The sequence below is a fragment of the Stegodyphus dumicola genome, chromosome 5 (genome assembly GCF_044657685.1).
Source record: "Stegodyphus dumicola isolate Sdum_Otavi_A_Nest chromosome 5, ASM4465768v1".
NCBI classification, from domain to species: domain Eukaryota; kingdom Metazoa; phylum Arthropoda; class Arachnida; order Araneae; family Eresidae; genus Stegodyphus; species Stegodyphus dumicola.
Window position 1 is genome coordinate 215,213,818 of NC_140772.1, and position 72,089 is coordinate 215,285,906.

At 35.1% G+C, this 72,089-nt stretch overlaps 1 non-coding gene across 1 annotated transcript; it reads left to right on the plus strand.

The window, feature by feature from the left end:
* The first annotated feature begins 39,043 nt into the window (after window positions 1-39,043).
* LOC118195033 (U6 spliceosomal RNA) lies at window positions 39,044-39,151 on the plus strand. The gene has a single exon (XR_004759189.1). It is a non-coding gene; the product is annotated as a U6 spliceosomal RNA (small nuclear RNA).
* The last annotated feature ends 32,938 nt before the right edge of the window (window positions 39,152-72,089 follow it).

The window sequence follows — 72,089 nt, forward strand, 5'->3', positions numbered from 1 at the left end:
ATGATGAATTCCCATTGTCTCAAATTTCTCAAATTCCTTTGCAACTTAATAAATATTCTAATGTGTTAACGAGATCGCGCAAATAAGTCAAATAAATTTCATGATATTTTAATAAACGTGACATAGCAGTATAAGGTATTTTCTCCATCCCGTCCGCATGCCTTCCAGGGGAATTAGAAGCATACTCGACGCGTATTCGAGAGGTCCAAGGTTCGAGTCCTCGGGATGGTATTGCATATTCTTCATTTAACCTGCTTAAAAAAGAAGACCTAATGACTCTACAAATGGCGCTCACACTAAAAAATGATGGACGAGAACTTAAAGCGCTCATAGACTACCTGGCTTACAGGAAATCTGAACTGTGAAAATCTAAAAAATAATCATTCAGCACAGTCTAAAACTTGACAGAGTCTCTTTAATAACCACAGGTCACAAATACCTATTCCGAAGTAACTTTATAAATTAAGCTACAAATGTATTTAATTTTTAATTAAATTTTAATATTCTGTAGAGATTTTTGGCTAGGCTTAGCGATAATAAAATGCTCCATCAACTGAGTAGAAATGCTGATAGTCATATAACAGGTGGTATAACAGCTCAGCTGGTGATAAGTAAGTAAGTAAGTAAGTTTGTCACCACCAGGATTTGGCGATTTGGTCCCCTAACCTCCAGTCGCCTTGTATAAAAGGTAGCATCGGGTCAGTTCATAAGTTCGTGCGCATTAAGAATATGCGTGGAATTCACTATGACGCATTTACTAAAACAATACAATTTTGAACCTGTTGAAACTTGTCATCGTTTGACTGACATATTATTCAGTTCATCACCAACTTTCGTAAATATCGATCGCATTTTAGTACCCATAGAAGATGAATATAGATAATCAGTAAAAACGTGCTGAGGCTACATTTTTTATTTTCGTGTGGTGAATCCGCCAGGTTTACAGCGATAAAAATTAATAGTGTACTAGTGTACATGGTGAACACACTATTAATGTAGGGAGCCTAGAAATGGTTTAAAAAATTAAAGTTGGAAAAAGCAGCATTGATGATTAACTCCGTTCAGGACGTTTTGAACTGTTAGAACCAAATCAAACGATTCGTTCAGAAGTTTATAGTGAACAACTTTGCCGTCTAAACTCAGAGAATTGATCAAAAAACGCCCACGATTGGTGAATATCAAGAAAGTGTTGTTTCATCCTGATAACGCTAGCCCGCATACGTCTCGAACAACGCTGCAAAATCTTAGTGAATTTAATTGGGATCTTTTGCCACATCCTGCTTACTGCCCAGATATTTCCCCAAGTGATTTTCACTTATTTCGTGTTTTACAAAATTTTTCACTGGGAAAAAATTAAATTCTAAACAGGATGTACACAATGAACTTTCACGTTTTTTTTAATCAAAACCAGAGTGTTTGTACATTAATGGCATAAAAATGCTCCCCGTAAGATGGCGAGACATTGTAGAGAATGGAGGAAAATATATATATGATTAAAATATTAAATTGTACTTTTTTATATTATTTAAAAATTTACCAAAAATGCGCACGAATTTATGGACTGACCCAATACATAAGGCATTTCTCCCTCCTTTCCGCATACTACATTTGTGGTGTAATTGGAAGCATAACCGACGCGTATTCGAGAGGTCCAGGGTTCGACTCTCGGAGAAGGCACCGAATAACCTGATGACAGCGTTGATATCTCATCAGATGAGGAATAGTCAAGTCGGAAATATCAGTATATGTTATTTATATCACAATTTATAATTCTTTAGCAAATATAAATTTCAAAAAAAAAAAAAAAATCCATATGATTGCCATAAATGCTTTGTTCAACTTTCGTATGATTGTCAGCAGTAATTGCATAATTCCTAAGTTTCAAACAATGATTAAAACAACATTCATAACTCATTATTACAATGTCAAGTCTACACTTTTTCTATCGATTCTACAGCTGTTAATTAGAACCAACTTGTTTCAGAATATGACAAAACTTCCAGGCAAGACGTCTTCCCTCTTTTTGATCGAGAGTACCCTTGAGAACAGTTATACGTGGATCCTGTCCACCACCATTCGATCAAGAAGAGACGTTCTCCTATCAGGATCCACAGAAGAAAGCATAATAATTGTGAAAAATGAGCTTCCAACGAGCCTCAGACAGATACCTTTAATGAATTTTGGCTGTTTTTGCTGCTGCTTCGTTTTTTTTTTTTTTTTTTTTTTTTTTTTTCGGGATCCCTGGAGAGTAGATTCGATTTTAGCACGATAGATCGCTTTTCGTTGTCTGTCCTACGCAATTTTATATGTGTCTGTATGAACGACGTAACTTATATAAATAACTCTTTATAATTGGGAAGCTGTAGAAACACGGAAAAACAAGATTTACGTCTTTTTATTTCACATATATTTATGTTAAAAATTCAGTTTTAGGATTAATGGGAGACGTTTTAGCGTTTGATGCACATATATTTATGAACAGGTAACTAAAGAATTTAAGATGCGAAAATATGGAAAAGTTTCCCAATTTATAGAATTCACGCAGAAAACATTTCTTAGATGAAAAGTATTAAATCTTGAGGTTTTTTAGGAAATTCAGCATCTTAGGTTGCAAAACGTGTTCTACTCTAGTTGAGCTCCTGTTAAACTACTTCCTGTCCTACTCCTAACTGAGTTTTTGTTCTGCTCATTCCTGTTCTACAATAATTGCAAATTTGTTCTACCCCTACATTTGCACTCGCTGATGTTGAAAAGGGACTTACTTGTAAAAGACCTTATCGAAAACTTGTTACTAATTTTCTAGCTTGCATGACTCGGCAAGACACTTTATTTCCAGTTAAATGCTTGTAAAGTATTATATCTCTCCTGACAGCATGTCTTCGTGTTGTAATTGGTAGTATACTTGACGCGCATTCGAGAGGTGCAGGTTCGAGTCCCAGCGAGAGCATTGCTCATTTTTAATGTCTGATGTTTCAAAAATATACTAACGACTCTACTACATGCTTAAATCAGTTATAAGAAAATCCAACGTATTCTGCACGATACAATCTGATGCGGATACTTCACTGTCTGGGTGAAACATCTAAACTTAGTGTATTCGAAATTCAATACCCTAAGTTAGTGTAAGCAGTACACTACATTTTACAAATGAGAGTAAAAATTCTCATTTGTTTAAGTAAGTGCACAGATACACGACTAGGAAATAAATTCTACTAACTAAAAATTTATTTCTAATTATTTAATCATATTAAAAGATTGTCATATATTGTGGAAATCAAAACTCTGTAGTTTAGCAGAAGCTGTAGTTGTTGCTTTAGAAAAAGGACTTCATGATTTACTGTGGCTCAAAACTGTAACTTTTGGAACCAGTGATATTAAGAATATCACAGTGTTTGAGGAAGTTTATGAGTCCAGTACGTACTTGTTGAAAGCAAAGTGGGTAGATTAAAACATACAGATTTTAAACTGAACTTTATTTGTGATGCTGTGAATGCACATAATAGCAAACCTGTGTATATTTGTTTAAATGTACAAACTATTGGCTTGTTAATAAAAGCTGCACCTCAACGTAAACTCAATGAATATTTATATGGTTTAAAAGTTTCTTGATTTTATTTTTGAAATGTGCGATTAAGGATAGATGTCATGGATGCAATTGTATACCCCTTATTTAATTATATAGCTTCAATTCAGTTGACAATATAACATGTAAAAACTTGTGGCACTCATCTCTAGGTCCAGAAACCTTATTGAGAATATGACTAGAATATTCGATGAGCTGTATAGAGTTAATACTTAGTTATTACAGATCATTTTGTATGTTAGTAGTGGTTAAAACTGTTAGCTGCAATTTATTGTCCCTTCGTTTGGAACACTCTGATGCTATTAAAAAAATCCCTCAATACTAGGATTTCAACCGGGTTCAATTCCAGACGAACGAGCTGGCAGCATGGTTGGATTTCCTCATGTGTAACATGAATACAATCCAGTTCTTAAAAAGTCCTCTAAGAAGACATCTCTTCCTTAACCCTTTCCGGTACGCTACTCTTTAAAGTTGGAATTTTACAAAAAAAAAAAAAAAAAAAATGTAGGCAGTCTATTTAGGCCTAGGAGAGTATGCAGGTATAATTTTACAAAGACTGCACAAACCGTTTCCATTTTGTGGGTGTATCCAAAGCGAACACCCTGAGCCGCACGAGCTGCGATAGATAAGCACTGCTGTGAAAAGTAGAATCTGATCTCTGCAGCAGATTTAGCATAACCCTCATTGCTGCAGCAATGCTGAGGCCTCTTCGAGCCATTTACACAATTTTAAAATTTATAAGAAAAATAATTAAAATACTATAATATTTACAATTAATTATTGACTAGAAAAAATAATTATTAAATATATATACAAATAAAAATCTACAGAAATAAAAACTAAGCAAACTACGCACGATGAAAGCAAGAGAAAAAGGGTCTGCTCTCGCTGAGAATCAAATAGCTAAGTGAAAACAAAGCACCGGGGTCTTCAGAAACAAAAACAGAAAGGAATAAAAACAAATATGAATAAATCTGCGCTCTCAGCCTCCCCTCTGTTTGAAGCACTAGACCAGATTCTGTGACTCACTCCCACGTGACAGGCGTTACCAGTAAAGTGTGTTCAGTCCGAACACAACATACACTGAAGGCTTCACTATACGCAATATTTCAAAGATAAAAATTAAAAGTAATACAGAATAGGCAGATTAGCATGCGACAAACAAAATTATGTAAAGATTTTTTTTCATTGATATTCCTTATATTCAAAAAAAAAATATGAAACATTTCTTTGAAAAGTAAGTGTCTTTAAAAACAGAATATATCTCAACGTTAAAAATTTGCTTGTGTGGTACTGACATCTATTATTCATAAAAGAGATTAAAAGTAACCGTTAGTGTAGTTTTTGTGATATTTATCGATTATTTTCAGTATCTAAAGAGGGAATAGTTTTGGTGTGTTCACACCGAACTCACTGCGCCGGAAATGGTTAAGGGAGATAGCCCTTATGCGTTTTGCCGTATTCAAATAACCCAATATCTGAAGTTATCTAGCTCCTTTGTTCTTCTTTTCTCATCATTTAAATAAGCCTTATTTTAAATGCAAAGCCTCTGACTAATTATTCAACAAATAGCAATAATGATAATCATTTACACTATTTTATAATAGTGTTGCGTACGTACGGGTTCGTTAGGAAATGAATGCACAAGTCCGATGAAAAATGAACAAAAATTTATTATTATCACAACAAAAATGCTTAAAATTTCTCAAATTATCATGCAGTATTACAATATCTCACAGTAGTTATCTTTTAACTACTCAAATGTCCAATAGAACGTAATTCAAAACAGTTAAAGAAAGCTAATTCGCGAATTCGCTACAATCAACAAGAGCAGTTTTCTAAACAACAACAAACTAAGCAACTACCACGAACTGAGATGTTTTCCTCCTTTTATAAGATTTTAAAAATCACGCGCTAGAATTTTCTAGTAATTTCTCGAAATCAGAAAGAGATATTTATTTATTTAATGCACGCGCTCTTGTATTTTCAATTTTCAGCCTTAGCTTTCTTTTAATATACGTCACGCGCTGCACTGCGCGAGAAATAAAACCATTTAATTTATAATTGAACTAACATTAGCTTTTTAAATACCAAATTCGTAACACTCCCCCTTCCCAAGGACTGCACGTCCCGGGCAGTACAATCCCTGGACAGGAAACCAAACTTATAATTGAGGCATAAATGCAACTGAGGCATAAACATTACATTACAATATCAAACAACGTGAACAATAAAGGCAATAACTAACTTAAACAAATCAAATGCTATCAAATACTAAATACAAAACAAATACTAAATACAAATCAAATACTAAATGAAATCAAATACTAAATACAAATCAAATCAATACACATTTAAAAACAAAAAGGACCATGGTGTTATACTATTTACAATTATTTACATTACGTACTATGGCCATAGAAATGAGCTAACCTGTCGTAATGAACGACTTTAGGTTTAGAGTTCGATGACTTACGAATCCGAACCACGACGTCATTCAGCCTTTTTAGGACTGTGTACAGGCCATCGAAAGGTGACTGTAGTTTCGGACAAAGTCCTTTTCGTCGAGTTGGATTCCACAACCACACTTTGTCTCCTTCGTGGAATTGATGTTCAGTAGCTCTTGTGTCGTAGCGGGTCTTCATCTTCTCCGTCGCCAAGTTGACTCGCTCTCGTGCAAAGTTGTGCATCACTTCAAACCGGGCCTGGAGATCTTGAATATATTCCTCAGACGAGGAAGGAGCATCCGGAGGGCGACCAAACAATAGATCACAAGGCAGACGAAGGTCACGACCAAAGAGCATCTGTGAGGAAGAATAGCCGGTAGTCTCGTGGACAGCACTGCAGTAAGCCAGTAAAATCAGTGGTAATTTCTTGTCCCAATCCTTTTGGTTTCTGGAAACCACTAATGTGAGGTTATTAAGGATGGTTCGATTGAACCTCTCTACCATGCCGTCCGACTGGGGATGTAATGGCGTCGTTTGGGTTTTGTCAATGCCGAGTAGTTTACATAGTTCTTTGATTACTGCCGAGGTAAAATTCCTTCCCTGATCTGAATGTAACTGAAGAGGCACTCCGAACCTGGAAATCCAGTGCTGTATCATCACCTCAGCTACTGTGACAGCCTCTTGATCAGGAATAGGATACAGCCTCTTGATCAGGAATAGGAATAGGAATAGGATACAGGCCACTTGGTGAAGTAATCAATGACAACGAGTATGTATTTGTTGCCATCTGCAGTTCGTGCCAGAGGCCTCAAGATGTCAAAGGCGATACGTTCAAACGGCGCACCTACGTTGTAACGTTGCAGCATGCCTCGGCTGCGTTTCCTCGGTCCTTTCCGACCTGCACAGGCATCGCAAGATCGGCACCACTTTTGCACGCCATCCTTTGCATTATTCCAGTAAAAGCTCTCACGAACTCTCTGCAAGGTCTTCATTATTCCAAAGTGACCTCCTGTTGGGCTGTTATGTAGTTCTTTAAGGACATCAGGAATCCGGGATCTTGGAAGTATCAGCTGCCAACGGAACGTCTTCCCATCATCCGATTCGAATTTCCGGTATAAGACACCGTTTCGAATATGAAGTGAATCCCAGAGTGCACAGTATTGTTTTGTTGTAGGTCTACAGATAGAAATGTCCTGCCAGGTAGGTTTTCTGTTTGATGACTCCATTAAATCAATTATGGGTTTAATGTCACGGTCTTCCAGCTGGTTTTCCTGGTCTCGATCAACCGATGTTGATGTTGTAATTTGTCTTGCGACGGGAGTCAGCAGCTCGTATTTCGTTTCCACCCTGGAACAATATCGGCAGCTTTCTGGACAAAGTCTTCTAGACAGGGCGTCGGCGCTCCCGTGTGATGATCCCTTACGATGACGGATAGTGATGTCTTATTCTTGGAGTCTCTGTATCCACCTGGCTATTTGACCCTCAGGATTCTTGAAATTTAAAAGCCAGGCCAATGAGGCATGGTCCGTGCGGAGGAGGAATTTTCTGCCGTATAGATAATGATGGAAATGTTCTACAGCTTTGACTATGGCGAGCAACTCTTTCCTAGTAACACAGTAATTCTTCTTCGGTTTAGACAGGCACTTGCTCCAATAAGCTACTACATGTTCTTGGCCGTCTATTTCTTGGGACAAAACAGCACCAACACTTTCATTGCTCGCGTCCGTGTCGAGAATAAATGGTCTGTCGAGCTGAGGATACGTCAGGATTGGAGCAGATGTTAAAGCTTCTTTTAAGTTGTTAAATGCATCCTCGCATTCCTTTGTCCACAAGAATCTTTGCTTGCTCTCTGTCAGTTTGTGAAGGGGTCTAGCGATGGAAGAAAAATCCTTCACGAATCTCCTATAGTAGGTGCAAAGCCCTAGGAAGCTTTTCAACTGATGGACATTTTCGGGACGTTTCCAGGATTTAACAGCTGACACCTTTTCAGGATCCGTGCACACACCTTCTGCAGAGATGACATGTCCCAGGTAAGTCACTTCCTTTCGGAACAATTTGCATTTAGCGGGACTCAGCTTCAGATTGGCCTCTTTCAGTTTCTGAAGCACCTTTCTAAGATTTTCTAGATGCTCTTCAAAACTCTTTCCGACGATGATGATATCGTCCAGGTATATCAGACAGGCTTCGTAGGAAAGACCTTTCAAAACAGTCTCCATAAGGCGTTCGAATGTTGCCGGCGCATTACGCAGTCCAAACGGCATCACCTTGAATTGCCAAAGCGCTTGACCCGTAGTAAATGCCGTCTTTTCTCGGTCTTCAGGGTGTATTTCTACCTGCCAATAACCACTCTTTAAATCAAGTGTTGAGAACCACTTGCTTCCAGAAAGAGTGTCTAGAATGTCGTCAATTCTAGGAAGAGGGTAACTGTCTTTCTTCGTAACCGTTTCTCATTCAACCAGCGATAGTCGACAGAAAATCTTGTTGAGCCGTCTTTCTTTCTGACTAGGACGATGGGAGATGCCCATGGACTTGCTGAAGGCTCGATGACATCGCCTTCTTCCATATCCTTTAAAAGTGTTCGTACCTCTTCCTGTTTAGCAAACGGTAGACGTCTTGGATGTTGCTTGATCGGGGGATGATCGCCGGTATCGATTCTATGTTGTGTCAAACTGGTTCGACCCACATCAGAAGACGAGCGGGAGAAAACAACTTGAAGATCTTTAATGACGCGATCGGCAGCATTCTTCTGTTCATCGTTTAATTCCGCATTCTGAAGTAACCCTGATGTAATGCTTTCTGAATACACGGATTCTTGGATGTTACTCTTTCTTTCAACAGTGGTTACTGGAGTACATGCTGCAACCACTTCACCTTTCTTAATAATTCTCCCCTTCTCAGTTACGTTGGCGACTGTCACCGGGATAACCGTTCTGGATAGGTCGACGAGTGTTGAGGCTACTAGTACTCCTTTTGGGCTATTACAGTTATTTGGATATTCTATGATGCCGTAGCGGAAATTTCTGTTTTCGGCTATGGATCCAGGAAGTAAAATTTCTGTTTTTGCCGGTATTGTGATATTGTCTTGTGCTATGATTTTATGGACAGATTTAACTTCTTCATCATTAACACCGAATAACGTTATGTCCTCTGATGTAGAATGCAATACGTTATTTTTAAAGTCCAAGGAAAAATTGTATTTTCTTAGAAAGTCTAATTCGAGTATGCAAGATTCAGTGATCTCTGCTACATATGCCGTGTGATGGTAAGCGGCACTTCCAAACGTGATGTTAACATTTACTTTTCCGTCGATGTCGATCTTCTCACCGGACACAGTCTGGAGGGTAAGGCAGGGCGGCGTCCAGATAAGTTTGCTTCCCAGTTGTTGAGCCAAATCTTTTCGGATGATGGTAACGTTGGCTCCTGTATCTATCGTCATGTTGCAGGGAAGCAAAGTAATGTAAGGGAGTGTAATATATGTAAATATTTTTGTGTATCAGTAAGCTATGTATAAGTAAGTTATGCAATTTAAAGTAATGCAATATAAATGCAGAAATGTCTAATAAAAATGCATGGGTAACATATATGTTTTGTATTATGAATAAGGGATATAGGATGTCTAACGCAAAGCAATGTATGTATTGAAATGTCTATTTCATGTACTGGAAAATTATGCAATAAGTACCCAAATAACATGTAATGTAAGTAACCTGTAAGACTATTATGTTTGTAAATATTTGTATCTAAAAAATTAATCAGAATGTATCTGCATGTATCTATATGCAACTGCAAGTATATGTAACCTAAGTTTAAGCAGTGTAGGTAAAATTAAGTAATATGTGAAGCAGGCGTGCCTGACTATGTATGTATATAAAAAAAAATGTAACGCAAAGCACATGTAATATTGGCATATGTAACTGTACATGCAAACTGTATTTATATGCAATCTACAAGTAATGTAGGTATATTTATTGAAATGTACAGCTAAAAACTGTAACTGTACACAAAAGTAATCCAACGCAATGTAAGATTAATGTAATTCAGGTAATGCATATGCATTGTATGCCGGAAATGAGAGACAAAGTCAGTATGTAACTCTGTAAATCACGTTATCCATAGAATATGTTAACCAGCAAACAAGAATGTAATACTAAATATTAACAGCCCTTGTATGGCCATGTAATTGCTCTTTTGAAAGACTCAAGGTTCAACTCTAGATATTGGTGGACGTGGCGCTACACCAATTAACCGACGGTAAAGGGGTGGTGCCCACGTCCCCCGTCGCATGTCGCATGCAGGGAACTCCATTAATATATCCTATTATGAAAAGTCCATTACTGCCGCCTCTCACTGCAGAAATCTGAAGCGCTTTAAACTGGGGCTTTTCATTATCTGGCGACCTCCGCCCCGCGAGATGGTCACAAATTAGTTTCCCTGCTGCTTGATAGGAGCGGTCTTAACATCCGTGCCCTGGGGCCTTCTGCAGTTCCTTCGTATGTGTCCTTCAGATCCACAGTTCCAACATTTTAAGGTCGATTTCTTGTCACTGATATTTTCCCTCAAGGCATTCAGTTGCCTGGTTATATCGTCTAGACGAACAGTGACTTGATCCCTCGGTTCTTGAACTTGAGCAGCTCTGATTGGGTGGCGGTCTCTACGAGTTGTTTGCTGGGCTGCTTCAAATTTTATGGCGTACACTAGAGCGCTTTTTAAATCTTTAACATCCGCCATTCGTAGAGCCTTCTGTATTTCGGGATCCCGGATGCCATCGATAAAGTACTGCAGGATTTCCCTGGTTTCTCTCGGGCACTCCGTAAAGGCGAGGTGGGACAACCTTTTAACATCCGTGGCGAGTTCCTGGAGTGATTCGGTGGGCTTCTGTTGACGGGATTTTAATTAAAGCCTGCTGTAGTCTTTCAAACACTTCTCGCCAAAGCGCAACTCCAATGCGCCGGATAGAGCTTCGAAGTCAAGTCTTTGGTTTTCTGGAAGCGTCTGCAGGATATCCGCTGCGTCTGCTCTCAGAGAAGCGGCGAGATGACAGGCCTTAGTTTGGGAATCCCATCCATTCGCATCCGAAACGATAGAAAATTGTGTTTTATACACTTGCCAGGATGTCTTCCCATCATATGTGGATAACTTCAGAGATGGACGAGCAGGCATCGGTAAGAATTTAAAACCTTCAGAATTGCTTCTTTCTGTCGCTATGCTCTTCTTTAAAGTGTCAACTTCTTTGGAAACAGCAGCAGAAACCCTTTCCTCAATTTGTTGCTCTACCGCAGAAACTCTTTCTTCAATTTCTCCAACTTTGTCTTCAACTGTATCCATTCTTCCTTCCATAGCTTCGAACTTGTTTTCTATTATACAAGTAATTTCTCTCTTCAATTCCTCCTGACCTACTTTCATTTCCTCTTTAATAGATTTCATCTCTCTTCTAACGGACTCTTCCATTTTTTTCTGACTAGCTGTCATCTTTTCTTTCATTTCTTCTTGTCCCGTTTTCATTTCTTCCTTAACGAATTCCTGGCCCAATCTGTTCCTGTGCTCTATTCATTTCTTCCTTAAGGGATTCCTGGCCCAATTTCATTTGTTCCTGTGCCGTTTTCATTTCTTCCTTAAAGGATTCCTGGCCAAATTTCATTTCTTCTTTAACGGAGTTGACGGCTCCTTCCATCTTTTCTTGGAAAGCAGCAAATGCAGTCATCATTTACCTGAATTGTTCTTCCATCTCTCTTGTTATTGGCATACAAATCCCACTTCTGACACCAAATATTTTTGCGTACGTACAGGTTCGTTAGGAAATGAATGCACAAGTCCGATGAAAAATGAACAAAAATGTATTATTATCACAACAAAAATACTTAAATTTTCTCAAATTATCATGCAGTATTACAATATCTCACAGTAGTTATCTTTTAACTACTCAAATGTCCAATAGAACGTAATTCAAAACAGCTAAAGAAAGCTAAGCCGCGAATTCGTTTCAATCAACAAGAGCAATTTTCTAAACAACAACAAACTAAGCAACTACCACGAACTGAGATGTTTTCCTCCTTTTATAAGATTTTAAAATTCACGCGCTAGAATTTTCTAGTACTTTCTCGAAATCAAAAAGAGATGTTTATTTATTTAATGCACGTGCTCTTGTATTTTCAATTTTCTGGCTTAGCTTTTTTTTTAATATTCGTCACGTGCTGCACTGCGCGAGAAATAAAACCATTTAATTTATAATTGAACTAACATTAGCTTTCTAAATACCAAATTCGTAACAATAGCATTTGTGAGGGAAGTAATGTTAAACGTTTATGAGCTCGGTGATTCAGATAAACTTAAGTAAACATTTATTGTCATTTTATACTTTAGTATAAATGTTAACTTTTCTTTCGTTTTGTATTATTTAAAGGAATTTAGTGCTCATTTTAGATTGTGAAATATTTGTGTACATTTATTTCAAATTTATAAATTGGTATAAAGTCGTGAAAATATTTGCATATGGATGTGTTTTTCATGTATATGAATTTAGGTCTTATGTTTTAAGACATTTTATGTACATAACAAATCAAACAAGCTTCAGTAAAGTAGTAATGCATAATTTTGAGATTCATTGAATTTTGCAGTACGTATGTCGACCAGATTGCTAACTTTGATCAAATAACCTCGAGATTATCTATGTTCTATAGTACTCCGAATTTTCTGTGCCCTGCTATCGGAATTTTGCCCACCAGGAGCCGAAGGGAAAAACCACAAAATTGGGGATTTGACCCGCGTTCGGGCAATATGTAGCATGAATACGAGTTAATTTAACTCATTACTCCGTGAAGACCTTCTCCGTGAAGGTGTCCCAATATTTAATTACGTAGCCTTCGCTTAATTTACCATAGTTCAAATAATCCAATCTCTTCTCTGTGAATCTTCCCTCCGTGCGTGTCTACACCAAAAGGCTTTACAAATTTCGTTGTCCGACACTAATTATTTCCAGCCTGCGTTTACGAAAGTTTCTAAGCACAGATTGCTTAACTCACACAATGTATTTTAAAGCAAATATTACTTAGTTTGTTCTTGTTTTGTTGATAACTTTACGTTATCTTCGGTGACAATGCGAGTAATTCACAAAATCTTGAAATTAAATAATTTTCGTGTAGAAATTTTGTTTAAGTCACATTTTATAAAGAAATATATATTTTTGCTGCTTAACAAATTCTACTGTGTATTTGTTGAATGAGTACTTTATGCAAATCTCTTTTAAATTCTTAACAATAATAATGTAACATTTGTTTGTTTCGCGCTGAGTAATCAAACGCTGTCTAAAATGTTACATATTTATATATATCCAAGACATTTGCAACAGGTTTGTAGACTTCAATGGTCTTTGAATTATGTTTTGTAAATTAATACGCTCATTTTTGCATATTTTACACATGCTTGCAAATCCAGTACTTGCACATAAAATCATAACAATTTAATTTGAAAACATGTTACCTCTGTTACCTCTGTTATATCCCTCTTTTGAAATTAAGCTAAATAAAACACTTAATACTTTACAGCACTAACAAAATAGCTGCTTGTTTTATAATATTGTTACGAAATGCGCAGCTGCCGTAAAAGCTTCCCTGCAAAGACGGTTAGGTTTCCCAGAAAATGACAAGAGAAGGCAGGATTGCTAGATTTGGCACGAAATGGCCCGTTTGCGACACTTCGTGACAAAATTGTCGGTATGCCATAGCCTGAGCGGGAACATTCTAGAATAAATTCTTACTGGTTTTCCCAAGAACGTTCTCGAAGGCAGTTCAAAAGCTATAAATAACCTGCCTGTACGTGGAGTATCAATGTATCGTGCAGAGTATCTTGAGAGTACGTTGAGCTCAGTAGTAGTGTCTTGAGTTCTGAGAGCAAGCGACCGAGTTGGGAACTGTACTTTAGTGCTTTGCTGTGAAGCTGTCTTTACTGTTATAGCCTGATATTCTGAAGGCCGTGTTGCTAAAGTTTCAGGGTGTTGGTGTTTGTCGTAGTTTTTTGCCGACTGTAACTCATCTTTCGAAGTGTCCTGTGTAAGACTGACGAATCAAGTGTGTTTTGATTTTTTATCAACTGTTATCATCAATTACTTCAAATACATTATCAGGTTCTGTGTTCCTCCTTACTTGCTTAGGGAACATTTAACTGTCCTGACTCGGAACAGGGAGCTTACTAAAGCTATGTTCAATAAATTTGGGAAGTAGACAATACACACAGGAAGGGTATACGAAACCCTTTATTTTTCTCTCTTTACAATGATTTCCGGACTTCGGAATACAGAGACCAACCACTTGTGGTCTCAACGTAAGAATATAAAAGTATTAACTGAACTCTAACTAAACTAACTTTGGATTAATCAAACAAGTGCCTAACTCCAAGATTGGCCGTTTATTAACAAAAAGCCGTATGTAGTACAGAGAACTGCTAACACTACGATACGTTTAAAATTATCAAGAGGATTAAACCTCTGGCCTTGAAGGCAACCAGCAACCGAGTAAAACTGCTATGCCAAGCGACCTGCTTCTACTAACTCCTTCCTCTCTCTTGCTTGGCAAAAAGCCACAACTTAAGTACTTGGCGTTCGCAAGACAAATTTGCATAAATAAGTTAAAGCTTTTAATTCTGGCCGGAAGTAGAAAATAAAAAGTGATAGTAAAGATTTAACATAAAATAAACGTTAGTAAAACTTAAGATCCTTACAACATGAATCCGTAGAACGCGGCAATATATTTTGTAAATGTTTTAAGCTGATTTTAGAAAGCTGTGAAATGTGTATGTTACTTTAACGTTCTTTAAGGTAAATCTGTGTATATAAAGAATAATGTATGTTTGTTTGTTTTCTAATAGCTCAGTCACTACTTTAGTCACCAAACTTTCTAAAATTTTTTATTGGATCCTGGAAAAGTTTGACGGCCACTTTTTTCCAAAAAACGTAGCTTAAATTATTAATTATTAAAAACTCGGAAAAGCGATAATTTTCGCCCTCATTTTTCCGAGTGGAAATAGTCTCGCAAACTGGACATGAAAATCTGCTTTATTTTGAAATTTGTTGCAATTGACCGTTTTCAAATCGTAGAGTTTGTTAAGAAAAAAATTTTAAGTGTTACAATGAAATAAAAATAGCATTGCCAAACATATATTAAATACATTATTCCCGATTTAAAAAATTCGGGGGAAGCCATTTCGACTGAGAACAACTTTAATCAGCCGAGATATTAACTAAAAACAATGAAAACTCTAATTTCCACACTCATTTTTCAGAGTGGCCTCAGTCGCTCGCGTTGGAGATAAAAATGGTTTATTTCGAAAAGTGTTGCAACTGCTCGCTTTCAAATCGTAGAGTTTGATAATCAAAAATTTGTAAGTTTAAAAATATATATATGAGAATGTCTTTTGTGTTTGTTTGTTAGCGTTATTGATTTCTGATCAATTATGATCAATATTTGCCACATTTAACCGACTAAAATTGATTATAGGTGAAAGATTGGACGAAACTTGAGCTTTTACGACTATTTGATAAGAAAGACGAAAATAACTAAAAACTGCGTGCAATTGTTGCTGATATAATAAGAGAGAATTAGTTTATTTTTCTATCGCAATTTTTATGTGGGTTCTACATCACGTCACACTGGAAAATGTATGACTATGAATAGTACTTTTTGAATCGCTATTAGAGAAGGATTACAACGGTATCGTTCTCTCTGCTGTTAGATGCATTATACTCAATCTAACTTAACTGCCATCGGGTATATCCGCTAGCAGTGAAAGATAATTAAATTGCATACTACACCATTTTAACTATAAATTTTTATAATTTTCAGTTTAGTTCTCGATTTCGGAGCATCTACAAGCACATGCCTTTCAAAAAAAAATTCTGTATTTTTTGTAGATTCTTTTCTTATCATTGCTTAAATATTCTGAAAAAAAAAAAAAAAAAAAAAAAGGAAGAAGTAAGAAAAGATCACGTTTTGAAAATACGACATGAAATGGCCTACATACAGCGATGGAAGTATCGATGAAATCGATCTGTAAAGAAATGTGGATCTTTGAATCGATATTCCAGAAGATTGTCTATGATGGACTTATCTGTATGCATATTCAAAAACGTAAGCTACATCAATTTTAAGGAATGTGTCAGTGTTTTGGAATTTCGTGCACGTATATAGATGTTTTAGATAAATTGCTGAATGAAGAAATATAGACTTGATTACTCAAAATTATAGCTTAGGTTTCACTGTCATGTTCTATCAGAAACGAAAAAACTCCGTTAAAAATCAAACATCGTCTGCTCTTTTCTCAGGCTATTAAAAGAATATATTTTGCATACGTATAATTTATAATCTGTATGCTGTATAATCATATGTTTGTGTTGATTAGCAAAACAAATTAGGCATCTCGGGAAACAGGAGTTGGCAAAAATCGATGCAGCGTGGAATTTGAGCATGGTAGCTCTTCTAATCTGTGCTCTAGGACCCTGTCACGAATCCCGCTTGATTTACTGCCTCGAACATCAGACAGTTCCTTTGATCGATATGAGGATTAGAGACACGGAAGTCTGATTATAACTGACTGCATAATAGGCTCTGTTAATATATTACCGAGAACCTATTATGCGGTGTGATTACCAAGATTATCACGCCATCTTGCGGGCGTAATTCATTTTTCTGCTCATAACTCGTTTAGAGATGCACAGTTGCTGGTCATACAAAGAGCTAAAGGTAGTTTTAGAGAAAGATTATAACTTTGATACAATTTATTCGCATAGATTGTAGTGGATTAGATCTTAATAAGAGCTACACTAAAATGTATACTGCTAATCTCTGACATGTTTAGTTAATTGCAATTGCACATTATAAATAAGGACTCAAATGAAAGAAAAAAATCTGAAAGTTTTCAGATTTCGTATTATGCCCAAAGGGGCTTTTGTTTCATTTACACACATATACACGTTTTGAGAGCATTTGAGCTAATGTCCGTTTGGGCTAAAAATATTTAAAACAGCATATCTCGAATTTATGATAGACAGTCTCACGCGCTGGAGATAAAAATGTTTATTTCGAAAGGTATTGCAGTTGCTCGCTTTGAAATCGTTGAGTTTCTTAATAAACAAAATTGTTAAAATTTTACAAAATATGAAATATACAGTAAAAGGAATTCCAAATTTCATATTCGGGTGAGGACCACTTTATTCAAAATGTTTTGTTTCTAGATACCGTTTGTTTCTAGATTATAATGCGAGAAACTTACATACATTCATGCAGATTCTTCATTATTTTATTTCTTGAAATATAATGCAATGCGATAATATTTGGTGGCAACAACTTGAAAAGTGAAACGGACATTTATACTGATTCGATGCAAAATCTCGTTTCGAGACTAACAGACCTTCTGGGCTAACGCCCCTTTGGGCTAAACTTAAAAACCTGAATTTTTAAGAAATCCAAAATGCATAAAAAATCTAATCCGAATTCTTCTTACGTGAACCAAAATTTTTAATCAATATTTTCGTTAGTAGACGCATAATTTTTGTAATTTGCTAACGGTTGCTTTCGGTTATATTTTTATTTTTTCTTTACTTACACACTGCTTACATATGCAAATAATTATATGATTCACAGTCATCCAAGAAGAACTAATTGATAAGAAAAAATTAACCTTGACTTGAACATATGTCAGGAATTATATAGTACTTAATTCCTAAAACTGCTTTGCTGCTACTGCTATTCGACTAAGAGGCCTAAAATGTTCCTGAAAGAAATGTATTGTTCGAAGGAAGGTTATTTCAAGAAAATCTGAATAAGTCTCGTCTAGCTGTTGCCTCCAAATTTTAGTTAAGCTCTGCATATTATTTGACATATTTACCCAACTATCTATCGGTTACTAGTATGAAAAAAACAGCTTTAATTTTATGCCTCTTAAGTTATTAAATTCTGTTCGTTTTGCAGAATATTTTAGTTTGTTATATATTGAAACTCTGGAAATTTAAAGTTTTGAGTGGTAACCGTGTTTAGCTGCCGTACACGAGAATTCGTGATAGATGTAAGCAAAAGAATGAGGAGTATTTGAAGAAACTAGATAACCACATACAAGGAATGTTTTTGTTTGTCTAATTGTGTTATTAAATATCAATAATTTCATTTTTTTCAGTCTCAAACATAAAAATAGTAGTTGTGGAGGGACAGTTTTTGAAACTGTCTTGTTTCCATACAATGGAACCTTTCCATGACTATTCCATTCCACTTTTTTCCACTATTCCATCCCATTCCACTTTTTGAGAGGCAAAAAACGCAAGATCTAAAAAGCGAAATTGAAGCAGTGATTTAGAAATAAGACTTAAATTTAAGCAAATGTTATATTTAACGTTTCTGGGAAAGACTATTAAAGATTTTATAGAATTCAATAAGCTTAAAATCTCGTCTAGATCTGTCTAGATAGTTCAAGACTTCCAACGAAATAAAAGCAGTTGTGAAGTTGTTGTGACTTATCTCATTTGCGTGCTAGTGACATCAGAACAAGCCCACTAAATTCATCGTATAAACAGCGCAAGATTGCGTCTGCCGTTGTCAAAGCCTTTGTCGTGTAGAGAATTTGTCTTATAGCGTTATAAAATCTAGGTGAATGATTTTCTGATTTATGGAAATCTTAATTTTATTTGATTCTGAATTATTTATTTTAAGGCTTTAATTTTGGGGAAAAACAGATGCTTCTGGGAATATTATTTAGTTTAAAAGAATATTATTTATTTTCCTTTATTTGCAAATTTTGTACAAGCTTTGATTCATTGTGAAAAGAAGCAGGGAAAGGGAAGCAATTTTTGCTAAGTCATGATTTCGCGCGCTTTGTCCTTTAGAATGTTCTAGAAGGAATTTCATTGTGTAGTTGACCTTAAGACAGGAAGTACGTGACAGAAAGGTCAAAGTTTGCTACATGACTTTCAATGTAAGTCATTCATGTTTTTGGCGATTGAGGGTCCGGTTGTTGGCTAAGTGAAGAAGGGCGCGCATGCGCGATCACCCTTATTTCCGCATTCAGGGGTTGAAAACGCAAATTTTGCCAAAATTAAGGGGGCGATAATTGAAGCCATAGTGGGAGCCCGCGTTTGTGAAGGAGACGAAGAAAATTTGAGTTGAATTACTTACTGGTTTGCTGGACTTACTTTTGGACGTTACTCTTGAAAATTGGCTTGAAAGCGATAGACAAGATGTAATTTACGAAGAGAGATGTTTCCCGGCAACGAGCGGCAAATATGCTCCCCGGCCGCGTTTTGGTTAAGAGTCGAGGTTGAAGAGGTATGAATATTTGCTGAAAGATTTAAAGACCTTACTCACTTACTCTTGGAAAGACATTTTCGTGCGAGACTTACTGTGTGGATGTTACTCTTGAAGCTTGCTCTTGGGATGAGCAAGAATAGGCGAGCCGTAATTGCCTAGAAAAACGTTTCTGGCCGGAGCTGCAAACATGCTCCCTTGCCGCGTTCTGGTAAAAAGGCGAAATTGAACCGGGCGAGTGACTTGAGACTTTCAAGACCAGGCGGGCAGTAGTGCACCTGTTTCTGTTTTTGCAGAGTTAAAATAGCTTCGTCGTTATGAAAACCAGTTACCTGCGTGTGTGTTTCGCCAATAGTGCCAGGACAGGACTATGTCTTCTGAAACTTCCATTTGTGACCGTAAAAATGAGCCCCGCCGACGTCAACGATTATTAGGATACGAGTCCTCCACTTCAAGACGTCCATACCAGATAAGTCATTTTTTTGTGTTTGAACTTTAAGTAAGGTTTCAACGATTTCCTTGGAATGTAAAATAACAACGTCGATTCTTAATTTAATTCTCAGGCTTTCAATTGTTTCCCTTTCCCCTTCTAAATTACCAAGACAAACCTTAAGGTTTTTATATGAATTTAAATGTAAAAAAAAAGGTAAATGACAAATTGAAGAATTCCCCTTAGACTCTCTGATGAGGATAAGATTTTATTTTATTGGTGATGAATTCGAATAAACTGATATTTAATCTGGAAACCTATTACAGTATGTTTTTTTATATATTTAATATGTTTTTCCTATATATCTTGTATATGTTTTTCTTATGTTTACGATCCTCTCACAGCGCGGTCCCGGGATGCATTTTTCACAACGCAAATGCATTACCGTTTCACCTATACGATCACTAAAAGTTTGGTAATTAGAAAAATTCTTAAGAGTTTAGTTTCCTCCTTAAGAGGAAGTAGAAACCTCTCACGGCAAGTAGTTTCTTATTTAACAATGGTGCCGTGAAGTAAACATTCATAACACCTTGAGCGTTATACAGGAGAAAGTACGACTTCGCTCATTGCAGCCCCCAATTTTGAAGGAGAGCACCCCAGGAGGAGGTGACCGAGAGTCTCCCACCCCTCTTTCCCTACCACCAAACTCTCGAGAGGACTCGCCGCATATTTAAAGCGCCCCCCTTCCGCATAGACACAAGCATCCATATTTCTCAGGCATTCGAACCCGGGCGCTTCGGTATCCCAGTAGGCTCCTCTAACCACAGTACAGACTAGGCGGCAAAAACTGAACTAAATTTATGAATTAAAATTTTAAAAAGTGCATTTAGATATATGAGCATTAAATTTAAAATTTGATAATAAATTAAGGGGAAGCCTGCTTGCTCAAAATTTCGACTTCAGTTAGTAAAAAATCATGAATATATTCAAAAGAATCTGGCATAATTCCCTCTTCTTCGGAGAACAAAAATACTGTGCTATTCAAGCTTCCGCTAGAAATACTACAATCGTTACAGTACTCAGCAGCAACGCTTTTATCAAACTGGAAAGAGCTTCAAACGAAGCAAATAATCAAACGAATAACATTATTTCTTTATTATTATTTCTTTATTTCTTTTTTGCCTGAAACTTTACGTCGAGCGCCTACATTTATTAACTATTCAGTTACACTTTATGGATAGTTAAAACTCCTCTATAGTGCCTGTGTTAACGAATGAAGGTAAATTTAGCTCATTTTATTTCAAGTGAAATCTCATTTTAATGGAGTACTATAAAGTCAGAGCCTTTTATTGATAAGGCTATATATATTGCTATATAAATATATATATTGCTTTATATAAAGTCAAGATAATCGAGTAGCGTTAAATATAACTTTTATATTGACGCAATTAAACGCTTCATCGCAACTCTTGAAAACTTTAACACAATGTATATTTATTACAGGCTTTTTAGATTTTGTATGAATATCATTAAAATGTTCTGGGGAGAAACGAAATACTGAGTAGATGATATTTGAACGTTCCAAATAGACTCTTTATGAATTATTAGTATTTTCTTCTTCCATTCTGCATGCCTTCCTGGTGTAACGGTTAGCACACTCGGTGTGTATTCGAGAGGTACAGTTTCAAGTCCCGGCGAGGCCATTGCTCATTTTCCCTGCCTTCTGTTGCTCTCAAAATCAACCAAATGACTCTATAGTGGCGCCCGAACTAAAAGGCGGTGGATGATGATTCCTCACCAAAAGGATCTGGCAATTGGGTCCTCTAATCCCCACTCGTTCCTTAAAAGAGGGAATATATAAATTTTCGCCTTCCTTTCTGCATGCCTTCACAGTGTAACGGTTAGAACACTCGACGCGTATTCGAGAAGTCCAGATTCAAGTCCCGGCGAGGCCATTGCACATTTTTCATGTCTCCCGCTTTAAAAATAACCAAATGATTCTACAAACTAAGACGTTAAAAAACGAGATTAAAACTCGCAATAAAAGGAGGCCTGAGGGTTTAACTTTTCCTAAAATATTTTCCTCCCTTCTTGGTCTTTTTTAAAAATTAAATTACTTTTCTTACTTTTTTATATTATGAAAATATTATCATCTATTTGAGAGCTTCCTTCAACTGTTAAATATTAATCATAACTTAAAAAGTGCTATTTCTTTTAAGTGTGCGTACTTTAATAATTTTGATTAAGATGAAGCGCTTATTTCTGATTTCAGAAAACGTAAACATCAAAAAAGGAGAAATGCAATTTCTAATTCTTCGAAACTGCTCCTTTAGTTAAAAACATTTTTTTTTAATTCGTTGTAGCTTTTAACTATTTATGAGGAAATATTCCATTTATTTTTATTTAAATACGTAGTTGATATTTTGATCAGTGATTTATAAGCATTTTTTTTAATCAATGTGGAAGATATGCACTGAGAAAATATGTTTTTTCACTAATTTAATCAAATATTTTATATTTCGAAAATTACAGAAAGAAGTTGCTTAACAACTTATTACCACCTGTGTAAATATTTGTGCATTAATAAAGCATGAAATTCAAAGAACGATGAAAATTTAATAAATCATCAGTGAAATTTCGAAACGAGAATATCTTGTGCTAGTATTAATTATGAGAAACTTATGATATTTTAAAATTGATTGGTCAGGCAACAAACAGGAACAGAGATTATTAAAAAAGTTGAGCTATTACTAAGAATTAACGTTTATAAATAATACCGAATAATATCTTTTCAAAGCGAACAATTATTCGATATGTAATTCATTTAATATACGATATTAGGAATATATTTAGCACCAATATATACCAATGGTGTAAGTATATTTATAAAGTTACAAAATAAACAATATTTCTAAACATTTTATTTCTGATATTTATATGAATTATTAAAATATACTATTTTTTAAACACTTATTTGCTTAAGCTAATATGCAATGCTTTGTTATACTCAGGAAAATATGAAGTTATGTGTAAATGTACTCTACGTTAGCAATCCAACTGCTAGCCTTAGCGACAACGACTTCATTCTAACTAATTACATAAAATTTAGTACCGACAATATCTTAAAATATCAGAACGTACTGTGAAAATGGCTATAAAAAGTATCAGTTAAGCGTAATATACAGGGTGATTCATGCATATGGCTACACATTCGAAGTGAATAGTATTACTATTGTTACGAAATGTCCAACTGCGGTAAGATAACTTCATCGCAAAGCGGGTTTAGCTTTGCCAGAAAATGCCAAGGGACGGCAAAGTTGCCATATTTGGCGAGAAATCGCCAATCTGTCGACATTTGGCTATATTTCATGGACAGCCGGTTAACCTTCTGGAACGAATTCTTACCGGTTTGGACCAGAATGTTCTCGATTGCAGCCAAACGTTATATAAGCCCTGCCTATACGCAGTGTCGAGTCAGTGTCTCTTAGTTTAGCAGCGAGTTGATCGTCAGACTATCGAGTTGATTGCTAGTTGGTGCCTCGTCGAGTTTTATCTTGAGTGTGTTGAGCTCCGAGAATGACCGAACCGAGTCGGGAGCTGTACTGTAGTGTTTATGGTCGTGTGCATCGCGAGTTGTAGTGTGGAGAGTCTCGAGAGTACGTTGAATTCCGAGAACGACCGAACAGGGTCGTGAGCTCTATTCTGCTGCTTTGCCGTGAAGCTGTCTTCACCGTTATAGACTCATAACCTGAAGGCTGTGTTGCTGATTGTTTCAGCGTGTTAGTCGTAGTTTTTCAACGACCATGAATGTGCTTTTGGAACTGTCCTGAATAATGCTGGCTAATAAAGTGTGTTTTCATACTTCATCAAATGTTCTCAATCACTCCAAATCCACGAACCCGTATAACCAAAGCAAAGCTATGTACTGAGTGAACGCCATGTTAAATAAACAAATTATTCACTAAACTGCTACAAATTACTCATTTAATTACAAATTCAGTTTCATTTAAAATTTTTATTAAATAATTAACTCCAAAATATTTATTAAATATACACACGTAAGCACTAAATGGCTATTAAAATATATTTTTTCAGTCTTAGAATCTAAGATTTTATCTTTAAGCTGCAATATGAAAGAAATTACCAAAAAAAAAAAAATCATAAAGAGTTTGTTAGCTTTTGTTTTTTTACTGCAAGAACGTTTTCCCCAATGGCGGGTACAAGTCATCACAGACTTTGGCCACTAATAAGGCCAGAAGCGGTAGTCCCTTTATCATGGAAACACCTAGAAAGTGGGCCAACTTTGCTTCGTATTAAAGGACAGTTAGAACCATGCTTTCTCCGGAATTCGAATCCAGGCCCTTTGGTATCGCAGTCGGCTCGCCTGACCACTACACCATTTGGGCGACAAGAGCTATAACTGCATACATTATTGTAATAATTTTAACTACATATATTTAAGAGTTAGGCCACTAAACTTAGTGTTGTTAACGTTCATTTTTGCGCTTCTCGAAAACAGGGGCTAAACATATTATTGTTAAATGAATCATTTGAATTCAAGAGTAGAAAATATGAAACTCTCCGTCATAAGTAATATCTGACATTTCATGCAAAGTTGGCTAATGTTATACATACTGAGAATATTTATTATATAATTTGTAGTTCACTTTCTTGACTTTGTTGAAATCCATGACTTTTGCATGACTAGTTAAGATGGCTTTAAACGTACAGTAACAGTTACAGGATAAATAATTTTACACCCAATAATAGTCAAGCAAGATGACTGGAAAGACATGACTGAAATTTAACATTACTGCCGTCAACAATCGTAGGGTAGAGAAAACAACGACTTACAACAGAGAATCTCTAGAAAGGAAAATCTCGTGAAAGACCTCGCCGTAGCATCGATACAGAAACATTAGTAGAATAGTGGAAGTGCTTCAAAATGCTAGCAGTTTGAGGCGTTAAAGTGAATCAAATTTGTATTCACTTCACCGCCTTAAATTGCGTTCCTTCCGTTTGAATACTTTAGCTTTCCAATGGTACTATCTCACTACCCCAGCAACATCAGACAGTGTCTTGAACATTCGCACTGGACAGCGCCCAGTAAACTTGCTGGTGCAAAGAAAACGTGCGGAATTCTGGAATTACATATACTTTTCGCAAAACAACGACTTACAACAGAGAATCTCTAGAAAGGAAAATCTCGTGAAAGACCTCGCCGTAGCATCGATACAGAAACATTAGTATAGTGGAATTTAGCAGTTTGAGGCGTTAAAGTGAATCAGATTTGTATTCACTTCACCGCCTTAAATTGCGTTCCTTCCGTTTGAATACTTTAGCTTTCCAATGGTACTATCTCACTACCCCAGCAACATCAGACAGTTTCTTGAACATTCGCACTGGACAGCGTCCAGTAAACTTGCTGGTGCAAAGAAAACGTGCGGAAGTCTGGAATTACATATACTTCGAGCAACTCATTGCGCACTACTACGCGATAGAATTCAACATAAAAGCTGAATGAAAAGCCACAGAGCCAATACCTAAATCATATTGTATAGTAAGGTTTAAGTGGGAGTAGGACACCGTCAACGGAATCTTTGCTATTACTAATGAAACCACATTAATTAAGAGGAAATTGAAAATAGGGAACTTACCTTTCCAAGCTAGTAGAATTAAGAACAAAGTTCCAACTCTGGTTTAGGTTTACTTTAGGTCATACTGTATGGTCATGGCAGAAACCTTTTTACCAGACATAACAGGTAGTGGTTGAAGTAAAGCTGGCACCTGTGCATTTTCGCAGATGCGTGTTGAATACTCCCAGGTCTTGTTACCTGCTAGGCTTTCGCCCTAGCTTTCAGGAAGAATACTTCGAGTTTCTGGTTTTACCATGAGGTTCGCTCACTTCTCTTCCCATACCAGCAACTAATCAAGAGGACTTTCGGCTCGTCGCGTATTTTTTAATTGCCTCCTTCTATACAGACACTATTGCACTACGAGTACGCTGACCCACTCCTTCTCAGGGATTCGAACCCGGACCCATCGATATGGCAGACAGCAACAAAAACCAATATACAGTTTGAGAGGTTGCCATACATATGCAGCAGACCTTGCTTTCTCAACGGACCAAAACTTCAGTGCATTCCAGTACATACTTGGAGTTTTAGTTAATCAGATGGAGGATAAAGTAACAACATTTGCAGTTACAGATCGTAGAATTAAACAAATTTCTGGTTTTATCATGCGGTGAGCCACTTGGATAAGCTGTTACAGAAATGGCAGGGTGACGACTTACATGTACTCCTATTTACATTTTTCCAAATGGTCGACATGGCACTACTAAATGGTTTATTAGAGACCACTCAGTGTTTCACTGGATAAGACTCATAGGAGAGCTGCCTGAATGGATTCTGATTTAAGTGTGGTGATATTTCTGTATACAGAGAAACCTGTGAACGAGGCCACATTTTGTTCGACTGTCTAAGACACAGTAATTTCATCAAAAGAAGTCACCCTTGCAAAACAATTACTTAAAAATCCGAAACACAAGCAAAATTCTGCAGCGAAGTGGGTGAAACTGGGCTAGAAGTTCTAGGATATCGGGATGAAATATATTCAAGTGGATCATTCAGATTCATCAAGCAGAGTGTCAACTCGTATTCTACTGCAATAGTTTTATTAACAATAATATCTTCCAGTATTATATATCGCAATTATACTGTGCAAATACATTAGGGTGGAAAAATTAAGCATCAACAATACACGACCAAGAAATTATTGAAAAGGTTTTTTTTTTTTTTTTGCGATCATTGCTATGAAACTCATCTCAATAGGAAAGACAATACAATACAAGCGCATTTCCAGGCATTCTTCTACAACTGAAATAGGAGAGATTGAGAGTGTGTGAACAGAATGACTACAATAAAACATCAGGACTCCTTTACATGTGGTAGAATGATTGTTAAACTGTAGAAGGGGCTTAGTCTGACGTCTGTCACCCAAGAGTTTGGAAATAATAAATTCCTTGATTCACGTGTTTGAAAAGCCTTCCAAACAAGAATTACAGCTGTCAGAAAGGCTGTCGTCCAAGCAAAATAAAGGTGACCGATGGCCATTACATAGCCCTGCAAGAGAAAATAGATCGAAACCGGACAATGGGCAACATTGCTCAGCAGTTGCGTATGGCAACCGAGCAACAGGTTACCCGGTTTACTGGGGTCGAACGACTTCATAAAGGTAGCCTATTCCACCCATAGTCATTCCTGGGATTTCCAGATGATGAAGTAATACAGGCATAGCGGCGTGGCTACTTCTGACACAACTAAAGGGTTGTTCTCACAGTTTGAAATGCGTTTCAGAACAAATTAAGGCCAAAACACCCAAACGGCACGTGACCTTCGGACATTGCTCACAGGCGTCACTCTACCAGTAAGGATGAACTTAATTATTTTAATCTAGGGTATAATTAAGATTATAATTAGATGATTATAATATTTGATATGATAATAGCCATGTAAATAGTCGTTCATTTTAATAAATTATTATAATATTGTTTGAAAAATGAATAGTAACATCTTGGTCGGATGCTGTGATAACTTTAAACAGCTGCCAATTCGCAAAGTTCAAAGTATGTTTGTGAGGTATTATAAGGTATTAGCTAATTATTTTTAATCTTTACTGCCACTTCTACTTTTGTCAGTTTCCACCAGTATGCAAATTAGTTAATGTATTTAAAGACCGAGTTGTTAAAAGACAAATTTTGACAGCATTCGTTGTTTATCTAGTTAGTGTTATTTGAACTAGTGTTAGCTTTTAATTAAGACACAATAACACGCCGAACAAATACTAATTCAGAAGTCAAACAACAAAGCAGCTGAGGTTGGTGGGTCGGTAAAACCATCGAAACTAGTCCTGTGAAAGTTTGAAAATATAACGCTGATTTTTGTTGTTTGACTTCTGAAATAGTGTTAGCTTTGCTAACTGTAATTGTTCACCTACGTTAAGGGCCAGAGTCATAACTTGCAGGTGGGCTTTGTCTTGCAACTCCCAATTTAATACTTAAAATTATGTTTCTGTTATTACCAAGAGCTGCTAGGAATGTTTCTGTTTTTAGATAGGTTGTATAGTTATTAGGCTGACAAATTAGTAAAATAGTTTATTTTAAACATTGTTCTGCTTTGAAATTTTTTCTTATTTATAGGAAACCAAGGAGTGATAAGTCACTTGACTGCCTGCATTGATGCGGGCATTAAAATTTAAAGTATTTAGATTTCGTACAAGATCAGTGTAATAACCTCATTTCTATCAAAACGCTATACCCCACTTCAAAATTTCCGTTTTGTACATGCCTTCTTTCTAGACGCACATCAAAAGTCTAATGTTCGTCTAGAAGCTTTAGGCTTCATATATGTCCCTTCTCTGAGGATATAGTCCGCAGCTGCAGGTCCCACTAATGGATGAGTGGTTGAAACCTCTGAATGCTGGGAATTTGGACCAGGTTCGGTTTGGAAGATTAGGCTCAGTGAATGGTTGTGTTCAGTTGTTTTCTCTAATTAACCTTTGCTTAGAAGGTCCTTCACAAAGTCATCCCTCAATGAGACAGCCTTCGTGTATTTTATCATATTCCAGTAAGCAAACCTGGAATTGTTGTTATAATAATACTGTCGATGGGATTTACAGAGCTGAAATTTGTCAACATATGCACTAAATGTCCTGCTGATAGAAGAAATGTGAAGTATCTCACCGCCGATATTAGATAAAATACTAATATGATACCATGCGATCGCCCACCAGCGGCCGAGCGGTAAAAGCCGCTGATTGGTAGTTCGGTCCGGAGTTCGAATCCCGGCGAACAGGCTGGCTGCATGGGCATTTTCGTGGTTTTCCCCATGTGTAACTTGGATACGAGCCAGTTTCCCTTAAAAAGACCTCCACGGGGCATCCCTCCCTTTCCGTGTAATGCCTAAGGGCGGAGCACGTAATAAGTAAAAAAAAAAAAAAAAAAGATACCATGCGAACGGACTCGTAGCCATAATTTGTCCCCTCTGTAAATTTGAATAAAATTATACTACATAAGAATGACATAAAGTTAATAATTATATAAAGTTAATCACATAAAGTTAAAACAAAAAATAAATTAACGGAAATGTGATGCGCAATTTACAGTTACAAAAGCAAACTCAAGATTTTCTAATACAAAAAAAAAAAAAAAAAAAAAAGGATTTCACATTTGAGAATTCGCCAGTACTCTAATACTGCTAATGCTGTGATAGTGAAATGCAATATAATGAAAAAGATGATCTTAAATATTAAACATGTCTAGTAAGCAAAGTAGATACGTGCTGCTTGCAGACTTTAAGAAAGTAAGTTTCACACTACCTCAAGTCAAGCAAAGGATCGCTGCAACGTGAAAGAAAATCAAAGACATAATGAGCAAGAATGATGTTAAAAACTCTTTTTAGTTGGAAATTTACAAAGCTGCGTTGAAAGCGAAAACTGTAGTAACGTAATGTAACATAAAATAAATTGGAAAGCCTAAATTACAGTTGTTTTCCTACATCCGATAGAGTTTAATGTTTTCAAAAATGAAAGATGTAGTGACAAAGCAAACGGAAAAGGACAGAAGCACTTAAAGTATAGAAATTTTTAAGAACCTAGAATATAGAAATATGATACAAATAAAAATATAAATTACAAACTCATAGACTCGGTATCAAAATCTCACGTTATTTTATTTCTGCTATTCTGAAAGAATATAATTACATTTCCATTACCAAGGTAAAAATGTATTTCTAACAAAGTCAAGTTTTATATATGTCCCAAAGTTAAAGTAAAGTAATCTATGCCCCATAGCTCTTTGATAAAAGTTGATATACCTGGGTCGTTATTTCAAGCCATTCTTGTGCATTAGCTGAAGTCTGATGAACACTGACATTACCAACGGCGTCAATAAACTAAAGCTTGCTTTTCTTAAGCTATGTCGTATTTCATATGAAAGCCTTTTGTTTCTTTATTGACTTCTCTACCGGTCCATGCATATGCAAATCGAGTTAATGAAACCTAATATTCGATTAGAGAAAAACCAATAGTAATTTTCACAGAAATGGAATTTTATCGTACTTCACCTATTTTGTGTACATAATTTAATTTATAGAAGTTGTTACATTTTATTTTCAGTTAAATGGGACGAAAGTGTGGCATATAATATCACCAAATGTTCAGTTTTATTATTATAATTCTTCTTGATGAGTAAGTGCACTTGCATCCTAGTGCAATAGTGGTATGAGTTTTAATAATGTAAAAGCTAGATACAATAAAACCCCGCTTATATAGAAATAAATAACATTTTAAATCACCATTTATATTTTAGATCATTCAGATTTTTCTGCATTTCTAATTTTCATTTTCTTTATTGAGAACATATCTAATGTCATTTGCATTTTTTCTTTTGAGCTCCGTAAGAATTTGTCGAAAAGAGGACAAGGCATCCATAACACCCCGTCTTGCCTTTGAACTCCTATTAAAATCCGCGTGATTTTCAATAAATAAGCTCATAATTTCTGTTGTAGAAACTAAAATGGTTTTTTGAAATGCCGTTGAAAATTCTTTTTGCTCTTCTTCAGAATCGATATATTTAATATATTTTTGTATTTTTCTTGATCCTGTAATACTTCGAACTCATCATTTTAAGTTTCTTGCAAAATGTCTTAGAGGTCTTTCAAATTTATTTCATCTATACCTGTTTGTTTCGCAAATTCCACTATTTCGTTCATATCAACTACAGAATATTTAGTGACATCGTCCTTGTTTAAAATCTGGCCAAATTTTCCCATACTTCTTTCAAACATTTTTCCGTTACCTCATTCCAAAGAAAATTTACGTTTTCTATAGCATCCATGATACTGTAGTTCCTCCATACTAGTTGTAGTCCTTGTACTGTAGTTCTTCCATATATAAGTCTTATAGCCATGGCCTGTATACATGAAAGATATTTCTCACTTTAAAGCAATGTACTATTTCCATTTGTAACAATGTAGATATTAACCCAAAACAAGTCACCATACAAAATTAGTGTAGCCACTCTAAACAATGTGAATTGTATATTGCAGTATGATAGTAAAGGCTAGTTGCATGGTTTGGACAACACTCGAGCAGTCTTAGAAAGCCGTCAAGAAAAAGCGCTTCAACTGGAATGCATGTTGTCAAATCAGATAAATTCGTTTGGTGGCTTGGAGCATTATCTATTAAAAGTAGTCTTTTGGTTCAAGTTTCTCGATTTCGCAATAGCTTTTAACAGACAGGAAAAAATTTTCAGTGAACAAATTCTGAAAAATCTTTATAGTTATCCATGACTTTTTATTAGATTTCCAAATTGCAGGCAAAGTTGATTTCGATATTACTATTTCGATTCGATATAAAAAGTAAAATTAACTAGAAAATATACTTTAGACTGGAGTAAAATTTTAATAAAATCGTTTGGTTCTGAAGGTGATCAATCATGGATCCTTCTTCTTCACGAAGCTGCGAATTTTGCATTTTGATTGATTCCGTAGAAGAGGGACCTATGTTAGATTATATTCGATATCGAAAGATGTTTATTGAAATTGGGACGTAAGGTTGTTCTTTTGGAAAATTTTAATTTTATTCTAAAAGCATTTAAAATAAATCGCATTTCTCATTTTATAGTTGTTTATATAGTAGATGTCTTCGGATTACTTGATGAAGCATGAGAGCATTAGGCTTTTACATAACGGGTCTGGTATAGTTCGACCGCTTTAGCCGCGACCATGACTGCAATCACGCATGCCCCATTTGGACCGATTTAGTCTCAAAATAGGGTGGATGTAATCAGAAGGAAATCATGTCGTAGAGATTTTTTCTGTTCTTATTTATTTACTGTTTATTTCCAGGGCATTGAAAGGACACAGACATAAAAAAAACGAAATTACTTTTAAGTAATCTATGTTGATATGTTGGAAACCTATTGAACGGTTTCCTCTTTTGACAACAAAAAGAATACTCCTGCCTGAATTAGGACTTTTCCTCCCCCTGTCACATAAATTTCCTCTTTTCGGAGAAGAGATAACTTTCATTTGACATCTTATCTCGCGGCACATAACTTGTAATGACATCAGGTTATTTCGAAGCAGGAGACATGAAAAATGTCCAATGCCCTCACCGGGACTCGAACCTCAGACCTCTCGAATACGCGCCCAGCGTGCCCACCACTACAGCACGAAGGCATGCCAAGAAGACGGGAGAAATACCTTACATACTTCCGGCTTTAAAAGCGACTGTGGACCAGGGGACACAATCGCCCAATCCTAGTGTTGGAGAATCATCATCGGGCGCCACTGTAGAGACATTAGATTTTTTTGGAAAGCAGGAAAGATAAAAAATGAGCAAACTTGCTGACCACTAAGAAGGCAGGAGAAATACCATATAAACGGTCGTTTCTATATTTTTTGGCAAAATGCCAACCAAGGTTGCGTTTAAAACGGTCGAAAGATAATAATCAACTTTTCTCCTGCCAAGAATCTAACCCCATACTTTTCAGGTGTTCGCCGAATGAGTAAAACATTAACTACAGAATCGTAGGGAAAATGTCTTGAATCTTTAAGTTCTTTACAGTAGATTACATATAATAAACTTGAATACATTTAAAATAAATAGATTACCATCTCAACGTATCGCGTCGAATGAAACAGAGTTTGATTTTAGAGGATATAATTCAAGAAATAAAAATTCAGTTAGGTGAATCACCTCCAAAAAGAAAATAAGTTACAGGGGTTGGACAAAAATATGGAAACACTTTTAGAAAAACATGTTTCTTTGCTTAATATGGTGTAGGAAACCCGTTGGCATCCAAAACAGCTTGCAGTCTTCTCGGAATGGATAAATACAGTTCCTGTATGTTTGCCAAGGGAATATTATACCATTCTTCCTGCAAAACGGTGGCAAGTTCAGATAACGATGTTGGCGGTGGATAACGAGAACGCACTTTCCGTTTCAATGTAGACCACAAAGGTTCGATAATATTCAGGTCTGGTGACTGTGGTGGCCAGGGGAGATGGGACAACTCATCCTTGTGCTCAGAAAACCAGTCATGGACAATGTGAGCTGTGTGAACAGGGGCTTTGTCATCTTGGAAGACACCATCACCATCGTGGAACAAAGTTTGTATCATGGGATGAACTTGATCGGCCAAAATGTTCACATAAGTCTTGGCAGTCATGCGCCCTGACACAGTTATCATGGGGCTAGCAGAGAACCACGATATGGCTGCCCAAACCATAACAGAATCCCCGCCATGTTCACTCTTGGCAACAAGCAGTCTGTAATATAGGCTTGAGATGGCGTTCTCCAGACGTAGACTCGGCCAGAAGTGGGAAGCAATGTGAAAGAAGACTCGTCAGACCATATTACTCGCTTCCATTGCTCTATAGTCCAGGCTTTATGACTTAAACACCACCTTTTCCTGTTACGGGCATTAGCATCACTGATGAGTGGCTTCTCAATTGCAGCACGGCCAGGAATTCCCTGTTTATGAAGCTCCCTTCTAATTGTTTTGGTACTCACAGGGTTCGGTAACACAACATTCATTTCAGCAGTAACTTTTGCAGCTGTGGTCTTCTTATTTTTCGTCACAATTGCCCTTAATGATCGTCTGTCACGATCACTCAGGACACACTTTCCACGCTGTGATTTAGCAGATGATGTTTTTCCGTTTTTCAAATATGCGGAATAAATCTTCGATACAGTACCTCTTGAAACACTAAACACCTCGGCTACCTTGCTTACGGAAGCACCTACCATACGTGCTCCAACAATTTGCCCACGTTCGAAGTCTGTTAACTCTGACATAATGCAATGACAACTTCACATAACAGTACTCCGACAACAACTGAACTGTTTAGCACATTTACGAAGTTGTATACGTGGCGTCAGTAGTCAAAAACGCGAGCGCCACCTACATATTTCATTAAAATCAATCTTTCTTTTCAAACATGCATTTCACAAGGTGTTTCAATATATTTGTCCATCCACTGTATAACAACAGTTATATAATAAAACAGTTATCTGCGAACATTTATCATGATTTCATTTTCATCAATTATTTCATTATTTAACATTAGTTATTTCCACTGAAAATGTGTTTTTTCTTTATGGAGCTTATGTTTTCTGTATTTGATGCATTAAATTTCGTATAAAACAAATATTTGATGTTTGTATGTCTTCAAACTGGTAGGTATTTCTGTGAAAAATGTTTAAAAATCTTTCTTCGCATTATAAGATTTGCTCATATTATTAAAAAGGAGATTAAAATTCATCAGGTCATTTCGAAAGATTTTCGTTTAAAAATTACTAATAAAACAGTTTAAACCTCTCATGTGTTACGTTATGTTTAATATCTATTACGTGTTTGTTTATTAGCATTTTATTTTAAATACCTTAGATGTAAAAATATTAAAAATATTTCATAGAAAATTAAATGAAAGCTACAGATAGCGAAGAATTGTTTTTCATATTATTGCATAACTGCAAAAATTTTTTATCTCTTCTTTATAAAATTCCCCTTTTAAGTTCTGATTTTATATCGATTTGTCCTAGCTTAGTCTATTATGAGCTCATTTTCATGCGCGTAATATCAATACAGAAAAAGTAGTTATAATATGTGATAAAGAATAATAATATGTGCATCAGTTTTAATTTTAGATGCTTTTATAAATATATGTTTCGTTACAATTTTGTTAAACATTTTAGAAAACTGAAATTTGTATTTTGTGTATATATAGTACTTGTTTGCTCTAGTTTACCTTCTAAACACATGAAATCATAGTTGGGCAAAATTTATTGCAATTACTTTGTCATTGTGATAAGTAAGTAAGTAACTTTGTACGTGCCCCGTCAACTCAATGACACTACACGCCTTGAAAAGCCCAACTAGAACCCCCCGATATAAGGCACAGGGCGGGCTACCCAGCAAATAGCCCCCAAGGAGAAAATAGAACACACCAGCTGAGGTCCCGGTGCCCCCATCACCAGGACAACAGCTTCACATAGATCTCCACCAGCTAAGCTGGCCCACTGCTACACTGGTCACCCAAGACCACCGTCCCAGCGATCAGAAACCACGATGGGGTGGTCTGAATGCCTGGCGCTTCGACTGATCGTTGAAAGCGCTACACGCCAGTACTACACGAGCTAACCCTCCCTCCAGGATTTACACGGAATTCCAAGGACAGCGGGACTGAACGCTCAATGGCCCAGGCGCTATTTGGCTACGGATACCCTAGTTACGGGGATTTACGCCATCCGACCCGTGAAGAGTGAGTATAGACCCACCCCAAGGATCATCGGGAACCGCCAAGCTCAAAGATATTATACCCCCGTGACCGAGACTGCCTAGGTACAGATCCTAGCCAGTAACTTCGCAGAGTTCTCTACGTCGACCCCCGGGGGGGTCATTGTGGTTATAAAATGTAATTGACATTACATTGTAACTGTAATTATATTCTGCAATGACTTTGGATTTATATAACGACAATATAACTGCTTTTTGCAATTTAATCAAAAACAATGTAATTGCATTTACATTGTAATTAAAGTTGCAAATTAATTGTATGATCTAATTACAATGTGACATAATTGCAAATATAATTGCAATTGCATTTTAATAACAAATGCAATACAATTATAATATTATTGGAAATGTAATTTTAATTAGAAGAGTAATTGCGCCTGACAGCTATAAGCATATAGCCTTGGAACATAGCGATCATAAACAAACATCTGATATAATTCATTATTTTGCGTAACAGTTATTTAAGTAATGCAAAGTGGTGGATCGCCTGTAAGAAATCATCCTGCTTACGCTCTGCATATACTACAATTTTTAGCAGTGACGTAAATTCTAAACTAATTCTTTATAACATGCTGAAAATATTTTCAGTAAATACAAGAAACAAGAGTTATAGCGGAATATATTTACAGAAAACAATTCCAGCAGTTTCGCATAGAAATAAATGCACATAGCAATTTTGGGTAAATACCTGTGTTTATGATGTTCGCGGAAAAGAATCTGAATTAGTCTTTTAAGATTAATCAATCGAAGACTGTACGCTTATGAAATGGGATGTCTTCGATGTAATTTCTGTTCCGTCTAACTGGTAGAAAATGACTCTGATCCGTAATCATCCTACTTAATTGTTGTATGAAATAAAATTTTCAAAAACAATATTAGTTACGAATTAATTCCTTATAAATGCAACACATATTTCAATAAATAGTTTAATGGCATTATTTTCTTACTACTTCATGCGTCTGCACGAACTGTTTTCTATGGACTCAGATAGGCATATTTCCTAAGTGCACATTTGTATCGCCACCGAGACAGTAGCTTCTAGAATGGACCAATGAGCTTTCGGTAATATTTCTGTTTATATGAGCTTTCGCATGAACATGCCATTATCAATTTTTAGTACATTCTAGAAATTCATGTTGCTGACATGCATAACATCAGTTCTACTTTCTGCTCGTATCACAGATCTTCAAAAGTGCTGCTATATTTCAAAAGGCTTCCTCACCAATTTTCATTGCAACAGATATCGAACAGTTAACCTTAATTCTTTGCAAACTTGTCTCTCATCTGGAACATATTGCGAGAAAACTGCTTAAGAAATTCAATTCTTGTTTATGTTATATAGAATGTATTTGTATTATCAAATATATATTGGTAGCATACAGTTTGGGATTCATAAACTAAAATAACTTTTATATCACAAAGTTGTTTCTGCAGAAAATCGAAAGAATCTGCGAATTTCAAATTGCATTACGAAATTACATAGCTTCTTAAATAGAGAAAAATGGTTGGTATACAACGTGCGGACATTTTTTGCAACATAAATAAGAACTGCACTCTAGGCTTGTGTATTGTATTAAAGAGTATTTACACATCTTGCGATCTTTATGTGACTGAACCAAAGTTTGGATCAATATATCAATACTTTTACCTTTCATTGTAACTTTAGCGAACGTATAACTATTTCTTTGTGTAAGCCACGCTGTATTTAAATCAAAGATCTCTTCAAATGGCATCTTTTATGTTGGTTTCTGGAATGATTTTCGCTTTCTATACGCTTCTGCTACATTTTCCGTGGATGCATATTATTAATACTATCACTTAAATTGTATTTAATATTTATACCAATATTGCATTTCTGGAAGTATAGCTGACAATAATTTTGTAGTATTATTAAAGATTTATTTATGCAGTACCATTTTCCTGCATAATTCATGTTTGAAGAAATAGTACCACGTCCTACCATTTAAATATTTAATAAAAGTTGTATAGATATCAGATAATATTGCGAGTTTTTCTCCAGGCCTGTTAAAATGTTTACATGTGTTAGTTTATTTAGAAAGCAATATGAGAAATAGAAAAAAAAAGGAAGAGCTTATTGTACTGACGCGTAGGGATCAATAAATTTTAATTCACCTTATTTCAGGCTGACTATTAAGGAAAACCATTAGTTAAGTGTGCAAAGTAATTTATTATACATGCTATAAACATCGAAAACACTTTTGAATTATTTTAATGCTTATAAGAGCAATCAACTTTTATCCGTCAGCAGCTCAGTGTATCTAAATTTTAAAATGCAACGGTAAAGTGCTTGTAAAATCGGCTTTACCAGAGTATACCAGATTTTACAGGTTTTTGCATGTTTTTGCATGTTTCTGCATGGTTCTCGTCTAGTTTTTCTCGTGATATAGCCAGAGTTTCCGCGGAGTATAATTTATTGAAAATCTAGAGCGTTTACTTAACATTTTCTTCCAGTGGATCTCTTACTTTCCTGTTGATGATAAATGCAGTCTCATCAAAAAGCGAACGAAATCACCTGTGAACAGTTTCTTGCTCCTTGAAGAAAAGGGGCCTATTTGCTGGCCTCCTGTTTTTTTTTTTTTTTTTTTTTTTTTTTGTATTTATTATTTATACGACTGGATTTTAATCTCTTATTTGTTACTGTATTATGTTGCATATGATTACGTTATGTATTCATGTATTGTATTGTTGATGTATCAGTATTATTTTAAGTTTATTATTATTGTATAATTATTAAGATGGTTTATTTTCTTTTATAGAAGTATTAACATAGTTTTAATTATTCATGGTATGTTTTAGTATTTTTCTCTGATAAGATAATTTGTATTTTATATCTTTTCTTTGCTTTCTCCGGACCTAGGTATGTTTTATTGTTGAATTGTATTCCCTTGCATTATGATTTACTTACTTACATCTGTAAGCCTTGTCGAATACTTCGTGTAATACGATGAGTTTTGTATTTATTTTCTTAATTTAAAAGAAAAATAAATACCATACAGGCCCCGGACAAAATTGTCGCCAACTGGCCACCAAGTTTGACGATTTCTCACCAATTTCGTTGGCAAAAATGAATCGCCAAAACAATCGTCAGCTTGGCGATATGTCGCCACTTAAACCAAATAGCTATTTCCCTCAATACTAGATTTATTCCTGTAATCTTATTTTTCCGATAGAACTTCGTCTCTTCAGACTTTTCATGCTACATTATATAAAAGATATTACTGTTTCACACACAATTTTCAAATGTCTTTACATAAAATTTAAAATTATTTACATATATACAAAATTCGCGACAGTATGTTTCATCCTCCTTTTTTTCATTTTCTTGCTTTTTTAAGATATTCCTTCTTGTTAGGATACTCCTTTCAGAAATATATATATTTGTATAAAATAAAAGGACTTGAAAGGGCAAGAGTAAGACTGATTTTAATTCAGCTTAATTGCAATTTGCTGGGAAGAGCTGCTTTCTTTGTTGTGATGTTTGTTGTGATAGTGATGTTTCGAAAATTAAACTTTCAATACACACTTGCAAAACATCAGGACAGAACGAGAGCATCGTAACATTGCATAATCATAACAGTGCCATAACGTCATAACAGTATAAGAATACATCCTGCCGTAAAAAAGTTTAATTGAATCTACTAGCTTATACTTAATAATACAAACAGAAGTATCTCTTCAGAGTTAAGTCAGTTCGTATAGATATAGCTAAAGACGTATTAATATGTAGATCAAATATATCATATGTTGCTAGGAATTAATGTGTAGCTAAAATATGTTATATGTTGCTAGGAATTAATATATGGCTACGATTAGTATAAATAGTTGTTGCTAAAAACGTATCCATTATTACTTAGCTGCAGTGCTTATAATTTGCATGTGGTGTATACCAGCCACTTTCCCTTAGAAAGTCCTCCACGAATTCATCCCTCCCCTTAAGCAGATGGCCCACTTAGAACGATACAGAGAAGATTAACATGGCCCCTGTGCAAGGATGACACGCAAAATCGTGAAGTGTTCCACATTTTTTTATGCATCGGTGGTTCAGCCCTAGTGGGCCTTGCGGTAATCAAATAAACCCCAAACCATTTAATTTAAATGTTGCTTGTGCAATTAATTTCTTGTTGCTGTTTTGTTTAAACTTTATATGTTTTAGCATTTAGCTGCTTCAACTATTGTTTTCTGATATGTAATTGTAGAACATACTGCTTTCCCGATTGTCAGCCATTCAGATACCGTAACGGTATCTGAATGGCTGACAAGGAGCTTTCCTTATTGTATAGCAATTATGAGTCAATTTCCTCCAGAAAGTCCTCCAAAAAGGCGTGCTTCCTAACGCACAAATCTGCTTGTAAGTTTTGACGCAACACGTTACCTTAAATGCTAAGATCAAAGGGGATAATTTGTCAAAGAGATAAGTTCAGTACTTTGTAGGAAAAAAATGTCAATCTCTTGCAAGCTTGTTGAATAAAATCTTTGGAAATACTTAAAATAACATATTACCTGCAGATGGAAACTTATCATTTTATACACTCTGGACCAACAATGTGTAAATATTATCCTCTAAATAATTTCTCATAATTAAGTCTTCCGAAGAAAGTTATAGATGAAATGTCATGTACATTTCCAGGCGAAATGAACTTCTTGAAGTTTAATTAACTCTGTGTTTTGATATATGAACTTTAATTAAGTCTTTTGTATCAATTTATGGAAAGATCTTAATACTTTATGCGTCAAAATATACCTATCTCGAAAATGAATAAATGTTACAATTAGTTATTTTATAGTACTCGTTCCACGTCTAATGTCATTGTAGTCTATAAATACTTCTTGATAGAAGATCACAAAGAAACAGACAAGTGTCTATCAGTTAGATATGTTTGTCATTAGGGGAATGTTTCATAATTGATTTTCGAGGTGGACGTGATAAAATTTCTTTGACAGATGTCAGCTTGATTTCATCATGGCGTGAGTAGAATATAAATTAGATTAAACCGAATCGATAAGTTGAAAAAAATTCGGCTCCAGGCGCGAAGAGGTGTATGTTATTAAATATTAATTTATCAAAAATTAAATTCTATTTTGCCTGCCAAAATCAATTTCAGAGTAATCTGCAGAGGGTATTTTGCAAGTGTGTATCCATAGGTAAATAGGTCAGATGTGGAGAATTGCTTTCGCAATTTGATGCACATTAAGGTTTTGTCTTTAATGGTTATTAAAATAGGTTATTTTTTAAAAATTTTCTTTCTTTATTTAAAGCTTTAAGTTATATTTTCAGTTAACTGCTAAAAGTTATTTTATACAAATTACAGTTTAATATTTTTATCACGGTTATCTGCATTTGTCAAATCAAATTTGCTGTTCATAATTTTAGTAAATTAGTCCTGTGGTAATAATTTTTATTGTTCCATCACATTTAAAATATTAAATATTTCACAGTTTTAAAGTATTTAAAAATACTTTGAAACTGAATCCATGATTCTTATTGTTTCATGATATTATTTATAACCTCCATTTTGTACTGTGAGGCCCGATACCACAATGGCTAGCGTGTCGCGCAGCAGCACCACAAGTCCAGGATTTGAACCTTGGGCTGGGCAAGGTTGACTCAGCCTTTCATCCTTTTTGTGGGTTGATAAATTGAGTACCAAGTTGGCTGAAACACCGGGGATCCTGCCACAAGCTGACCAATTGTTCAGAGCATGTGCTCACACACTCCAGGGCCTACGATCAGGAAAGCAAATAGCGGGACACTGCAGGCCATGGCCCACTAGGGCTGTTGATGTTGCGTTACTGAGTTTAGTTTTATTTATTTTGTACTGTAGAAGTGTTTCTATTTAAGTAAATTTTAAATAAAATGCAATAAAAATTACGATACCAGAAATATTGTAGACATAATTATTTTAAAAAATTATTAATCTATATAATATTTACTATAACAGAAATTGTTTTATTTAGTACTTTCAAAGATCAATCACAATTTTTAGTCTACTATACCTAGAAGTAGAAAGTTTAGCTTGTAATATTAATAACATCTCTCTTGCTTGGCTGTCATAAACTCAGTTCTACGTCAGAAGAATACTTAGAGAAAAATCAGTCTTTAAAATATAAAATAAAGTATAAATAAGTCTTTAAAGTACTAGAAAGTCAGAGAAGGGTGCAAAGGTCCGTTTATTAGCTCAAATAAAGTTCACAGATAACACCAACGCGTGTTTACAAAATCCAACACTTTTGGCTTAACTCAAAAGGTAATGAATAACTTAAATGAAGGTTAAGTTTAGCCTAACTGCTTCACAGGTTAATTATCGCGCAAGCTGGCTCTGACTCGATAGTCGGCGTAAATAAACTTATCGGCAAGAATAGCTCAAAGCTTCAGAACTCGCTAGAAAATCAAAAATATCAAAAGAGTCTAAAGGCAAGCAGAGCACGCTCTCATTTCACCTTCCAAAACCTTTGCTTAAATACTAACTTCTTTCTACCTCATTTGAATATAAGCGCGAGTCATTTTGCATTTTTGCAAGAAATTGTGAGTTGAAAGCTCTTTGCTTTCGTGACATAAAATAACTTTTAATTGATTAAATCCTCACAGTGTTTATAAGAAAATAACTCCATCCCCAAAAGTTGCCAGAAGAGTATTTCACATATTTCAAGTTAGAACTTAATGAGAATTTCCGTATTATCAAAGTAATCTTATCATATTTCAAGGATTATATTTGCTATCAGGATCTATCAAGACGAAATGTTCATTGAACCAGGTGATAAAAATCGTGCGCAGAAGCGAAAATGAAAAGTCATCATGTAAACGTTTACTCGGGAGTGACAAAAAGGAAAAATTATTTGCGCTTCTAATGAAGTTTCGAACCAAGGGTTTTGCAGTTTCTAGCTGGACGTGTTGACCACGAGAGTGTATAAGCGTTATGTGACTGATTCCTTAAACTCTTCTGGACTAACAAAATGCCAGCTGTTGCAAATGCCTCCTTTAAACCTGGTTTTATATTTGGCTTGAGTTTCCGTTTCCCCAATATTGTCTAGAAATTTACATTCTTTCCTTTATGAACTGCATTGTACAACATTCCAGGAGAAAAAAAGAACTCATAAAAGCTATTGAAAGAAGTCAAAGGGACTTTAGAGATCTTTTGAAGACATTAGGATTTTTGGAAGGCTGAGAGATGAAAAATTAGCAAACGCCTTCGTCGGTAATCGAACCACGGACCTCTGGAACACCGGCACAGCGTGCAGAACCACTACTCCACGAAGGCAAGCTAGGAAAGAGGGATAAATACCTTATAACCACATCTCTTCAGCATGATTATCATTATTATGCATCCCTTAATAAAAGTCGTATTTCTATGCATAAAAATGATAAAAGTCGTATTTCTATGCAGAGTGTAAAATATATGATAACTAGTTCTTTAGAACAAGATATAGAATACAAGAACTACATTTGTAAATTTCGTTTACTTATGCTGTCCCAGAAGAAAAGAAAGAAAATTGAAGATAAATTATGCTTAAAGTTTAATTTGAGAAATGAATTGGATAAAGATGACTATAAATATATTTCCACAATTCAAAATATGAAAAAAATGAATTGAAATTTTTTAGATATAAATCTTAAAATGTGTGATGGTAGGCAAAAATGCTGCTCCTTTCAAGTTTCATGTTTTTCAACTTCTTTTGTAACCTAATTTATTTTTTAATAATTTTTTTTAAGTTTAATTATATTAAATATGAACTATTAATGTGTTATATTCATGATAAAAATTAATTACAGAAGTTTATTTCTATAACAAACCAATAGAAAAATAATTTGTCGTCCATTTCATGTCAGGACCGTTGCCTTGAGATTATTTTACCCGAAATTAGTTTGTAAATCTGTCTAAAAGGGGCAGTACATATTCAGTGACATAGATAAACTGGTTAAGCTAAGATCCACTACATGAAGTGGAAGATAAATTATTTTTATTGATTTGATAAATTTTTAACTAAACATTTTAAATTCATTTTTTATATGTTAAATTGTAGAAATAGATTTAAATATATTTATAGTCATCGATATATTTAAATATATTTATAGTCATCGATATATTTAAATATATTTATAGTCATCGATATATTTAAATATATTTATAGTCGATGCATTCCGCAAATTAAACTTTAAAAATTAATTTATCTTGAATGTTCTCTCTTGTCTTTCAGGACAGCAAATGTAAGCAGAATTTGAAACTGGGCCATATTTATTAAGTCAGAAATATTTTGGAAGGATAACTCATGCGTTTTAGAAGTTTTCTCTGAATACTAGCACTGTATATTTTATTTCGAGAGTCCTCCGGATATGTATTTATTTCACAAAATTCTAGAACATTAAATGTATTACATTCAAAATTTATTAAAGATGAAAAATTGATTTAAATGTTAAATTACTGAGAAATATACAAATTCTTTGTATTAAATTAGCACAACATACCCGGAATCCTAGTTAAACTTGCTCAAAAGCTACTGAATGATGAACTTACAGTTAAAGTTGGTTGGTGCTGATCTTTGCCTTAGATGATATGGAGATGTTCACTTAAAGTTTAAAACATTGCATACGATGAATACTTTCATCGTATGCAATGTTATAAACTTTTCTTTCGAAAATTATTTTACCCTTGCCAGAAACTCTCTGATACTGGACCAGAGTGCTGAGTGCGATAAGTCTTTCCACCACAGCAGAACTAGATTAGTCAAATCCCAACAAAATTTTGGGAGATTTTTCATTGACATCTTTCTCTAAAATATAGCAAAAAGTATATTATTTCACAGCTTTTTAAACTTGAACTCTGACGAGTTTAACGGTTTCAGATTAATATCTTTTTCTCGATCTTAATTTTCCAAGACCCAAAAATTTAGCTTTAGCTTTGTCTTATCTCCATTACAAGGTGATGAAACAAATAGTGGTCTTTTAATATGGGTACCAAATTTCTCTTTCATAATCGTTTGCTTGCCTTGTGCATTCCTGTTACACTTGCGTATTCTCTAAATACGCTATTCAATTGCAATAAGCAAAATAATGCTATAATACTTTTTTGCAATATATAATATTTTTCTGTTGCAATAATGTTGCAATGCAATAATATTTTTCTGTTGATTATCAAGTTTAAACCACACCTACTGAAGCATTATTAACAGAAGTTTTCTTCTAACAGGCTTTTACAAATCAAATACTAGACATTTTTATCACTCAAACTGTGTGAGCGAAGAAGCAGAAGTTTTACCAAACGTCTCCTATTGAAAACGATTTAAATGAGGAGACTTATACCGTGAGAGAAGGACCTCCAGAAGAATTAAAATGGCAATAGTCGTCGTTCCTTGCAGAATTTTTCCTAATTTCTTGGCTATGGAAAAGAAATACGAAAAACTAAAGAACATCTTAGCATCGTGGCATGTGACAAGCGAAACGGAAAAATCTCACAATGTTTCCAAAGGCATTCTGTACAGTAGGGATGCATAATAAAGAATGGATTATATCTAAATCGAGTGTGATAGAGATATGTGAAGAATAACCAAACTGCAAAACTCTCAACGCATTAAGTAATAATGTAGCTAATTAAGTAATGATCAACAAAGGCACAGTCAAGTAACGCGGTCGCTTATTTGAAAGAACGCATTGCAAGTACATTCAAAGGTAACGTATTCAGCAGAAATGCGCTGTGAAGAATAACAATTGTAAATGAATTAAATCTACCTGTAAATCCGAATTCAAATACAAAGCCACCTTCAACTCCCAAAGGCCCAGCCCAGCGCGAGTGAAGGGGGTCTCATCCCCAACAATAACCCATTATCTCTTCCATTCAAACTCAGCAGTTTGAACTAATGGCCTCATGACAGGCATAATTCTTGGAAATGGTTAGCTTGCTGGGGCGCTATTTGTGTCATCTATGCTCACGTTTCTAGTGCCTCACTCACTTCTATCTAGCTACCTATCTATCTGCCACACGAAGGGAGAGGAAAGACGACGAAGCATCCCCTCGCCTATTCTCGCGTTTCAAGTAGATAGAGATTAAATATCGAAGTTCACATGTGAGGTTTGTTCTAATGCATGTGTAGTACAATATTTAAATTTTTCGCATCACCTAGAGTTACGTTACCACAGCATTAATCATCTACTCAATTTGGCTAAATGTCTAATTCTGAAAGAGCCAACTTACCACACAGCATACATAACTTAAATTTATATTTCAATTTAGAATAGTATAGTTTTAACATACTGATCAATTTAAAAATAATATACGCACTTCTTAATAATTTACTAGCGAGCAATCCTCCAGATGAGCACGCTGCAAGCAACGCAACAAAATTTATAAGTTCTGTTCCATAAAAAATTTAATCTGCGTTTAGAAAAGACGGATCACCGATCATTCAATGATTCAATTTCAAATTCACACCGATCAGCAATGAAGTTCAGCAAAGAAAGCAACCTACAGGTTGCAAAAATTAACGTTTTCAGAGATTTTAATTAATATCTCAGCTTATTAAAATAGTATAGAGATTAGAATGGTCGAAATGGTTTCCCACAAATTTTTGGAATCCGAGGCTACCACTCTTGAAACATTTTAGCCCAAAAGGCGTTATCCCAGAAGGGCTATTTGTTTCGTTTTGGCATTTTGCGTTGAAAACTTTAAATGCCGGTTCACTTTTCAAATTTTGCCACCAAATATTATCACCCTGCGTTACATTTAAATAAATTAAATAAAGAAGAATCTGCATGAATGTATGTACGTTTCTCTCATTTTGATGAAAGAACGGTACATCTGGAAGCCTTAATTTGGAATTTAAATTTTGTTTTATTATCGATTTCATATTTTGTAATACTTCAACGAATGTTTGATTAACAAACTCAACGATTTCAAAGCCAGCAATGGCAACACTGTACGAAAAAAAAAAAAAAGACCGTTTTATCCCTAACATGCGAGACTGTGTATCGGAAATTCTAAAGATATCCTCATTTTAAAATTATTTCGCGATATTGCTGTTGAATTGAATTTTATGTTTTAATTACAAAGAACGTTTAATAAACAAATGTAACATACAAAAGGTTGAAAAAAGTCCCTTTTGGCCGTAATGTAAAATCTGAAATTCTCAGATTTATTTTTAATTTATTGACGTTAAGTGAAAAGTTAAATATTGTAACATTTTGTATGTAATTTAAGCGTGGCAATAACTTATAGATAGTCACGTAGGCATTTCATCATAATGTTTATAAAGTCTGCATCATTAGTGTAGTAACAAACGATGTCCCAACAACGTATAATCATGGACCGCAGCGTAATTATATTTGCGTCGTTAATATTGAAAGATGTTCTAACGCCATATATTATTTATCTTGGTATCTTCCCTTGACTAAAATCGTTGGATGCCACCTGACAAATATTTTATTACTTTTAATTACTGTCTATAAGATTTGCACTGGAATGGCTACGGCTACTACAGGAAAAGACTATAAAGATAGAAGGTTTTTAGCAAAGATTTTGAATTTTTTTAAATAATAGTTGTAACGCAGAAAAATTAAACTACTTCAATTTCTGTTCCTTGCTGTGGCAATTTATTTCTGTGAAGAATTTTTTTTCTGTGGGATATAATCCGTTAACGCAGTCGCTGTGATAAAGGCCTAAAGTTTTCATGCTCTTTATTCATGTAATTTTCTGCATTTTTTCGAGAAAGTAAGTTGAAACAAATTCATTCAGAAATATGTTTTGTTAATCGAATATCTCAATGCCGAAGATTTTCCAGGATGCTGTTGTGCAGGGGTTTCATTTCTCTTATTATTAGTTTACCGTTATTACCATTTCCACGCATACCACTTTCTCGAATGAGATTTTAATATTTAAGTATGGTAAATATATTGACGAAAGATTACGCGGCCCTATTAACAACAGTCCTAACAGAAAAAATTAGAACTTCTAAAAAATATTTAAGAAAGTAAGATCGCTTTATTTCTATTTCTCTTTGGGAACGTTCTCGGGATAAATAACTTTGCAGAAAACCTGTACCGCTTTCGGAAATGCCGCTCCATCCCCTTAGTGCCTGAATCAAAAGAAAGTTAATCTCTGTATCGTGAAACAGTTTTGAGATCACAGGGAACCGAAGTTCAAACTCGAATACTGAACTTAATAAAAGCCATATCTCAAATAACACCTTCACTTGCGAGGCTCAGTGGTAGCGATCTCTGTGAGGTGGAAGGAAATAATTGCTTTCTAATGAACATAGAAGGTGTTTACTTCTTGGGGTTGGTAGCTCAGGCGAACCAGCGAGAGAAATAGGAGAGAATACCACCGATTTGTGCTTGACTTGGTGTTAACTGCTCGAGGATCGTTACTAGCCTGTCGAATGTTATCTCTATTCCGTACCTGTCGTTAGAAATGAAAGATTTGGTATGGCATTGATCAAAGAGAGTTTATTTTGCATCTAAAACAAAAATGAAAAAATGCTACCTTGATATTTAATACCAAATTTATTATAAACAAGCCGCTACGCAGCCAGCCTTCGTCTGGCTTTTAAATGTACCAGAAAAAATGCCTAAATGGAACACCAAACATTATATTTAAAATTTTATATAGAAAAAAAATTACAATTAAGTAAGCAATAGCCCTTAACACAAATATTAATTATCCTAATAAATAAATTAACCAACTTTCCGTTGAAAATTCATAAGAATCCAAAAGGTTTAAATGGAAGTTAAGACACTCGTTTCCTAAAACAAATCATGCAAAACTTTTTACATAATTAAAATTATATATAATTAAAACATAATATAAAAATTACAATGAAATAAGCAATATTCCTTAATACAAATATTAATTATCCTAATAAGTAAATTAACCGAGTTCCCGTTGCAAAATCTTAAGAATTCAAATTGTAATGGAAGTCTGTGTGTTTGTTCGCTAATAACTTAGTCACTACTATAGCTATCGTAACTAAACGTTCTAAAATACTTTTCTGTGTCCTAGAACGTCGATTTTGTTCCAAAAAAGGAGCTCAAAGCAGATATTAATTAAAAATTCTTAAAACGCTAATTTCCGCCCTCATTTTTCTGAGTGGCAACAGTGCTGATATCAGCAACAGTGACAATACTAATATTTCAGCAGCAATGGCTATGTGCCATTGTTGCTGATATAATGAGAGAGAAATATTGATTTGATTGGATTTCATCAAAAAACATAAAATAAAAAAAAATCATTCGAATTATAAAAAAATCGCTTCGAGGGGCACTGGCTCTTGTCTAGATGCACTCTATGTACCATATTTCGTAGCCTTGGAGCTTACACTCAGCACGAGCGAAAGACACATACTCTTCCTTTTATTATATGTAGAGATAATTAATAAATATGATCTTGAATAAGTTACATGTAATGCAAATATATGCATGACTAAAATTGCAAATATTTACCTTAAGCGTATAATTGCTTAGATTCCACCGTGTATATTTATGAATTATTGCCATTGTATGCTATCGTATATGTATGTAAGGTAAAAAATACGCTTTAATATTTAATATAGTAAGAGCTTCTTAATTCCTCATTTTTAATTTGGCTATTTTCTGTCTATTTTAAAAATAGTAATAAATTTTCTATACTGCTTCATTTCTAGATCAATTTTTGTCACACGGCTTGCGTAACGCTAATGACGTAGCTAATTGGGAACCTGAATTCAAAATTTCGAGATCTGAAACTTTTCTCTTAATAAGCAATCTAAACCAAAACCTTCTCTTTGTGAGTCTCTATATTCGCTAATTGCGCCCTTTATCTTCTACCTCTGCTGCCGCTTGGACGCTATTTCGCTCTGCTCTCTTCCTGTCGCAAGAGCATCAAAAATGTAAATGTTCTTGAGGAGGCACGAGTAGAGTACCGCCGTCAACATTGCTACGTCTTTTTATCACATATATATGTGAGCGTATGTTGGTATTTTCCACTTAAATAAAAATCTTTTTCTTTAAAAAAAAATCTATTATGAAAATTCTTTAAGCTGCGTAACGATATATTTTTGTGAATTCCAAATGGCTTTTACATACTCATAATAGTCACAAAACCTTCTCAAATAGAATTTTAGCTTTCTGCTTTTTCTGTTTAAATTCGAAGAAATAAAGCAAACTAGCAAACTTTATTTAAATACGACAAATAAAATAAAGCAAACTTCATTTAAATACAAGGCCACGAAAGCTATCTACTTAAAACGAAGAGTGCCTTCGTGGAGGACTTCCGAAAAGAAAGCTGCTCGTATTCAGGTTAAACATGGGGAAATGTATAAAACTCAACCATGTAGGTAACCCCGTTCGCCTGGATTCGAAACCAAACCAGGTGAAACTACCTGCATTCAGTAATCATAACCACTCGACCACTAATACGGCAAAAGAAACTGTATTTGAATAAAATTTCTGCATTAATTTTTTGTGGTTGTGTTATTATTTTTAGATATGTCTCATTCTTTCAGTCTTTGTATGAAAGATCAAAACACCATTAATACAACCAATTTTAGCAATCTTAAGTGCTTTTTGATGAATTTATTACTTAAAAAGTAATATGATGCTTACGAATTAGAGAATAAGAATCTGTAAAGAATAGAGGGATAAGACAAAATTCGAAAATAATGATTGAGGAACAGAGAATTGTATAAAATTCTTATATTCTTCCTTTATAATTCCCGATTCTCGCAGTTTGCATGCCCTTCTTATTGTGGCATAATTAAGAGTATCATGCACTGACAGCAGTGCCTTTATTCATTGATGACGAAAGATGAATAAATAAATTTTATTGGAAGATAATTACCTGCGGTGACTGGAAGTAAAGATAACTTTGACCGGAAATATGAGAGTTGAAAGCCCTTAGCTATATCTAGCAGCGTAACAATCTCCAGCGACACTTATTCCATGTGTCTAGACTCATTTTTTGTCTGGTTTTGTTTTTAGAAAGTTTCCAACAGCAGTTTTTCCGAAGTTAAAAGGATTTGTGGCTTATTTAATGCTTCTAACGGTTACGCTTATAATATTATTGAAGAAGGATGTATAAGGGAGGTCAAATATTTAGCTAGTGTAAAATGGGAAAGACGTAGAAACCGTCAATATCTAAGCCATGTAAGTTAGAAAGTAAGTAATCATGTAAGCCATGAGTTAGAAATTTCATCATTTTCTCCTATTAATAGAATTAAAAATAAGATGAAAATAATTTTGGACGTTAAACAGAGCTGCAGATTTTTGACACGGGGACCTTTAAAACTACTTCACGTCTTTTAATTTCACAGTTAATTTTAAAATTAGTTTTATATAATATCTTGTTTATTTTCTGACTCACAGCATTTTACACAGAAAAAAAATACCAAAACAATACATAGTTATCTCGAAACGTTATTTCAATTCGAGACACTGTTGTTGTGTTGTTTTATGATTTATCTAACTTGTCTGACAGTAACATCAGAACAAGCCCACGAAATTGATCAACAACATCATGGCAACGAGTGCAAGATTGCGCCTATCGTTGCAAGAGGCTTGAGCACCATACAGGTGACAATAAGATTTTGCTCAGTTAACCTTGCTCAGCCTGGGGATCGAACCCTGGACCTGTGGTGCTGGTACACTACGCGCTCCCCACTCTGTCTCCGGGCCACAATTTCAAAAGTAATGTACATTAAGAGTAAAATTAGAATAGTATGAATACCTTGAGAATTCCCTAAAATTTGCAACTACTTCAATTAAACCAGACACTGATGCATTAGACTAGCCATAGAGTCAATTACAGCTTCACTTAAAATTCTTCTACGTGTTGGCTTACATATATATAGTACATATTGAGTAAAACTGAATTAACGCAGCGAAACCCCACATTTAACCTCTAGAGTTTATAAGGTATTTTCTCCTTCCTTTCCGCATGCTTTCGTGGTGTAACTTGAAGCGCACTGGACTGCATTTTTTTCACGTCTCATGTTTAAAAAAACCTGTAGAGACATTAGGTTAATTGGAAAAGCCGGAGAGATGACAAATTAACAAACTCCTTTGCCGGGAATCGAACCACGGACCTCTGGAATACCGGCCTAGAGTGCAGAACCCCTGCAGCACGAAGGCACGCTAGAAAGGCGGAAGAAATACCTTATATACTCCCCCCTTTTAAAGGGTAATTGGAGTTTTAGGGGACCCGATCGCCAAATCCAGAGTGTGGAGAGATCATCATCCACCACCTTTTAGTTCGGGCGCCACTGTAGAGACATTAGGTATATATTTTTGGAAGCAGGAGAATTTAAAAATTAGCAACGCCTTCTCCGGGAATCAAACCACGGACCTCTGGAATACCGACCCAGCGTGCAGAGCCACTACAACACCTAGGCACGCTAGGAAGGCGGTAGAAATACCTTTTAACCCTCATTACTCTACAGTGGAGCACGAACTAAAAGGTAGATTTGGGTTCCCTAATCTCCAGTCACCCTTGACAAGTGGTAGTATTTTCTCCTTCCGCGTATTCGAGAGGTCCAGGCTTCGAGTACTAGCGAAGGCAAAGAACAAGTTACTAGAAGAAAAAAGAATCTGCTAAATATTCTTTGTTCTTGTTTTACTTCGTATAGAGTAATTTACGATATTACTTATAAATATAAATGAGTTCAGTGCAGAACGAATAAATTTATTTTAAATCAGTAAGAAATGTCAAAATTTATCTGACTGTAATCGTCTACGAATTCAAAAGATGTAGTCTCCATTTATCACAACAAAAGCAATTGGAAGTATTTAATCATTGTTCTCTAAATTAATTACCACTTTAAAAGTAATAAAATCTGCAACTGATGAATGTTTTATATTTTATTTTGTCAAAATCAGACCATTTGGCAGAAGTGTTAGTAACTGCTTTCTTCCTTCTCTTTTATTCTTTTTCATTTCCACTGCTGGCATTAGGCTTTCAGTCATGGCTATTAAATGAGGAACAATCAACCGAAGTTTATGTAAGTATTGCTGATAAATCAGAAAACAACTGCTTTCATGTAGTGCTGTTTATTGCAACAATTATATTCCAGAATTAAACTCGGAATTGTTCTTCCAAATAATTCAACAGTTTTCAATGATTAGTACTCTTTATCAAATTCTTCACAGTTATTTTCTTCAGTAATCTTTAAAAAATTTAAAGCAAATATTATTATAGATAAAAATTGTTTGATTTTCAAATTTTAGGTGGTCAAATCATTGGACAACTAAATTTTGCAAATTAAGGGCTTTTGTAGAAGATTTTATCTGAATTGGATTATTTATTATAATCTGTTAAATTACTTTGGACAAACTTTGAATTCATAAAGCCAATTATCATGATATTATTGTAATTATTAGGGAAGAATCATGTACTAATGGTAATTGTTAGAAAAAAGGTAATTGTTAGATGTATTGGTAGGTGTCTTAAACCACTAATAATTTATATAAAGTACAAGATCTTTTACATAAGAGACACAAAGTACAAGACAAATTGAACACATGACCCCTGTGAACATTTTGATCTCTTGTGAACTGAAAGAGGAGCAGAATCGAACGGTTTCTGGTTTTTTCGACACATTGTGAGAATGCGTCTAGAGCTAAGAAAAAGATCCTTTACAGAAACGTTAAAACTCGGAAGGAAAATATGAAAGATACTACCAAAGCTCCAGAGCTGTGCACCTGTCGTTGGTAAGAGCCTTGAGTACTATATAGGTGACAGTACGACTTTGCTCATTTCCGTCGCCAGTTTTGATGGAGAGTCCTCCGGTGGAACGGGTCCGAGGGTTTCCCAACCCTCTTTCTCCACCACCAACCTCTCGAGAGGAATTTCGGCTAGCTGCATATTTAGAATGCCCCCATGCTGAGCAGATGCTACATATTTACAAGCATTTATGTCTTCTCCGGGATTCGAACCCGGGCCTTTCGGTATGGCAGTATGCGTCGCTAACCACTACCAAACAAACTTTGAACCCTACATTTTAATATTAACAGGAGGGCAGACTTCAAAAATCCCTTCCATGGGAAGCGGAAGACTTTGCTGGCAGTAACGTTTTTATATATCCTCAGTAGTATCCTTAAAGTGTAAAAAGCAGTTTTTTTTTTTTTTTTTTTTTTTTTTTTTTTTTTTTTTTTTTGTCAGCAAGAAACTATAGCTGCTTAAGTTGAAATGATATCTTTCCACTCTCACTGACTAATTAAAGTATGCAGTTTTTTCAATCTTAAGGAAAGACAAAAAGGAGGGAGATATAGGAGGCTTCCAAGCTTCTGTTGATGCCGGGGACTTCCATGAATACCAGCAAATTTTAAATTAATTCAGGATCCACTACAAGAATTCTGTGCTTAAGAAATGTAGCTGTTATATATACCCTGGTAGTGAGTGGAGTATTTTTCTTTTCTCGTGGTGTGACAATGTTAGAACAGATATAATATGTTCAAAATTATTTAATGTACTGTTAAATAAATATACATTGTGCTTTTTCTAAACGAAAGCATTTTCATAACAATAAACATCTCATCTAATATAATTGTTAATTATTTTAGTGAAATGTAGACTAAAAGTTCGTAAAGCATGATATTTTGTAAGCTCTATTGTCTAAAGTATTTCTGCAGTTCGTTAAAAAGATGCGAAAAGATATATCTACTCTGCCATGGAGGAACTTAAATAAGAACTAAAAAACACAAATAACATAAAATGAAAAATTTGCAATTTGCTCTTTCATAATGGACATTCTTTGACGAAGCATTTATCAACGTCTGCCTCAAAATCATTCTGAGAAAGCTAATTAGTAATTTATGAGCCATCTGTAAGAAGCACTGAAGCGAAAATAAATGAAAACTAGAAACTTTCTGCTTCTTCCCAGCGGAATTAATTGATTATCTGACCACAAAAATGGGATACTCTGAAACTCAGTTTTATTCAATAAAGCACTTAGGAGCGATTATCGCATAAAGAAAAGAACAATAAGAAAGCACATTAATTGAATTGTGCTTTAGGAAAGTACTAAAATTTAGCAACAGATTAGAATGATAAAGACAAATGGGAGAAAAAAGAAAACGTAATAAATTCCGAAATTTCGAAAAAGCATTATCCTTTAATGTTCAACGCCATTTATATATAGGCTGAGATTGTGTCGATCAATGCTGCAATTGTGAGTTTTATCATTTCCTGACCATTAAGGTTATTTTTGAATGGCTTCCAGCAAATCGGAATGTAATACTGAAAATTACCCAAGTCATTATTATTGATTTTGTTCTTGACAGTTGTACTTGAGATGACTTAAGGCTTCATTCGAAGCTCTTCAAGGTTGTCAAGAGCTCGAGAATGAGATTTTGATGATATATTGTGCTTACAATTGATCAGCTAGATATTTTTTTTTCAGCTGAACCTGATCACTTCACGCTTACTTTTCTGGCATTTCGAAGCTAAAGCATGATAAGACTAAGCTATTTTAATTGTTAAATATTATTTTGGTCTTGTGAAGAATAGAGATTTAGACTTTAAAAGCTTCCTGAAGCAGAAAAAAAAAGGTAATTGTTATTCTTGTAAACGTAGTAAAATGAGCTTTTAGAAGCAGGAGTAAGAAACAAAATTTAAACTCATTTGCAAGCACAATAGAAATAAAGTGAAAGTATTTTAAATTACATACTTAGTATATATGAAAAATTTTATGAAGCCATTTATAGGCTGAGAATTTTACACATTCATTGTACACACGTTTATTTTACAGTCTGAAATATTCTCATACATGGAATTTCATTTAAATTATAATTATTGCTACAAGCGTTTTCCCATCAAAATATAAATGTTTGTGTACACGTGTGTATATGTTTATAAAATATAATCATTCCCAGTATTTTCTCACATTATGCTCCTGACAGTTCTTCTGACATAGCACAAAGAAAGAAATTTAGAACTAATATTCCACAAAGTCCAAAGATTAAAATTCTTAAAAAAATTAATTTCAAAAACTCCTTTAAATGTAAAATAAGAATTCTAAAATGTTAAAGAAAAAAATAAAGCAATCTATCACAATGAAAACCAAAAATAAATCAAGTTAAAAGCAAAAAGGAACATGAAAGAAGAGGTATCCAATGAACTCCGATATAGTGTCATCAGGAGGAGAACACACCGTAATCAATTACAATTAACTATCCAATCAAAATGCTTTGAGAACCAAAATTAACTCAGTTTGACTTGAGATTTCATAATGAACATTATGTGCTTGCTCTCTACGCTTTGGCCTAGCTAGATTGCTGTCTATCTACTGCTGCTTTCTTGCTACAAACTTATCAAAAATGTAAGCCTCTTGAAACAGTCACATTTAATGTGCCGACTTGTGTGTAATCGCAATATGTTGCTGAAAATAAAACTGAAGATTTAATCTGCCTTCGCCTCCAATTTCCTGTCATGGATCAACACTTCTACGCAATCAAAATTCCTCTTCCTGCTCTTCAGTTACTTCTGACTTTGTTTTTATTACATATATTATTCACACTTTCTGTCCAAAAAACACACACATATATGCATATATATATGTGCGTGTGTGTAAAATAAAAAAAAAATATTTAAAGCTTAAAATAGACAATGTTGTCTCGTTGATAGCTTACTCATACATGTAAATTAATAAATCCTCAAGTTGACTGTACCCATTCCTTTTATTTATATTCACTTTTTCAAATGATGTACATCATATTTAAATCATAGATAGAACACTAAAATAGTATATTAGCTATAACTACAGGGATCACACTTGAGGACCCTAGATTTTGCTTAGCACGCATTATCCTCGTTGTACACCGCACACTCTCTCTTTTTCATAAAAGTTCTAAGCAGAGATATGCTCGCTCAACGTTCTATTACTCAGTTATGCCGAAACAAATTTTAAGAGAGAATTTGTTTTATTTAGACTTTTTGTCATAAAAATAGTAACTACTTATTATAAATCTCTCTAAATTAATTCCAAATTAATTCATGTGCACTTACTGCTCTTAGTTACTCTCTTTTATTTATTTAATAAATAAAATAGAGAGAATAGCCTGACATTATTTATTTTTAAGTTTATGTCCTTTAGGTAGTTTTTCTCTCAAAATTAGTAAAGTTTTCAAAATTTGTCTGATTTTAGTTTAAGGAAGTTATTTAACAGTAATTAATTCAACCTATTAGAAATGTTTGAAACAAATATGTCTAAAATTTAATATTTAGCTATCAGTACGTTTGAACCATAAAGTGAAATCAGTATAAATGCCTCACAGGGAACGGCCCACAAGCGGCTGAGCTGAACACTGGTAGTTCATTGGTAGCTAAACACTGGTAGTGAAAGTCGCTGAACACTGGTAGTTCGGTCCGAGGTTCGAATCCCGTGAGCGGACTGGCTGCATGTGCGTTTTTGTGATTTTCCTTATACGTAAGGTGTGGACGAGCCAGCTTCCAGTAGAAAATCCTCTACGAAGGCATCATTCCCTTTAGGAAGAAGCCTTCGAGGCTTTCTCGTAATCACGTTCAACAAATCAACCTTAAAAGTATCTATGTTTATTTTTGAAACAGAACATAAATAGAGTAAATCTGAATTGTTTCTTTCGCTTTGCTATTATTATTGTTTATGCTGGTTTTGTTAAATGTTTAGATAGTAAAAAATTTTAAATTTAGTTGAAAACCTTTTGATTTTATTATAAAAATGCTTTAAAAACACATTTTACAAGGCTATGTTTTATTAAAGATTGTTTAAAATAGTTTATAATATAATATTTTGATAATGATTATTTAATAATGTAATGCTTGTTTTGTAATATTTTAATATAACGTATTTTTAATAAACGTATTTCGTTAAAAAGAATTTCGATCCGCCAACTGTTTTCAGAACGGGCCCTCAGGCTGCATGGAATTCGAAACCAATACCATAAAAACTTTTCATCTATTAAGATATTCCATTGGCTGCTTCGAACCAAAATGCCAGACCGATATCAGTATCAGCACCACCATCTTTCCTCAAAAGACAACTGCGAAATGCCGCTTTCCAGTGGTGTCAAAGTGAATGGGATCAGGGCGACACGGGAAGGAGAGCGCATAGCTTCTAGCCAAAGGTAACCACGGAGCGCCTTATGGCAATTGCTCCCCTTACCAACTTCATTACTGGTCATGGTCCCTTCCCGGATTACTTCTACCGCCGCACCATCTCAACCATGGATCCCTGTGTTTGCGGAGGTGAAGGGTCACCGAACCATTATATCTTCCAGGGTCCACTCACGGAACAGTTCCACTTCCCGATACCAGCCAATATCTCAGCATTTCCCAAGTTCCTAGCCAAAAACAGAGCGGCCATAAATAAAATCTGCAAAGTAATAACCACCATTGCAGCATATGGCCAGGACCTCTGTCTCAAGTAATAGAGCTTATGTGCATTACTTGCACTGACATATGCACTCTAATGCTCTACCATCTAATCTCTGACTGCATAGAGAGCAATGCTACGTATTGTAATAGTAACTGCAATTGTAACCATACTTATAATCTAATTGTAAAGCAACTGTACCAACTGTAATGTAATGAAACTGCACCAACTGTACTACCTGTAATGGAATGTACCACCCGTAATGTAATGTAACTGTACAGTAATAACTGCAACGTAATTGCACTCCATCCACTGCTCAATCTACAACATGCACTCTGTATATCACCTCAGCATGTGTCTTCCATACTCCAACATGTGCAAATTTCATTTAACTCTAACATACAACAGTAATATTTAATTGTACCATATAACAATATTTTGTCCTTGTATCATACCCTATGTACCATGCCTTATGCTTCTGTACAAGTTGCGTACTTGTACTAGGCCATATGTACAATTCACAATATACACATTTAGTATGCACAATATATGTGTTTTTATTCAACTTTGTTTATTTCAGTTAACATAATCAATCTTCTAAGCATTATTATCATGAAATAAATCTGTAATATAAGTACCATTTCCTATGTTCCTTTGTTTTATAATCCATGCTTATCTGTACCGTAATTGTAAACATATTTAATGATACTGTGCCCTATGTATGCAATATGTGTTTTTAAGTGATTTATGTCATGTGATCCTAAGTGTTATGTGCTCGTATTTATTACGTGTTTTATGTTATATGTTTAGGTGTTTAATTTTCTTCTTTTGTTATTACCTATAAAGTGGGCTTTTTTTTAAACCGTGCTTGTATCAACAAGTTAATTCAAATGTACTTCAAATGCCAGATGTTCAACAGTTGCCCCTGTATGGCCATGTATCCACACTTTTAATTATTAAATAAACTCCAGGGAAGGACGCGGGACATATGCCTGTTAACCTCTGTTAAACTTCAGGCGTCCCCGTCCTACGTCACCTGCACTGCAGTAGTTTCACAATTCTGTGTCTAGAGAGTCAATAGCATTCGAAGAAATGGATGACATTCAAAGATACTTATCTCTGGAAAACAGCATAGAATGAACCTTCTAACGCAGGCGCTCATGTAAGAGACACTAACCCTCGCATTAAAGTTCTTGCTGTGCTATCAGCTATTTCTATGTTCGCATAATTTCCAAAGTTCCATCACTGTATTCAATTTCTTCATGTAGTTAACGAAGAGCACATATTTCTAGGATGAGTAAATATGCGTTTCATAAGTCACAGTTCTTCCTCTGTTGAACTCAGAAACTTTTTCTAATGATTACTGTTTTTTTTTCGATGTGGGATACTAAACAGTCTCACTCAGGTGACAGGTGACAGCAGGGTCCGAACACCCGGACGGCTTTCACTGACTATTCGAATATTGTCCGGATCAGGTAACTATCCAAAAAAAAAAAAAAAAAAAAAAAAAAAAAAAAAAAAAAAAAAAACATTGCCAAGCAGGGGCTGATGTTGGAAGACAGACGTATTACGGATTCTCACAGTGCCAAAACTTATTATGTAATATATAACAATATAAAGATACTTTACCTCAGAACAGTGAAAAAGCACACAATTCCAATACTTAAAAACAGCCCGCTTTTATCCTTTTTTAAAGTGCCTCTAGGTGGCGTTAATTGCGGACATCACTTTTATGTCTGCTGTAATGCTGATTATTTGTATATTCTGTCGATGTCTAAGCATGGTGCAAAATTAAAGCTTATTGAATACTTTCTTCCTGATGTTATATGGCCAATACTGTATCATGTGCATAATCCCTTCTAAACATAATCTTATTTTAGGTACTGGATCAGGTTACAACTGTTATATTTCTTTCAAATTGAAATTACTATTTTCTAGATGTTTGTCCATTAATTATGTTTTATTTTGCACTAATTTGCATTTTGATTGCATATATCTTTTTTTATTTTATTTTGATCATATATGATTATGACTGTCGGGTAGTTATGCACACAATTTGGTTTTGTTTTTCCTTAGCAATAAAGGTTTGGTTTATTGAGACAACAGCAAAGCACAATAGAACTATCTACCTAAGATAAGGTATGCCTTTGTGGAAAACGTTCTAAAGAAAACTGACTCTTATACATGTTACACATGGGAAAATCCATGAAAACGCTCATGAAGCCAACTCATTCGTGTAGAATTGAACCCAGGTCGGAACTGCAGTGTTCAGAAACTTTACCGCTCTCCCGCTCAACGATAAAGGTGTTAAACAGAAATATATTAGCTGAAAAGTTTAACAGAAATTAAAATTAACTGAAGGGCGTAACAGAGGTGTTATTTTGTTCAAACGAGGCGTCAAGATGGTGTCATCCGAATACAATGAAAATCGGTTCAGGTGTTGAAAACGGAAAGATAACAGTTTGATAGGGATAGGATGTTTTATTAAGAAAATACAATTGCAAATGAGAAAAAAATCAATAACGCGTTGGCCCAACTCTGGCCTTGATTCGATCTGTTATCCGACTTGGCATTTACTCGTAGAGTGCTTGCCACATAAGTTTCCAATTGGCGAGTTAGATCGGCGCAATCCAGAGACGGTCGGATACGCTTTCTAACCAGAGCACAAATGTGCTTTACTGGGGAGAGATGTGGCGATCGCTCTGGCCAAGGAAGTGTTGTAGAAGCATGAAGAAAAGCAGTAGAAATGCTTGAGAGCAACACTACTGGGTGTAGAATCTCAACAACGTACCATCATGGTGTAAGGTTGCTAAGGATGACAATCAAAGGTGTCGTGCTGTCAAATGAATTTGCACTTCATACCATAATTCTTTGTGATCAGCCAGTGTGCTGAACGGCAGGCAGTTGAACATCCCACCGCTGTCCTGGAAATGTCAAGACACTTCTGGTCATTGGTGCTCAGTTCCAATCTAGACTTACCGTTGAAATCAATACACTCCAGTCCGTGAGATCTCAGCTCGAATAATCCCAGCACTGCTACAAACGTGCCTGGAGAGCTGCAATGGTGAGACGCAGTCAGCGCAATGGCCTCCGTGACCTCAACCCCCGTTTGTTCTCCGCCTGTAAATAAGCATTCAGTCCCGGATGTCCAAGTTACTTGTCGAATCGCTGAAAACGACGCATCAGGAGCTCTGAGCGCTGATTGGCCGATCACTTTGTCCTTGTATTTTGCTGTCGCTCTCCGTTCTTGTCGATTGCAAATCGGCTGCGAAATTCTCACGAAAGAATAAAATTTGACAGCTGACTCTCAGAAACAACTATTGACTCTCTGATCTAATGTGGTCTCTCACCACGCTGCGATAATACTATCCAGCTAGGGAATTTGAATACGGTATAGCTGCGTATTGCAGCCAAGGAGACGGCTCTGAGTGTGACAGTGAAAGCCTTAATTAGAACAGGCTTTGTCACGGACACTTAGTGTGTATTGCGGCGGTTGGAGAATACAATTTGGTTATAACAAGACGACGCACAGACAAGTGCAAATATATCTGTAATCTGACACTACTCCAGAGGAGACGTTGCGACGCGCTATGAAATCCCCACCGCATTACCTCAAACAATTGCTTTCAAGTAGAAGTAGGGTATTTAGAAGACATTATTTTCGAGGTTAGCTATGTTTGTCCTACACACTGCAGTACATGCCTATATATATATATACTGTTATTTTACACATAAAGTTACTAAAACCATATATCGTCTTTTTGTTGTTATTTAAAGCTGATGAATACAATACTCTTAGAACTACATCATTCGAAGAATTATCTTTATGGAACTGAATTCAACTTCCTTTAGGCTCAAGAATGCCAGATTTTGGAGTTTCTCTTCATAATCCAAGAACGTTAATGCTGAAACTAAAGTATTTTAGATTAATCCTGGCTGCATATCTTTTGTGAACGATTTTTCGATGATTTTACTTGTGTTTAACGTTTTTTAAATTAATTAGTTATTAAACATTTTGTTATGACAGCATTTTAAGGCTTTGAATTTTCATATATATATTGTTTTGTTAATAAAGCATTGACCTAACGAAATATGTTTGTTTTTACCTGTCAGTTTTTCGCTCACTAATTTTTTTGCATGGCTTTTCCTTCATAAGAGTTAAAGTCATAAAATGTTATACTGTTTAGCTTCAGAATATAAAAAAGGTGAAGAAAATATATAATAATTTTACGATAAGGTTCCAGATTAACATATATTAACGTAAGTATACAACCTGTTATAAATGTTAGTTGATAGGACGAAGGTATTTAGGGCTCCTTGCTCTAGTGTAGATGTTCACATAAAGAACTTTCTGAAAAACTCTGAGTAAAGAAAAAGCTAAAAGAATAAGAGAAGCAATTAGAAAGAAAATAAAGTTTAGAAATAAATGGTCAGGTATGTAATCTAATAACAAACATCACTAAAACAATACCCAGTTTGATACAACTCAGAATAAAAAGAAATAACCAAACTTAACTAACTTAAAAGTCAACAGATTTCTTGAGTTAATTCCATCGTACGAATAACTAATACACATGCGGTATATCAAATATTTCAGTGAATTTCATTTGACACTTTTAAATAAATAAAGCTAAAAATAAGATTTTTTTACGCAAAAATGAGGTGATTTTTTAACTATAAAATTACAAGTTCCTTTACTAGCATGTTAATTCTTTATATTTGTGATAGTTACATCTGACAATTTTGTCTTACATAGCACTCTGAAATGTTTTTCAAAATCTGACACTGCAAAAAGGTTGGATTTAGTTTATTTGATATGTAAAGTACGAGTTATCTATCTAAGAGCAGTAACGACTTTGTAGAGGACGCCTTAAAAAAACCTGACTGGTATTCACTTTACACATGCAGAAGGCTGCAAAACCGCCTATAAATCCAGCCTGTTCGCGGAGATTTGAGCCTGAATAGAACTTTCAGAGTTCAGTAATCTTATTCATTCGAACACTTGTGGGCGGAGTTATAAAGAAAACAAAACTGGCTTTTACAAAAGCTGTGATAAAAACCATAGCCGTATTTATCTGTTCCTGTGACGCTGCCAGTTCTTTAAACAACAGTGATAAACCATGGCTATATTTAAGAGTGAACTAATGGGATTCCAGCCTTCCCCGAATCTGAAGTTTCAATTTACGAGTATAAATATAATACAGTTAGAAAAGAATTGTTTTCAGATGTCATTTAAACGCATATACGTAAGCATAAACATCGCGTTTTGCTGTTTGTTGTGCATTGCCTGCATAATAGCACTTTAAATATATAATAAAATTTCCATCATTAACAAATGAAAAAAAATAATTGGCTAAGTTATTAAAATTGGCAAACCAAACAAAATAAACCCAAATATGTAATTATGGCATTGGCAGATTGTGATGCAAATAATTTTCTCAATATTCGAACTATCGTATTGATTTTGGTAATACTACCAGATTACACTGCGACAGTTCATACGAGTTTTTCGACATTAAAAAGAATAAAAAAGTTATAATACAAAAAAGACCGTCTCAACAGTTTAGATATGCTTTCAGTTCATCACGACTTAAGCATCGAAGTAGAGAATAATGATGTAAAAAATAATTTTTCCAAAAATCACGCAGATTAAATTTACCTTTTAATTAAATTAAAAAATTATGAATTTCCTACAGTGCCTTGTGACGTCATGTATATTAAAACATAAGGAAAAATATGCTTTGTCTCATATTTGAAACACATTTAATGAACTCTCCCGAAAATTATGAGATTTCAGATATTGGCAAGTCACAGCTCTTCTCGAAATTAAATCCTAGCTACAGCCATGATGAAAACCACATATTTATTTTAATTCTCTTGCAGTCAACTTTTAAGACTGAAATTTAAGACGGATAGCTTTCAGGTTTTCAAAGCATTGATAAGGTTTTGCTACATAAACGGCAAGATTACATTTAAAAATTGTAGACCATTGATAATGATATACGGATTAAGAAAAAGCGACAATCTCCGAAATCAAAACACATTAAGGAAAAATTGTATAATACAGGAATCACTTGTGTCAAAAATTAATTTCCATACCATGAGTTTGTAATGGTAGCACACTCGGCGAGTATTCGTGTGGTCCAGGTTCGAATCCCAGAGACGGCATTGCTTATTTTTCCCGCCCGCCTCCTGCTATAAAAATAAAAACCTAATTCCTCTACAAATTCATTTGAGATGCAAGGTTATCAAGGCTTTTTTGCTATTAATTGTTTTCTCAGTTGTCAGAATTTTAACTTGTTAACAATTGAACTCGTAATGTTATAAGGTATTTCTCCCGCCTTCCTATAGTGGTGCCTATTCCTAAGGTATTTCTCCCGCCTTTCTATAGTGGTGTAGTGGTTCTGCACGCTGGGCCGGTATTACAGAGATCCGTGGTTCAATTCCCGGCGAAGGCGATTGCTATTTTTTCATCTCTCGGCTTCCAAATCCTAATGTCTCTACAGTGGCGCCCGAACTAAAAGGGTTGTGAATGATGAATTTCCATACCCAGGATTTGGCGATTACGTTCCCTAAAAACCCCAGTCGCTCTTTAAAAGGGAGAAAATATAAGGTATTTCTCCCACCTTCTTAGAGTGCCTTCGTGGTGTAGTGGGTCTGCACGCTGGGTTGGTATCCAGAGGTCCGTGGTTCGATTCCCGGCGAAGGCGATTGCACATTTTTCATCTCACCGACTTTTCCAATTAACCTAATGGCTCTACAATGTCATAATCACTTTTACCATTAAAAGTAAAATTTCATATGCACGTTTATAAGTCAAAGACTGTACATATTTTGCAAACGTGTTAAATGCTACCGTTCAGTAAAGAATGGAAACCATCGATAAGAAGATAATGTGAAGTTTCTCAAATTGCTATATAACTGCACTTTTACACAGTCTTGTTAGCTCTGATATTCCCATAGGGCCAAGGTCCTTTTATAATCTTTCAGACCATGTTAGGGAAAAAATAAATCTTCGAAATGTCCAAAATATTACGACTAATAAAATAATGTAATAATAGCTATAAAGAATAGTATTAAAGTCTAATATTAATTAGAAGACTATGTAGAGTATTATTTAATTTTCTAGTCAGTTATTTTTAATTAACGTGCCTTTCCCTATAACGCATCATTTCATTTTGTTGCCAGAATGCAGACTTCCACTACGCGCGATACTCAGATCAGTCAGAAAGAAGGAAGCATTTAAAGGAAGATTTTGGAGTTTGAAATCAGAGCGTGTTCTGCCTACTTGTGGGCCATGTTGCTAATTTTAATTTTCTAGCGATTAGAATTATCCGGTGTTAAGTTATGCTTCCTTTAGGCTTTTTTACGCCGTCAGAGACAGCTTGCGAGATAGTTAAACTGTTAAGCCGTTCGGCTATGCTTAACATCAGCACTTTTAAGTTATTCATTGCCTTTTGATTTAAGCTAAAAGTGCTGGCTTTTTTTGCAAGCACAAGCTGGTCCCGATTGTTAAACTTTATTTGAAGTAATTCACGGGTCATACATACCCTTCTCCTGACCAGGTAGTACTTTAAACGACTTGGAGGTAATTCTCCATAACAGTCTTCAACGCCGCGTACGTTTTATGATAGCTGAGAATGCACGACGTCACACCTATAAATACCTATATTAACAAATAACAACAGCTAGATAAGAACGTTTGAAGGAAAGAAGAAGTCTGTTAGAAATTTCCATAGGAAAACTCTATTAAAAGTGTGTAATCAAGTGAAAATGTTTTCAAAGAATGCTTCAGTTTGCTGATTAATAAATTAATAATTAATTTAATGATGATTAAATTAATAAATTTTATCAAGTATATTTGTAATAAAATAATGAAACTCTCAGATCCAAAAAACAGAGATAAAAGAGCTGCCAAAATCTATAATTAAATCGTTAAAAATTACAAACGTAATTACGAGAAATTATTAGATTCTGAAATAAAGGGAAAATACAGAAAACGCATCACTATATTGCGAAAAGTACAAGAAAAATAATTGCTGGAGTATGAGTTTGACCGTAAGAACAAAGGAAGAAGAAGCACTCCTCTCAATATATCACGTCAGTTCCAGACACTTCGGAAATTAATTACATCGCTGAGCATCATTTCAAAACCTATTCGAATCTTATTCATTTGGCTAACTTGACGCTTCCAATCGAAGTTCAGAAATAAAGAGAGCATAAAAAATGAACCAAAAATAGAGTGAAGAGAGGGGGAAATATAAAGCTATATGTATAATAAAATTCTTCACTGACTGATCACAAATAATAAAACCTTTCGTCGGGGTTATTGCTTGAGAAGGAAGGCGATCATGTGACATCAACCGCCCTCCTTATTGGCTGCAATGTAGATTGGCATGTTTATTATTACGCATTTCAACGATGAGATGCAGAAGGCTGCCCTTAACCGAGATTTTTAAAGCGAAAGAAATAAAACGAGGAAATTTAGTACTCGGTAATTTTTTTATACCGAATAAAGGTTGGCAACCTTTACACTTTTGCTCGCTACTTCACTTATTGCCAGGATATGAATTTTAATTAAGTATTCGGTTTATAGTATATTTTGATTTTAAAACACTCTAGCTGCCTTTTGAAGGCCGTGGTGTTTTAAACGCTCGGATAAGTACTGCTACGTTTGCAAGAAGTTGTATTTTATTAGACATAAAAAACTGAAGTCAAACATTTCGAGCGCATGTATTAGTATTTTATTGCTTTTAACGTAATTTCTTGGAACATTTTCGTCAGCAAATATAATATTTTCAATAAAATGCTAAAGAACACTCTTTTAAAGATCAAGAGTTTACGAAAATTAAAGAACTACGCATACGGGCATGTAATTGAACTAGTATTGCAGCTAGGCATATTTAAAACCAAGTTGTTATTGCGAGATACGAAACCTATTAGCATGCTTGCAAGAAAACCCCAATGTTTGCACATATTTATAAATATATTTACTTTACTAAAGAAACCCATAGACCAAATTGAATGATTAATGGAAAAGGCGCGACGTGGTAAAACAAGTTGATAGATTCCAAAGTTAAAATTTGTATTTTTATATCTTTTTTTTTATGTTGAGTTTCAAGTAAGAATTTATATATCAGTGCTCTTTCTAGTCGCAGTCTCATTGTTATGAATGATTTTTTTTATTTCTTATTACTTTTCTGCTATCATTTGAATAGTACTGTTGCGTTCTTCACGAGTTCGAGGATTTGAAGTGATTGACGACAACACTTGATGAAGAATCAGACATAATTTATTTAGACAGTATTACTCGCGGCAGCTCCAAAATCCCGTTTACAGCCATTGTAAAACAACTACAAACACGCTGAAACGATCAGCAACATAGCCTTCAAGCTATAAGGCTATAACGGTGAAGAGAGCTTCACGACAAAGCACTAGAGTACAGCTCCTGACTCGGTTTGGTCGTTCTCGAAACTCTACTTACTCTCGAAACTATGCACTCGCTATACTCGCGATACTCCGACGAATAACCTGACACTAGACTGACGATGAACTCTCTAGACGAGGATTTGACTGACTCACTGATTATTTACTGACACCGCGTACAGGCAGGGTTTATATAGCTTTTAGGCTGCCTTCTAGGACATTCTGGTCCAAACCGGTAAGAATTCGTTCTAGAAGTTTCTCCAGCCGTTTATGGCGTATCGCCAATCTTGCCGTCAAATGTTTCCAAAAGGGCGATTTCGCGCGAAATATGGCAACCCTGTCTTTCCTTTGCAATTTTATGGCAACCCTAAAACCTGCTTTGCGGGGAAGCTATCTTACCGCGGTGGACATTTCGAAACAAGTACTATTGTACAAACTGTTTTCTTGAAATACGTTTTTCGCTTTTGTAAACTATTTTTGGTGCTTTTTTTTATTATTGGCAAAACAATTTATTTAAATAAATTACAAATTTCTTGTCACTCTGTTAGCATGGTGGCAGGGAAATTGGTTGTAGCCGAGAGCCGAGCTTCAAATCCCAGAGAAGCCATGGGTGTTTGTAGATGTGCAGTGCCTTTGTGGCGGAGGTGCACTTAAAATAATGTCGAACGGAAATTCCTCTGAAAAGGAAGAGATAAAAGAAGAGTTGCAGGAGATCCTGGGATCCGTGTCCCGAAACATTATTCTTCAAGAAGGAGATGGAACTGGGCAAATTTGAAGATTGTCACCCAAGGTTCAATTCCTAAGGAAATACGGTAGGAGCGCCTTTTCTCCTTTATCCACGATAAAATTCTTAGACTTGATCTGATGTTACAGTCAAACGAGTGAGACAAGTCACAACAATCACTGTAAATTTCTTTTCTTTACAATTACCTATTTTCCTATAAATTTGAATTTTAATTTCAGATTTTAGATTGCATTCTTGGCTTCAGAATAAAACTTTTTGTGATTCTTTATTAACCAGCGTCTTTCATGGTATAGAATATACTAATCAGTTTCCATTTTTCTAATTTCGTGTAATATATGTGCTCAATTTTTACGATAACGATATATATATGTAAGAAATATAAAGAATATGTAAAAGATTAAATTAGCAGCGTAAATTAATTTTCCTTCTCTATTCTAAAATTAGTAATCGCTCTGCGCTGCGTTATTTCGAGGTTAATTCATGTCATATCACTCTTACATAATTCTGATCATGTAAATGGAACTAAAACTTAAACAGGCAATAATAATTTTACAGCTGTGTTAATTATTCAATCGAAATGCATTGAGAATCAAAACTAACTCAGTCTGAATTAAGATTTCACCCTGACCATAACGCACTATCTATTCTACTATTTTCTATGCTCTGGGCCTAGCTGCACTGCAGTCTGTCTTTTCTTCTTACTGTAAATTTATCAAAATATAAACTTTTGGAATAGGCATAAATAATGTGCCAACTTGTTCGTGGCCAAAACATGTTTGCTAAAGTAAAAGTAGAATTGCCTGCGTTCTAATACGGAATCTTTTACATATATATATAAGAGCAAGAATTTTGATGGTATAGGATGCTGATCTACAATGAATCTGAAACTGGCAGCCGAGACAAATAAAATCTACGTTTGATTTTCAGTAAACACGTTGCGGCCAAAACAACTGTGTACGTCATTTATGCTTATTTCAAGAGGTTTACATTTTTGATAACTTTGCAGTAAGAAGGAAGCAGCAGACAACAATCCGGGTAGGCCGAAGAGTAGCGAGTGAAGGCATTATGTTCAGGATGAAATACTAATTCAGACTGAGTTAGTTTCGGTTCTCAATACATTTTGATTAAAATTATTATTAGCTGTTTGAGTTTTAGTTTCATTTACATCATCAGCATTATGTAAGAGCAATATGACATGGGTTAGTCTCGAAATGACGCAATACAAAGAGAGATTACTATTTTTATAATAAAGAAAATTTAGATTTAAGTTATCTTTACTATATTGTTTATTTTTCTTACATACCCCTCCTCTTCAAGGAGAGAAAGCGCAGCGACAAAGAAGCATTTTTTAAAAAAAAGTGTTAAAGCAGTAGGAAATGAAGAGAAATATAGTAAATCATAAAATTCTAACCAACATAATTAATTAAATAATTATAAAGTATAATTTTTGAACATTATTTTTTTAAAGTTGTTCTTACATCAGAACTGCTTCTAATCGGATTCAATGCAGGGTAGTCTCAAGTAATTTTTACCGCGCAAAATACAGTTCAATAATGTCATTTTAATATGTGAAATCTACACAGGGACTACCACTATATACATAATTTATTTACAAAATGTTAGCAATTCTAAATTATCTCAAATTACTCTCAAAACTTACTCTTCTAAATTACTCTCAAAACGAGAGTTCAGAATCATTCTTAACGATTCAGTCGGTTCTTGCTACAATTCACTAAGAACAGAGTGCAACAGAGTTGCCGCAAAAGTATAAAAAATCAAGGTCTGCATTCCAGCGCTACCTAACGGACAAATCTGCAGTCACAACAACTTCTGAATCATTTGAATACCAACGGCTGAAAGTCCCTGAACACTGATATTTCGGTTCGAGGTTCGTTGTGCACAAGACTAGTCATAAGGAAAACCGTAGGCACAGGATTAGTCATAGGAATAGACACAGGACTAGTCATAAAGAAAACCGTACACACAGGATTAGTCATAGGAATAGACACAGGACTAGTCCTAGGAATAGTCATAGGACTAGGCTGGATGTATGGATGGTGAGATGGATGGATGAATGGATGTAGTTCATTACAATTTTAGTTTATCAGTGTTGGATCACGTGCTACTAAGCTCAGCGGAATATTATTCCTCAGTTGGATTGCGCTAAAATATCTATGATATCCAAAAACGTCTATACGTCGAAAATCTATTGAAAACAAAGTGTAGAATTTGCATCGACCATTTAGAAGAAAAAGTGCATTTTAAATCATCAGAGAATTACCGCTTAGGTGTTTCAGGATTAGAAGGATTCGAGGTCGGAGTTTATGCTTCAAGAATGTATGACAGAAAATTGTTATTAGCGCTTCCGTTTTTCCAAATATGATTTCGTCCGTCGAAAGCCCAAAATTCTTTATCCTCGTGTGAACTGAACTCACGTTTATTTGAGTCAAAATTATTAAATATGCTGCGAATTCCAAATTTTGCATTTAAATTTTTCTTAAAGTTCCTGAAGTGCTGTTTTGTAAAAATATAAAATGATTATTCATTAACTTTTTATAATCATGTGTGATAAAAATCAAGTGAAATACTATTTTAAAACATCTAAACTATTTTTAGAAAAGGATATTAAGATTAGTATTCATATTTTTAAATTATGTTGAAAATTTTGAGTTGTTAATAAGGCTTTTTAAATGAATGAAATAATTTTGAAAAATTAGTATAGAATATGCGAAACAAATAGTGTTTTTGAGTATTACTATAGAAAATATCAACTGTTTTAACAAAGAATAGTGTAGTAAGATATAAAACAATGAGTAATTCAGAACTAAATAATTATCAGTTTCTGGAAAACTTGAAGGAATTATGTTAAATAATTTTAAAATGAATGGACGATTATATGTTTCTTGAAGGCTGCCAATTTTATTTTTTCGTATATAATTATTATTGTTATTTTTAATACACTCTTTTGCAAAACCATTGAAGCACCAAGAAGGACTTTTGCGATTGTGACGAAATTCGGTAAGCAAAAACATCTTGATCTAACATGCAAATGATCAAAGTTTCAAGGCAAATGAACAGGAATTGCGATCATAGCGCTCATTTCTAGTGCACAAATCCCAAAGTATAAAACCAGTTACAGAGGCGGAAAATTTATCTTTTTTTGTTGCTGCTATTGTAATTTCGTAAAAAAGTAACTAAAGTTGCCATTACGACGATATCGAAGTGACGAAATGAAGGCTCTGGAAGGCCAGAAGCACGATTGCGAGGCAAGATAGGATGATTGTTCGCTAGGCCCGAACCGCCCCAACAGTATCATAGTCGACTATTCAACACGCTACAGCCACGTCTATACCTCCCGTGGTACTGTTCACCATCTCACGGCGCTTGCCTGAGGCAGGGTTACGCTCCCAAAGGCCTTTAAGACGTTTGCCTTTGACCCCACAACATCGGCGAAGTCGTCTGGAGTGGTGTCGAAGCCGATCATCATGGCTACCATCAGATTGGCGATCAGATTAGTGTCCAGCGATTAATCCGCTTCACTCTTGAAGCGGATGATTGACCGTGTTCGTGTCTGGAGAGGACGGAGCCAGCGGTCCCAATTAGCGTTTGTTTCACAAAGGCATACAGCCATAACCCCTGGTGTGCTCAACGATATGTTGATACTATCCTGTAACCGGTTGCATTATTCTTTATGACACGTCATCCTGGGGCCATTTTTCAACAAGATATGCCAGGCAACATACCGCTCGTATATCTCTGGACTGTCTCTGGGAGGTTGATACTCTTCCTTGGCCAGCAAGGTCACCAGACCATTCATCACCTTACCTTTCATGTCTGCGACATGATAGGCCACCAGATTTGCGCACCACAAAATATCGCAGATCCGGAGCAACAACTGATGAATTCCTGGCAGAATGTGTAGCAGGACGATATTAGGAACCTCTAACACTCCTTGCCTCGACGAATTCAAGCATGTATTGCCGCCAGGGGCGGTTCGACCAACTACTGATTTGAACAAACAATTTGTGATTGTGAGCCGTGAACAGGTACTATGACCTTGATTTTTTATCATCGTATTATCTGTGTATGAGCTATACACATAATTCAATTTCATCAAAAACAACCATTTCCTTATTGGTGCTTCGTTTTTTTTTTTTTTTTTTTTTTTTTTTTTTTTTTTTTTCCCAAAAGTGTTGATAATGGAGTGTGGTTAATGTTTTTATAGTTTTTATATAAATGGAATATTATAGTGCAGTGTGCAGTTAAAAATTGCCGGTTGCCTTTAAAAAAGAACGGAGCTTTTTATTAGTAACTGCGGCTAGCGTCCCTTTTAGCATTCGGAATAATTCATAATATAATTCGTTAATGTGGGTTTGCCTAATAGATAGAACTGTTTGTGTTAAGAGAAAGCTGTGGTGCCTTCCAGTTTGTACAAAATAAGTAAATTAGAAATTTCGATAATAATCGAATATTATTTCAAATGATGTTTCG